Here is a 72,089-nt window from a genome sequence, read left to right on the forward strand (position 1 = left end):
AATCAAATACACACAGACGGAATCAAAGAATAGTCCGGAGATTTGTTTAGATTGTACCAGCAAAATGAGATATTTATTATATCGAAATACTGTTACAACATACTTGTCATATACTCAAATAAAAACATAGCAAGAACGGGCGCGTCAGGGTTAATCCAATTCGGACATTAGCCATAAAGACTTAACCATGCGCATTGAAAATATACTATTTGGTAGACTGTGGTATAGTTGCTTCTGACTAGTCTGCACATGAGTTGTGCAAAATAGCCAAGGGCAAACATTATAAAGTCCAGTCTTACTCAAATAACAATTTCAACTATAGGTCCGTTCAGTTTACAAGCACAATGCAAAGATAGTTTTAGGAAGAAGAAAGAGGGAAGAGGCGCGAGGAGAGGCTCTGGTTGGCGTCACTTTCAGATTTAAATGACAAAACTAAGTCAAAAGGGTAGCTAACCCTATCATTAGTTATCATGTCGTTCTGGGAGCTTGAATGTTCTCAAACACATCCTTGACCAACCTTTCTGATGATGAAACCTCAGCGGCGCTCGGAAACTGGATACCAGGGTTAAGTTGACAAAATTAGTTTCCAGCGCGGCACGCGAGTGTATCTTTACTCGTCCGTCTTTAGTTAAGGTATAAAGTATGAAAGTCGATCAAATCGTTTCATATGGAAACCCACAAGTGGTAAACGGGACCGCTCTAAGTCCTGATGTGGTTTCGCGGAGGTGCAGCCCCCCGGCTGCCGGTAAAAGAACGCACCGGCTGATGTGGTTCAGCCAGCGTCTCGACCAAAATGAGCAACGTGTCTTGGGTGACACACGTTATATTGAAAAGGGGTCTCAAACTAAATTAGGCGTTTTCCTTTGTCTAACTCCAAATCCAGTTTTAACCAGTTTTAGTTGGAGTCAACAGAATTGTTTATCCAGCTTTTACGGCCCACAGGAAGAGGGAAAGACGCTGTCCTGTGCACCTATCACTCTCTCCTTATCGCTGAGCCATCTCCTCTTTCAAGCGTTAGTACACAGATGTGTGCGCACACGCGCACACACACACACACACACACACACACACACACACACACACACACACACACCCACACACACACACACACACACTCTCCCTTCAGCCTCGCTCACTCATTTTACATGTTCCATAGTTTCCATATGTCAACAGGTAGAAAATGATTACATTGAGAACAAAAACAGGGAGCATGTATTGCTGATTGGAGTATCAGTGGTGCGTGCGTGTGTTGTAATGTAACGAGGTAGGACACCCCATCTTGGTCCATCCTGTGAGAGTTCATCTCTCGGTCAGACCTGGGTCTGACCCTGGGTCGTGTCCTGATAGTCACCTCTCTCTTTCTCTTATTCGGTCTGTGGTCTCTCAAAAACCCCCCTTTGCTGTCAGGTTAATCCAGGGGTGGTTGATTGTTAATTCAGTTTGTAGACAAACGGGCGCATCTGGCACTTTTAGCAAGCCAGTGTAAGGGAGGAATGTTTCTCTCTGATCTTACTTGCTCAGAGCGACACCGGTACTTGGGGGGAGGGAATCTGGTCCTCTTCCATTGTTCGGTTCAACTTGCATAATTGTCAATTACAAACCCTCCCAATGTCAGGCTACATATCCCCTCTCTAGGATAAATGAAGAGACAACGTTCGTGGACCTTCGTTTGGCCTAGTTACATATCCTGACCTCCATTCGGGACAAGATGTCAAGTTGAGGCCAATGGGGTGTCTGTCTTGCCCATAGGGCCCCTTTTTCGACAGTGGGGTCGCGTTCCCCTGTAGTGGTGTCAATGTTCGTAGCACTCCCTTGGATGCCCAGGATAGCACCTGTGACACAGGGGAAAGGTAGGAAAGGCAGTGTCTGTACGGTCGTTTCAGGTAGGTGTAGAGTTCTGCTGGGTGCAGAGTAGATTCCATGAGAGAGTGCACAGGCGACAGTGTCTGAATGTCATTCAGGCTTCCCCGAGCACGACATACGCTCCCAGGGGAAACAACACAATGTCAATTCATTCAAAACACTGTCATTCAGGTGGATGCCAGGTTCCGCTAGTCACGGAGCAGCATCCAGGAGAGAGAGAAACAGGAGACAGTGTCTGAAGGTCATTCAGGCTTCCCCGAGCACGACATACGCTCCCAGGGGAAACAAAACAATGTCAATTCATTCAAAACACTGTCATTCAGCTGGGTGTAATGCCCTCCAGGCATGGCGTAGCATTCATGTGGGGAAGAAAGAGCGGACAGGAGACAGTGTCTGTAGTGTCATCCAGGCGGATGCAAGGTTCCGCTAGGCGCGGGGTAACATCCATGTGAGGGAGAGAGAGGCAGGAGGCAGTGTCTGTAATGTCATTCAGGTGGGTGTAAGGCTTCCCCGAGCACGACCATACGCTCCCAGGGGAAACACAACAATGTCAAAACATGTCATTGCTGGCAGGTCAAAGTGTTATTGACCACATCATGCACCCAAAACGACATGGTTTCTCCTAAGTCATTTTACACTGAGCTCTCTACTCCTATTGATAAAGTTGTACTGGTCTAACCAGGGTGATAGAGAAGAGAAAAGTGGAACAAGGGCCAGAGTAGAAGAGAGGAAATAATACTTTCGTTTGTTAAAATAAAATTCAAACGATAACAGACTATAAGGAGCAAATGGCTCAACGTCTAGTGGAAATAATTATTTTGTCTGGTAAAAACAAACAAACGAAAAAACTAAGGAGCAATGGCTCACACTCTAATGGTAGAAAACAAAACAGTAACTACATTTTGTGACCACAGGTGGTTTAGCAGGCTAGTGCACCTACAGGTTTGAATTCATTCCGCTAGCGAGGTTGATGTTTGATCATGTCTCACACCGAGTCAGGAAACGGAACAAAAGGTCAACCCTCTATCTTAGGAAGCATTATTCTGCACAGGCACTTTGAGGTCGTTTTTATAATAATAAAACAAGAAAATGTAAACAAAAATTACTAATGGTGTGTGTGTTACACATACCAAGTGATCATCCCGTTTCGGTAGGGGAGGAGGTTTCTTACTGTTTCACGGGAAACAGGGTCCTATGTTGCTTAAACTATTTAGGCGAGAAACTCAATAGGCTAGGCACAACACAGCTAAGAGTTCTACAATGTAGAGCAGCCAACAAGGCACAGGGGACCTGTGCCTGCCGGTGAGTTCTCTCGCCTTGGTTTTGGTCTCAGAGTCTGTCAGTTCGGTGATTGTCTGGGGCGTGTGTAATTTGATTTGGTTTCGGTGTACCCATTTTGTCACTGGCTTGCCTTGGCCTTTCCCGATTTGTATCTTATAGGCTATCGGGGAAAACTTGTCCACTATATGGTACAGGCCTTTCCATTTGGGGAGGGACCTATTGTTCATCCCCTCTTGGTGAGCAAAAGTGGAACACCGAACCAAATCCCTTACTTGGAGCTGGTCCTGCGAGGGCCTTTTGCCATAGTGGGCTTTCTTGACCTCCATGCTCTTTGCCAAGTTCTTCTGAGAAGATCTGGCAAATGGTCCAATCCAATCTATCTGCAGATCTGCCCATGGGAACATAATTCCCCTCTCTTGTAAGGGTGTTCTCGGGGTTGGACTTGAAGGTTGGAACTGACAGCACGTCAAACAACCTTTCACATAATGAACCACGTCTTGGTACATTTTGGGCCAATAGGCCATCTGGCACAACTCATCGCAGGTTGCCTCGACACCTCGGTGTACAGCAGTTGGGGAGTTGTGGCCGAAGCTTAATAGTACCCCCCTGTGGTGCTGGGGTATAACTAGACGCGGAGAAGTATATGAATCAACAGCATACACCAACAGACCATTGCTCAGTGACATGTAGTCGCTTGACAACAGTAGTTGTGTTAGGTACTCTGTTGAGTCCCTGTCTGTGTCAGGGATAGGTGTTGGTGTGTCCCCAGCAAGGAGCGCCATCATGTGGGCTAGGGCTGGGTCAGCCGCCTGTAATGACACTAGATCAAAGTCTCTTTTCACAGGGGCCGTCGTCCCATCAGGGGACCGTTGGTCCCGCTGCAGTAACGCAGGGATTTTGCCAATGACCGGAATGGTCAGGCTGGAATCATAGAAGTCAGTGCTTATCAACAAACCCAAGTCTGTTCCTTCGCACAAAGTGACGTCGGTATCCAGCCGGTTGGTCACCAATGGGTCTGTAGACCTTCCTTCCACATCCAAAATGGGTGTGCCTTGGAAAGTCAGACTTTGCCGTAACTGGGCATCTCTCCCCCCTAAAGGAGGAGTCCCCGGTGGGGAATTAGTGCCCTGTAAGCAAGTTATTTCCAGCTGTGCCTCCACGAGGTCACTGTTGGTCTGTTGAAACTGGGTAAACTGCGCCTTGAGGTCGGCGATCTCTTGTTTAGCCCTATTCAACTTACTATCTGTGGTGGCTAGCTTGGTGACAATATCAGTCAAGCGAGCCTGTGTCTTTCGTAACTCAAGTTCATCAGTCAAGTCTTTTATCTGCTGCCGAGACCTGGCAATTGCCTCCACATTAGCTTTGGCTGCTAAGCAATCAAGCTCATGTAACCGGACAAAGTTTGCCAATACATGCCCAGCTAATTTCTCGCGTTCTGCCTCAGTGTAAAGTCTTGATTCAGCATGAGCACTAGCTAAAGTTTGGAGATTTGAAAGGACCGTGTCTGCATCTATTTGACCGACGTTAGGAATGTCTGAGTCTGTCAGACTAAGCATCTTTCTTATAGCTACGCAAAAATCCATGCTCCCTGTTCGTGTAGCTGGCTAACAGCACAGTATGCTTCTAAGCCGCAACACTTCTGTCAACAGACAGCGGTAGGAAACAATGCAACAACCACGCTCCCTCGCTGCCTCTCAGGCAAAAACAGCACTGTGGTCCTCAATTTGGTTTGAGGACAATTGTGCACAAGTGAAAAGGCTATATCGTTTGTGTTATTATTCCTGCCCCTAACCCCCCTTTTTATTAACACCCTTAGTTCCTTTCGCAAGGAAGAAAGGGAGTGAATAAAAATTAAAAAGGGAATAAACACAAAAAAAAAAAATTGAATTAAAAATCTCAAACTGTAAATGTCCAAAATTAAAATAATTAATTAAACCCAATCAGTCAATTGCCTGATCAACCAAACCTCAAAGGTTTAATCAACCACACATCCAACCAAACGGAAATAACCAATTAAACCAGCAAGCTAATTGCCTGGTCGATCAAAACCTCAAAAGGTTGTTAGATCCACCACTCACTTAGCCAGAAGGTTATTTCGAGCCTTACATTTTAAATGCCACCAAGGAATGACTGAATCTCTTGAAATTCACACTCCTAATGACAAAATGGTATTAATTAAGTAAACTCAACAATTTAATTGCCTGGTCAATTAAAACAACCACACACTTAAACAGAGTTTATTTTAAAAATCCCAGCGTCCAACGAGAGATCGGAATGAATCATTAAAATAATTAAGTCAATCCCCATCTCAAAATTGGAACTGTAATCTTCAAAACAAACCCATTTGAGCATAACGGGCCAATGAATCGACTGAAATCCTGAAAGATTTTAAAACGATCAGTCAACCAAAGTCCACCTTAAAAATTTAAAGTCAAATGATAATGCCTGAAATAAGCTAGGGCAGGGGTGTGATTAAAACGAATAACAAAAGACCTGTATCCCTTAAACAAAACAAGCTTGATTTTGCACAGAACAAAGGCTATGCAAATTTAAAGAATGCTCCAATTTTGTCCAAGGCACAGGCCGTAAATAGCAGAAACGTTTCACTTATGCACCACAAAATCAATTATCCACAACCGAATTTGCCTGAAATGAGCGTAAAAGAGGGCTTACGTGAGTTACCACAACACCACGCTATATGTTTACAAACACAAGCAAACAACGCAAAATGTCCCCACAGCAGTGAGGTAATTAATGAGCTACCAGTATATGCGCACTTAATGAGTGTATTTTGACACGCAAAATAACGTCCCCACCAAGTGCAAAGATTAAGAGGTGTTAATCTTCGTCAAGCAGCAAAACACACGACCATGCATGTGCCCTCTTACAGCTCACATAGTGAAGCTAATGTTATGACACGTGTGACACCAGCGACGGCCACTAGATGGGGCGGCACGCCTTACTTGTATCACAACAACGTGTCAGTAGGCTGGACACCAAGTGTCACGGCCTGAGACCCCCACCTCTCAGGGCGGAGTTCAGACGGGGGAAATCAAGATGGCGATTTTGCAATCTGGCTGGAAGCAGCGTCCCACAAGTACAGCGGAAACGCCCCACGTCACCAATTTCCAAAAAGGCGACCTCGCAAAGTCGCAAAACACAATGGCCAGAGTCCCCCGAACATTAGATGGTTTCACACTGTCTTTTGACCAACGTCACACCAAGTATAACGCTGCTTGAACCGTATGGGCCCCGTAAAAGCAATCAAGCCAACGACCAGACAGTATAGATCTGTTTACTCTCCTGATTTAAAAAACTCGATACCTCAAAAAGCGGCACACTAATGGAGACACTTAAGTCTAAATTCATACTAAACCAATGGTCTTTCTGTAATCCCGTGAGCCGTTTTATAGTAAAGAGAAAATTTTCAGGTTCCACTAGACAATAGCGCAAAATACACGCTATACGAATCTAATCGCTTAGTCAAGTGGCAAACATTCGTTGCTGAAATGACCCATGAATAGCTTACATTCGGGGTACAGTGCAACTGGGCGTTAGGAAACAGAATCTCTTAAACGATAGCCCACTTTTTATTAATTACGCTCCAGTAAATAGTAATCCCGTTTCTGCAGAAACCTGGGACCTAAATGTCGGAGGGTATTCGAACGTAATGTTCTAGGTTCCAGCCACGGTCACAGCGTGAGACGCGGATCAAACCATTTACTCTAAAAACAACTCTAAAAAAAACAACCTCGATTCCAATTACATGTACATTAATTTCTCTCACATCGAAGGGTCTTATATAACACAGTAAACCAGTAGCCTCACACGGGGCACCATTATGTAGCAATTATTAGGCAAGATTATGATGTCAATTAGCCAGAAATCAAATGTAACCCCGACTCGCCAGCGAATCAAATACACATTTAATTCCTATCTACTTGCATCTCATTAACGTCCAATTGAAGACGTGAGTCACTTAGCCTGTCAATATACACATAGTTTCCACTCGGAATGAAGCGATTTGAAACTATGTACATACTGTGTATCTTATCATAAAAACGTCTATCTGAAGACGTGAGTTACGAATACCTGGTATGAATAAATACTGTGTTACAGTTCCCCCAATATAAAACAAATCAAATACACACAGACGGAATCAAAGAATAGTCCGGAGATTTGTTTAGATTGTACCAGCAAAATGAGATATTTATTATATCGAAATACTGTTACAACATACTTGTCATATACTCAAATAAAAACATAGCAAGAACGGGCGCGTCAGGGTTAATCCAATTCGGACATTAGCCATAAAGACTTAACCATGCGCATTGAAAATATACTATTTGGTAGACTGTGGTATAGTTGCTTCTGACTAGTCTGCACATGAGTTGTGCAAAATAGCCAAGGGCAAACATTATAAAGTCCAGTCTTACTCAAATAACAATTTCAACTATAGGTCCGTTCAGTTTACAAGCACAATGCAAAGATAGTTTTAGGAAGAAGAAAGAGGGAAGAGGCGCGAGGAGAGGCTCTGGTTGGCGTCACTTTCAGATTTAAATGACAAAACTAAGTCAAAAGGGTAGCTAACCCTATCATTAGTTATCATGTCGTTCTGGGAGCTTGAATGTTCTCAAACACATCCTTGACCAACCTTTCTGATGATGAAACCTCAGCGGCGCTCGGAAACTGGATACCAGGGTTAAGTTGACAAAATTAGTTTCCAGCGCGGCACGCGAGTGTATCTTTACTCGTCCGTCTTTAGTTAAGGTATAAAGTATGAAAGTCGATCAAATCGTTTCATATGGAAACCCACAAGTGGTAAACGGGACCGCTCTAAGTCCTGATGTGGTTTCGCGGAGGTGCAGCCCCCCGGCTGCCGGTAAAAGAACGCACCGGCTGATGTGGTTCAGCCAGCGTCTCGACCAAAATGAGCAACGTGTCTTGGGTGACACACGTTATATTGAAAAGGGGTCTCAAACTAAATTAGGCGTTTTCCTTTGTCTAACTCCAAATCCAGTTTTAACCAGTTTTAGTTGGAGTCAACAGAATTGTTTATCCAGCTTTTACGGCCCACAGGAAGAGGGAAAGACGCTGTCCTGTGCACCTATCACTCTCTCCTTATCGCTGAGCCATCTCCTCTTTCAAGCGTTAGTACACAGATGTGTGCGCACACGCGCACACACACACACACACACACACACACACACACACACACACACACACACACACTCTCCCTTCAGCCTCGCTCACTCATTTTACATGTTCCATAGTTTCCATATGTCAACAGGTAGAAAATGATTACATTGAGAACAAAAACAGGGAGCATGTATTGCTGATTGGAGTATCAGTGGTGCGTGCGTGTGTTGTAATGTAACGAGGTAGGACACCCCATCTTGGTCCATCCTGTGAGAGTTCATCTCTCGGTCAGACCTGGGTCTGACCCTGGGTCGTGTCCTGATAGTCACCTCTCTCTTTCTCTTATTCGGTCTGTGGTCTCTCAAAAACCCCCCTTTGCTGTCAGGTTAATCCAGGGGTGGTTGATTGTTAATTCAGTTTGTAGACAAACGGGCGCATCTGGCACTTTTAGCAAGCCAGTGTAAGGGAGGAATGTTACTCCTTTTCACCTCACCATTGGGGCGTCTCTCTGATCTTACTTGCTCAGAGCGACACCGGTACTTGGGGGGAGGGAATCTGGTCCTCTTCCATTGTTCGGTTCAACTTGCATAATTGTCAATTACAAACCCTCCCAATGTCAGGCTACATATATGTATATGTAATTTGTAAGTTGATTAGCGGTATACTGTGGTTACTTTTGATGCGTATGCACCGTCCCAGCATATGACGTCAGGGTATAACTGGCGTCATATGCTAGCTCTCAATGATGACTAGCTCTCAATGATGACGTAATAAAGATGTGGATTAAAGGTCCCAATGCCAGAGTGTAATTGGTTTTCGATGGTGACGTAATGGCGATATGTTTTAGTGTCGGGAGGATTAGAGGTAATGCTCCTATGTATACATGTATGTAGTCTGGCACCACTGCCGTATCAGGCACAAGTAGTCATTACATCATTTGCTGGGACGGTGCATACGCCTTCCTGGGCGAAACTATTGCGCAAGTAATAATCTGAACTGTAAAGTTAGCTATATCTAAATTAGCTTTGAACCCGGCACAAACGACAGGCGACCTTCAGCACAAATGTTTCACGAAGCCCTGCCTTTCACTGGCATACCTAATGATTAAGTAACGTAATTTACTGCTTAACATCTTCTTCTATACAGAGCCTACTGATGTCAGGTTGGTGGGAGGAACGAGTCACTGCACTGGTATATTGGAGATGAAACACCAGGGAGAGTGGAGGCCTGCAGTGGTTGGTTTCCCTGCCGGGCACCCGTTTGAATGGACCCCGAAGTCATCATCCGTAGTGTGTAGACAGCTGGGCTGTGGCACTGCCGTTTCCACAGAAACAAGGCAGGGTTATACATCTCATCCTGCGTGGAGGATTAGATCTTCTTGTGATGGGACTGCGTCTTCACTCAGGGAGTGTGGAAACACGCAGGATATTACTTCCACTGACAGACTAGAGGTGATCTGTTCAGGTGTCAAACCATAACTTCAGCAATTACGATAATCTTTAAAGTTTTCTTGGTTTTAATTCCATGTATCAGTCAAAAAATGGCATTTCCGTTCATCCATCGGTCTGTAAAATACATAATTAAACACTACACCAGCGATTCTCAATCTTTTTCTCTTTCGGAGCCTCACGGACACCTCCAGCACGTTCTGCGCGTCATAAAGTGTCAAGGACTCAAAACACCTGCCATTACAGGTTACATGCATGAGGCCTATAGGCTCCGCTCACACTGTCGAAATGCGTCTCTGTTCTGGGGGGAGAGAGAGAGAGAGCGGGGCAGAGCAGCTTGCAATTCATTTTCAATAGGAGTGACGTGGTTTTGACGAAATAGCCTTGCTTTGTGGCTCTGTTCTGCCCCCTCACCCCCATCGAGCAGAGCTGTTTTGTCAAAACCTGACTCCCATTGAAAATGAATTGCAAGCTGCACAAGCTCCGGCATTAAGGATTTGTCCTTCAAATCCTCTCCATGGGTCAGGAGGACTCTGCTCTGCTCAAGTGACTTTTCAGGTTAAGACCCAAAAGAGAGATTAGAACCCGTTTGCCCGGGGCCCACACTAGCTCTGAATAGCCATGTGCGTTTCATATAATTATGGACATAATGAACATAATTCACTTTACAATCTATAATAGGCCTGCTTTGATGTGGATGTACATATGATTGAACAATCAGCATAATCAACAATATCAGCATAAAACATGTTTATCACATGATTATAATATAAATTAGACAACGCATTACATTATTGCTGCTGTTGCTGCTGATGATTTCTTTTTGAGTGGTGTAAACCACTCCTACAACTGGCTTTGTTGTGCAGAAAAAATTAGCATGGTTGCTATGTTCACCCGGGTGTGATTTCATGGCTTTGTTAGTCTGTGCAGAAAAAATGAGCATGGTTGCTATGTTCACCCTGTTCACCCGTGTGATTTCATTACGTCAGACATGATTTCATTACGTCAGACAGGCTATATAAGACCTTACACCACTCAGTTCACACGGGTGTGATTTTTTAATTATGTTTTAATTATTCACACTACATTATTTTGCATCATGTGAATATAAATGCATGATATTAGTTGCATTCAGTTTACAAGGTTAATGTGAATACATTAGCACTGATTATATTTCCATTGTTGTATATTTCTTCTTTTTTCATAAATTCAGCGGCCACGGTTTGGAACATCCCCCTCTGCTGGTAGGAATCTGAAAGTCAAATTAAATCACTGTCAAAAATATGATTTGTCTGTCTGTCCGTCCGTCCGTCCGTCCGTCCGTGTGTCCGTCCGTCCAATGATTTGTTGATATAATTAAATTTGAGCTTTAGACAACAGCAGTGTTGCAGTGCTCATTGCACGTGGTACCACAAAACGACATTTAAAAAAAAAAATGTGGCTTTCGGCTTTATTTTGTATAGAGGGACAGACGGTAGGCTGACAGGAAATGGGGGAAAGAGATGGGGGAGTGACATGCAGTAAAGGCTGTCGGGATCGGGAGTCGAGCCTGCGGCACACTGCCAGACTTGGACTACCGGCCAAGGTGCCTGGACCGCTGAGCCACGGCCCAGGCCGACATGTGGGATTTTTACTCGAGTCGTGACCCATACAAATGGATCCGTGTCCCACAAAAAAGACACACTGTTTGGGAAATAGTGGCCTATTGGGCACTCTTCCAGTGAAAACAAATTAGTACCATAGCACTAATCAAATGCAACGGCATTAGAGCTATGGACCAGAGCTATAGCTGGGTCTGAATTCGTCCAAAATCAACAAGATCGTGCACTTGGTGACAAGTTTTTGATTTTTGGTATTATGGTAGGTATGGTTATAAAGTTTTCAAAAACCATCGCAAACGAGTTGGGAGCGCCCCCTAGTGGCCTGTTTGCAATGAATCTAATATTAAATGCGTCAGTATATGGCTAAAAATCTAAATAATTGATAAAAGAGATTTTCCAATGGATTCTATTAATATTGGGTGTGCTAAATAACATACTAAAGAATTAGGAAAAAATAACTTCTGGAAAGGCATCATTTTCAAGATGGCGTCCACGGTGGCATTTTAAGCTTAATGAGGCCACCGTGGATGCCCCTTCACCGTGATGCCTTTCCAGAAGTTATTTTCACCCAAAATGTTTATATGTTATTTAGCATACCCAATACTAATAGAATCCATTGGAAAATCTATTTTATCAATTATTATTATTTTTTACATATTAAATCCAAGCTTTATAGGCATTTTGCAGCTATTGTGGACGCAATCTTGAAAATGATGCCTTTCCAGAAGTTATTTTTTCCTACATTTTTAGTATGTTATTAAGCCCACCAAATACTAATAGAATCCATTGATTTTTTTCTTTTATCCATTATTATGGTTTTTAACCATATACTGGCCCATTTAATATTAGATTCATTGCAAACGGACCACTAGGGGGCGAGCCCAACTCGTTTGCGATGTTTTTTGAAAACCTTATGCCCATCCCTAACACCATACCAAAAATCAAGAACTTGTCACCAAGTGCATAATTGTTATGATTGTTTATGTATTAAATCCCAGTTTATAGGCATTTTAAACTCCCGGCAGCCATCGTGGACGCCATCTTGAAAATGATGCCTTTCCATAAGTTATTTTTTCCTAATTTTTTAGTATGTTATTTAGCACACCCAATACTAATAGAATCCATTGGAAAATCTCTTTTATCAATTATTTTTGATTTATAACCATATAATGACCCATTTAATATTAGATTCATTGCAAACGGACCACTAGGGGGCGCTCCCAACTCGTTTGCGATGGTTTTTGAAAACCTTATAACCATACCACCATACCAAAAATCAAAAACTTGTCACCAAGTGCACGATTTTAACGAATTCAGACCCAGCTACTATAGGTTTAACGCATTTAAACCTGAAGTCGATTCTACAAATGTCTTCTAAATCTTGTTTCTATATCAGTCGTTCTCAAACATTTTCACGTCAAGGACCCCCAAAAATATATGTATTTGACCGCGGATCCCCATCTGAAAATATGTTGTTCCATTAGGTGCCGCGTTATGAGCTTGTAGATCTGCTATTTTTCAATAGCTAAAGTATAACGATGCTTAAAACACCAAAAGGGGTTCCCGCCCAGAATGGGTTAAATGTAACCCTACGTACACTCTGTGTCCTCGACGCACGTCCCACTGGGAGGAGACCCCGGGGCAGACCAAGGCGCAGTTGGAGGAAATACATCGACTCACTGGCCTTGGAATCCCCCAGGAGGAAGTGACTAATGTTGCTCTGGAGAGGGAGTCTGGAGCACTCTGGTGGAGCTTTTTCCCCCGCAACCCGACTACGGATAAGCGGTTGAAGATGGATGGATGGACACTGCGTAAATGTGGTTTAAATGTAACCCTACGTACGCTCTGTGTAAACGTGGTTTAAATGTAACCCTACGTACGATCTGTGTAAACGTGGTCTAAATGTAACCCTACGTACGATCTGTGTAAACGTGGTCTAAATGTAACCCTACGTACGATCTGCGTAAACGGGGTCTGGCAGGCCAGGCAGGTCCTCTCGGGCGTGGCAGGGCTGTCCAGGCGGAATGGACCAATCAGAGAAGAGTGTCGGCGGGCGGCGGCCACGGCGTCCTTGATGGCGTAGAAAACAGCTGAGCCCAGGAAGAGGATGGGCTCACCTATACCCTGTGACAGGAAGAGGAGGAGTTGAAACAGGAAGAGGATGGATACCTTAATTGATCCCGCGGCAGGAATGCAGTCACCCAGAGGCAGTACAGCAGTTAAGAGTTACAGGTAAAGAGTAAAGAGAGTACTGTCATATACAGTAATACAAGGCAAGAACAGCAAGAAGCACAGAACAACGGTATATACTGTACAATAGTATGTCTTGCACTATGCAAGAAAACAACCACAAGGTTAAAGTGTCTCACCATATCCCGTCGTAAAAGGATGGGTTCACCCTGGAAATGTAATAATTATGACCCGGCCCTCGCTGACCCTGCCCCCTGGCACCTGTTAGGTGCAGGGCCAAGTAATTCCAATGAATGACAAGGACTTTCAACCAGACCAATGAGGCGACTCACAAGTTAGTAGCTACGACACGCAGGTGATAAGTTATGGCGAAAGATAGACATATAAAAGATCTCAAATCTAAAAATATCAACCAGAATGGGGGCATACTGTACCTTAGAGGAGTAGATGGCGTGAGGGTTGGGTTCGTACCTTAGAGGAGTAGATGGCGTGAGGGTTGGGTTCGTACCTTAGAGGAGTAGATAGCGTGAGGGTTGGGGGTTCGTACCTTAGAGGAGTAGATAGCGTGAGGGTTGGGTTCGTACCTTAGAGGAGTAGATAGCGTGATGGTTGGGGGTTCGTACCTTAGAGGAGTAGATAGCGTGATGGTTGGGGGTTCGTACCTTAGAGGAGTAGATAGCGTGATGGTTGGGGGTTCGTACCTTAGAGGAGTAGATAGCGTGAGGGTTGGGGGTTCGTACCTTAGAGGAGTAGATAGCGTGAGGGTTGGGTTCGTACCTTAGAGGAGTAGATAGCGTGAGGGTTGGGGGTTCGTACCTTAGAGGAGTAGATAGCGTGAGGGTTGGGTTCGTACCTTAGAGGAGTAGATGGCGTGAGGGTTGGGTTCGTACCTTAGAGGAGTAGATAGCGTGATGGTTGGGTTCGTACCTTAGAGGAGTAGATAGCGTGATGGTTGGGGGTTCGTACCTTAGAGGAGTAGATAGCGTGAGGGTTGGGTTCGTACCTTAGAGGAGTAGATAGCGTGAGGGTTGGGTACGTCGGGCAGCAGGTAAACGTTGAAGCTGAGTGGAGCGTCGCAGACGGCAGGGATCTTGTACTGAGACGGACCTCTGGTGAGCAGAACCCCGTCTGGGCTGAACCTCAGCTCCTCCATGGTGTAGAGACCCACACCCTGCAGGAACGCCCCTTCTATCTGGAGTATAGAGACGCAACATGAATGTCCCTTCTATCTGGAGTATAGAGACGCAACATGAATGTCCCTTCTATCTGGAGTGTACAGACACAACATGAATGTCCCTTCTGTCTGGAGTATAGAGACGCAACATGAATGTCCCTTCTATCTGGAGTATAGAGACGCAACATGAATGTCCCTTCTATCTGGAGTGTACAGACACAACATGAATGTCCCTTCTGTCTGGAGTATAGAGACGCAACATGAATGTCCCTTCTATCTGGAGTATAGAGACGCAACATGAATGTCCCTTCTATCTGGAGTATAGAGACGCAACATGAACGCCCCTTCTATCTGGAGTATAGAGACGCAACATGAATGTCCCTTCTGTCTGGAGTATAGAGACGCAACATGAATGTCCCTTCTGTCTGGAGTATAGAGACGCAACATGAATGTCCCTTCTATCTGGAGTATAGAGACGCAACATGAATGCCCCTTCTATCTGGAGTATAGAGACGCAACATGAATGTCCCTTCTGTCTGGAGTATAGAGACGCAACATGAATGTCCCTTCTATCTGGAGTATAGAGACGCAACATGAATGTCCCTTCTATCTGGAGTATAGAGACGCAACATGAATGTCCCTTCTATCTGGAGTATAGAGACGCAACATGAATGTCCCTTCTATCTGGAGTATAGAGACGCAACATGAATGTCCCTTCTATCTGGAGTATAGAGACGCAACATGAATGTCCCTTCTATCTGGAGTATAGAGACGCAACATGAATGTCCCTTCTATCTGGAGTATAGAGACGCAACATGAATGTCCCTTCTATCTGGAGTGTACAGACACAACATGAATGTCCCTTCTGTCTGGAGTATAGAGACGCAACATGAATGTCCCTTCTATCTGGAGTATAGAGACGCAACATGAACGCCCCTTCTATCTGGAGTATAGAGACGCAACATGAATGTCCCTTCTATCTGGAGTATAGAGACGCAACATGAATGTCCCTTCTATCTGGAGTATAGAGACGCAACATGAATGTCCCTTCTATCTGGAGTATAGAGACGCAACATGAATGTCCCTTCTATCTGGAGTATAGAGACGCAACATGAATGTCCCTTCTATCTGGAGTATAGAGACGCAACATGAATGTCCCTTCTATCTGGAGTATAGAGACGCAACATGAATGTCCCTTCTATCTGGAGTATAGAGACGCAACATGAATGTCCCTTCTATCTGGAGTGTACAGACACAACATGAATGTCCCTTCTGTCTGGAGTATAGAGACGCAACATGAATGTCCCTTCTATCTGGAGTATAGAGACGCAACATGAACGCCCCTTCTATCTGGAGTATAGAGACGCAACATGAATGTCCCTTCTATCTGGAGTATAGAGACGCAACATGAATGTCCCTTCTATCTGGAGTATAGAGAGGCAACATGAACGTCCCTTCTATCTGGATTGTACAGACGCGACATGAACGTCCCTTCTATCTGGAGTATACAGAGGCAAAATGAATTCCTCTTCAATCTAGAAAATACATGCAACCTGAACGCCCCTTCAATCTGGAAAATACACGCAACCTGAACGCCCCTTCAATCTGGGAAATACACACAACCTGAACGCCCCTTCAATCTGGGAAATACACGCAACCTGAACGCCCCTTCAATCTGGAAAATACACGCAACCTGAACGCCCCTTTAATCTGGAAAATACACGCAACCTGAACGCCCCTTCAATCTGGAAAATACACATACAGTATTAACGCTAAGTATGAACGATAATTATTAGGGTTAATATGAAAAACGAGACCATTATAGATATTTACCAGGGATTATCTATAATAACACTAGCTCCCTTATTATTATTAGCTATAATATATAATCCCCTTTTAATATCTGTTTTATATATATATTTTTTTTTAGCTTTTTCTCCACATTCTGTCTACACAAGAGTCACTTCTGTCAGTGTGAATTACCCCGTTTAGGGCCCTGTCTGTCTGTCTGTCTGTCTGTCTGTCTGTCTGTCCTGGTGAACCGCCTCACCTGTCCGATGTCCACAGACGGGTTGATGCTGCGACCGATGTCCACCACGATGTCTGTCCTCAACGTCTAGACAGAGACAAAACATTACTGTACATCTGTGTGTGTGTGTGTGTGTGTGTGTGTGTGTGTGTGTGTGTGTGTGTGTATTAATAACTTGTTCTCACTATATAGTTTCCAGTTACACCAAGTGTAATGTGAAAGCTACAATGTGTAATCTGTTTACTCTGTAGTCTCCAGTCAGACAGTCCAGTTCCACCTCACAGCAGGCTGTTCCGTAGGTGAAATATGCGTAAGGTTGACCTTGCATCTGCTCCCAGTTCATGTAGCAGTCTGGACCTCTAAACACGCAATCACACATGCAAGCACACACATACACACACACACACACACACACACACGCACGCACGCACGCACGCACGCACGCACGCACGCACGCACGCACAGAACGAGAGTTTTTGGCAGGATCTTCTCTTTTATCAAAGAGTGCATTGAGGGACTCTATAGCTGGAGCCCTCATTCAGCGTCATTTTGACAATGATTGCACCTCGTTCACTAAATCATCAAAACAAATTCATATCTCAATGTCACTAAAATATACTCTCAAAACAAATGAATAAGACTACTACTATAGGCGTAGCGTAGTGTACCTGTAGAATCCAGTAGCAGACAGGCTGATCTTCTCAAAGAACGCTGCATCCACCTGACAGGAAGTACAGCATCAGTACAATGACATCATTATGACATCACTATGACATCATCACGTTGGACAGGAAGTAAGGAGAGGACAGTACGTTCTACGTCAGAGTGTTGTCCCAGGACCATCAGGGGTCCTTAGGGGACCCTCAGGGGTCCTTGGGCAGCAAAATGAGTGAATATAGCATCAAAATAGTGCATAACGTAACTACCTTCTGCGTTATCTACACTTTGGGTTACAGTTACTGAAAATGTAATTGGTCGTGTTACTTTGTGTGAAAAGAACCGACAACTTCACATGATTAAAGGTTAATTGTGATCTGACCAGGCCTACTACTCTCACACTAACCGTTCGGTGGCTTCCCGCTCCACTCACCACAGCTGTCTGTGGCTTCCAGGGACGGCTCCAGGTGTGTGGGGGGGGGGGTGGGTTATCATTTTTTATTTTAGTATACAATAACACACTGCATTCATGTTTCGTAACGTATGCAGTGGCAGTGATTCTGCAATGAATCAATGCCCGCCTGTGACACTATGTGGCAGCCACAGTGGGCGCCCCTCACTTTACACAAGTGTGATTCTTTCAGTGTGAACACTGTAATTACAGTATATTTAAACGGCACGTTTCAATATCAATGCTATCTGCCTTGCTTCAACGTACCCAGCTTTCCCAGGTTCCTTTTGGTTTCTGCTTCCTGATTGGCTCGAGTCGTTGGTACAGCGTCTCACAGGCATTCTGGGGGGGGGGTAAGAGAGAGAGAGAGAGAGAGAGAGAAGAAAGAAAGAAAGAAAGAAAGAAAGAAAGTTTTTCAATGAGTACATTTTATTAGCCTGGTTTACAGCCTGATTCGTTGCGTTCCGTGAATGTGTGAATGTTTGTTTTGTCACAGAACGCAGTGAATTACGCTGGAAACCAGGCTAACATTTGATTGCAGCTTATTGCCGTTCTTAACGTTTAGTGCACACACACACACACACACTGTTCCGCTGGATTCAAAGCTTAAGGCATTGTTTAATTAATACAGTATAATCTGCTTTTTTCCCCCGACGTACACAGAAGAATGGATGGACGCACAGGGTCACCTGCTTATGACGTCTACAGTACAGCACATCAAAACAGTGACAATAACACAGTTTAAAGTACCTTGACAGTTTAATGTACCTCAGCAGTTTAAAGTACCTCAACAGTTGAAAGTACCTTGACAGTTTAATGTACCTCAGCAGTTGAAAGTACCTTGACAGTATAAATATAGTACCGTGACAGTTGAAAGTACCTTGACAGTATAAATATAGTACCGTGACAGTTGAAAGTAACCTTGACAGTATAAATATAGTACCGTGACAGTTGAAAGTACCTTGACAGTATAAATATAGTACCGTGACAGTTGAAAGTACCTTGACAGTTTAAAGTACCTTGACAGTATAAATATAGTACCTTATTTTTTGAAAGTACCGTGACAGTTTAAAGTACCTTGACAGCCATGCCGTTGGCGTCGGTTCCAAAGGAGGCAGCAGAGGGACAGGTGTTTGGAACCGTGTTGGTGCTGGTCTCGGAGATGTACACCTTAGACAGGGGGATGTGGAGCTCCCTGCTGGCCACCTGGCGTCATTACAACATATACAAAATATTATTAAAAATCGACGATCTCCAAGCTCACAGTGGAGCTTGTGGGATGATGTGGAAACCCTGCAGTACCTGTTGCATCTTGGTGTGAACTCCCTGACCCATCTCTGTTCCTCCATGACTGACCAGAACAGAACCGTCTTTATAGACGTGGACTAGAGCTGCAGCCTGCACGCACGCACGCAACCACACACACGCACACACACAATTAACACCAACGTTAACACCAACGTTAACAGACACAAATCAGGAGACAGACAGACAGACAGACAGACAGACAGACCTGGTTAAGGAAGCTCTCTCCAAAAGCGATTCCATATTTAATAGGAATCATTGCCATTCCCCTCTTCCTCCAGAGTTGGCGCTGGTTGAACTGTTCAGTGGCCAGACGTCTGGCCTCGTAGTCTGACCTGAGTTTAAACAACACCTCATCTCATTGGTCCGTTTAATTAATCATTTAAACAACACCTCATGTCATTGGTCAGTTTAAATCATCATTTAAACAACGCTTCATCTCATTGGTCCATTTACATCATCATTTAAACAACACTTCAAACAACACTTCCTCTCATTGGTCCATTTACATCATCATTAACACAATGAGTGACGAAGCTGGTATGGCGCTTGGGTGCCGGGGATTTATGGCCATTCCACTATGACGTGCATCCGCTTTTGGCTTCCATCTTGAATGCAAAAGTATTAGCGTTAATGCTAGCGAGCTAAAATGAGGTCCATACTAGCTCTAGAAAACGTCAATGTTCCCATCGCGCTCAACCTGATAATCAGAAGAGACCTCCGAACTTCGCCGATCTGTTCAACGCCACGGACAGCGCTGTAGTTTCAGAGAAAAAAATCCTACAAAGACGCGGCCTAAAACAGGAGCCAGTGTGGTTGATTGAAAACAAACGGGTGCGGGAGGGACCCTATAGCAACCGTGCATAGCAACCAGAGCGCTTCAAAGAATGAAACACAGCGAGGCAATGTTACAGCGATATTAAACGCCTTAAGACGAGCCTGCTCGTCAAGAGCGCCCTGCGCATGGCGCAAAATGTATTTATCAGGACGAGTATACCTGTCCTACGTATAAAATGTGTTAAACAACACTTAATCTAATTGGTTGTTTAAATCAAAATAACACATCATTAAATAGATATATAGATATATGTCCAATAGTTGTCTAATGTAATGTTGTCTAATGTCTAATAGATCGAATAGCAGATCATTTGATATTACAAAATATACAATATAAAAGACATAATCAAATCAAAACTTTATTTATAAAGCACATTTTAAAACAACCAAGGTTGACCAAAGTGCTGTACAGATCAGTGGCAAAAGAAAAACATAGGCAGGCAGGAGAAAACACAATCAGAAATGTTGACAAAATATAAGCATGAAAGGTAAAAAAAAATAAGATATGATAACAGACCTGACTTTGCACTCGCTCCAGCATTTCTGCAGATTATCTGCATCAAACTCCATCTTGTAGTGAGTGAGGGACGGGCCGCTGTACATGTTCACCTCACGCACCTATACAAATGCATAAGGTTACCCTATCAAATCAATCACCTATACACATGCATAAGGTTACCCTATCAAATCAAATGAAGTAAGGTAATAAGGAAGGTAATAATTAAGGTAATAATTAGGTACCTCGTGTGCGGGTCGTCCCAACACTGCAGCTACATCAGTGATCATGTTCTCTAGGACCATGATGCTTTGCGGCACACCAAAGCCCCTGAACGCCGTGTTTGACGGCAGGTGAGTGCGACAGGCCACGCCTCTCCCACGCAGGTGAGGGATGTTGTAGGCGGAGTCAATGTGAAGCATGATCTTCTCTACCACCTGACAGACAGACAGACAGACAGACAGATATACTTTGATTCATGAAATTAAAATCGATTTTTCGATGCAGTTACTATATCGTTACACCCCTAGTAGGTAGGTAAGTAAGTAAGTAAGTAGGTAGGTAGGTAGGTAGGTAGGTAGGTAGGCAGGCAGGCAGGCAGGAAGGCAGGCAGGTAGGTAGGTAGGGGAGGTAGGCAGGCACTAGGTAGGTAGGGGGAGGTAGGTAGGTAGGTAGGTACTAGGTAGGTAGGGGTAGGTAGGTAGGTAGGCGTTAGGTAGATAGGTAGGTAGGTAGGTAGGCGTTAGGTAGGTAGGTAGGCGTTAGGTATTTAGGTAGGTAGGTAGGTAGGTAAGGGTAGGTAGGTAAGGTAGGGGTAGGTAGGTAGGTAGGTATAGGTAGGTAGGTAGGTATAGGTAGGTAGGGGTAGGTAGGTAGGTATAGGTAGGTAGGTAGGTAAGGTAGGGGTAGGTAGGTAGGTGTGTAGGTAGGTAGGTAGGTAGGTGTGTAGGTAGGTGTAGGTAGGTAGGTAGGTGTGTAGGTAGGTAAGGTAGGGGTAGGTAGGTAGGTAGGTAGGTAGGTGTGTAGGTAGGTAAGGTAGGGGTAGGTAGGTAGGTAGGTATAGGTAGGTAGGTAGGTAGGTGTGTAGGTAGGTGTAGGTGTGTAGGTAGGTGTAGGTAGGTAGGTAGGTAGGTAGGTAGGTAGGTAGGTAGGTAGGTAGGTAGGTAGGTAGGTAGGTGTATGTATAGGTAGGTGTGTAGGTAGGTAGGTAGGTGTATGTATAGGTAGGTGTGTAGGTAGGTGTAGGTAGGTAGGTAGGTGTAAGTAGGTAGGTAGGTAGGTAGGTAGGTGTAGGTAGGTAGGTAGGTAGGTAGGTGTATGTATAGGTAGGTGTGTAGGTAGGTGTAGGTAGGTAGGTAGGTGTAAGTAGGTAGGTAGGTGTATGTATAGGTAGGTGTGTAGGTAGGTGTAGGTAGGTAGGTGTATGTATAGGTAGGTGTGTAGGTAGGTGTAGGTAGGTAGGTAGGTAGGTGTAAGTAGGTAGGTAGGTAGGTAGGTAGGTGTAGGTAGGTAGGTGTATGTATAGGTAGGTGTGTAGGTAGGTAGGTAGGTAGGTAGGTGTATGTATAGGTAGGTGTGTAGGTAGGTGTAGGTAGGTAGGTAGGTGTATGTAGGTGTAGGTAGGTAGGTAGGTGTAAGTAGGTAGGTAGGTAGGTAGGTAGGTAGGTAGGTAGGTAGGTGTAGGTAGGTAGGTAGGTAGGTGTATGTATAGGTAGGTGTGTAGGTAGGTAGGTAGGTGTATGTATAGGTAGGTGTGTAGGTAGGTAGGTAGGTAGGTAGGTGTGTAGGTAGGTGTGTAGGTAGGTGTGTAGGTAGGTAGGTAGGTGTGTAGGTAGGTAGAGGTAGGTAGGTAGGTGTGTAGGTAGGTGTGTAGGTAGGTAGAGGTAGGTAGGTAGGTGTGTAGGTAGGTGTAGGTAGGTGTGTAGGTAGGTAGGTAGGTGTAGGTAGGTGTGTAGGTAGGTGTAGGTAGGTGTGTAGGTAGGTAGGTAGGTGTAGGTAGGTGTGTAGGTAGGTAGGTAGGTAGGTAGGTAGGTGTGTAGGTAGGTGTAGGTAGGTGTGTAGGTAGGTAGGTGTGTAGGTAGGTAGGTGTGTAGGTAGGTAGGTGTGTAGGTAGGTAGGTGGGTGTGTAGGTAGGTAGGTAGGTAGGTAGGTAGGTGTGTAGGTAGGTGTAGGTAGGTGTGTAGGTAGGTAGGTGTGTAGGTAGGTAGGTAGGTAGGTGTGTAGGTAGGTAGGTGTGTAGGTAGGTAGGTGTGTAGGTAGGTGTGTAGGTAGGTAGGTGTGTAGGTAGGTAGGTGTGTAGGTAGGTGTAGCTAGGTGTGTAGGTAGGTAGGTAGGTAGGTAGGTAGGTAGGTGTGTAGGTAGGTGTGTAGGTAGGTAGGTGTGTAGGTAGGTAGGTAGGTAGGTAGGTAGGTGTGTAGGTAGGTAGGTGTGTAGGTAGGTAGGTGTGTAGGTAGGTAGGTGTGTAGGTAGGTGTAGGTAGGTGTGTAGGTAGGTAGGTGTGTAGGTAGGTAGGTAGGTAGGTAGGTGTGTAGGTAGGTAGGTGTGTAGGTAGGTAGGTGTGTAGGTAGGTAGGTGTGTAGGTAGGTGTAGGTAGGTGTGTAGGTAGGTAGGTGTGTAGGTAGGTAGGTAGGTAGGTAGGTAGGTGTGTAGGTAGGTAGGTAGGTAGGTGTGTAGGTATGTATAGGTAGGTAGGTAGGTGTGTAGGTATGTATAGGTAGGTAGGTAGGTAGGTGTGTAGGTAGGTATAGGTAGGTAGGTAGGTAGGTAGGTGTAGGTAGGTGTGTAGGTAGGTAGGTGTGTAGGTAGGTAGGTAGGTAGGTAGGTGTGTAGGTATGTATAGGTAGGTAGGTAGGTAGGTAGGTAGGTGTGTAGGTAGGTGTAGGTAGGTGTGTAGGTAGGTAGGTAGGTAGGTGTGTAGGTAGGTAGGTAGGTAGGTGGTGTGTAGGTAGGTAGGTAGGTAGGTGTGTAGGTAGGTGTGTAGGTAGGTGTAGGTAGGTAGGTAGGTAGGTAGGTAGGTAGGTAGGTGTGTAGGTAGGTGTAGGTAGGTGTGTAGGTAGGTAGGTAGGTAGGTAGGGAGGTATGTATAGGTAGGTAGGTAGGTAGGTAGGTAGGTAGGTAGGTAGGTAGGTAGGTAGGTAGGTAGGTGTGTAGGTAGGTGTAGGTAGGTAGGTAGGTAGGTGTGTAGGTAGGTGTAGGTAGGTGTGTAGGTAGGTGTAGGTAGGTAGGTAGATAGGTAGGTACTAGGTAGGTAGGTAGGTGTGTATGTAGGTGTAGGTATGTAGGTAGGTAGATTGACAGGTAAACTCACCAGTAGAGATTCATCTATGGTGTTCCCTGCGTTTGTAAAATACTGGATATCAGCAGCTTGGATCCGCCCATCATTCATAAACCCCACCTACAACACAACAACCAATCAAAACAACCATTATACCATGCATGACGTAAAATGTCAGGTTATTATAGGTCATGTTTGATGGCAATATCAACTCCAGTTGAACAACGACAACAACAACAATACCTTGTACTTTCCCAGGACAGGGTGTCTACCTCCAGTGATCAACATGTCCTCTCCTCTCTCTAAAACACACCGAACTGGACGACTCGTCCTGGAATAAAACCACATTCACTGTTAGAAAAGAATGTGTGGTAACTGTTGCCCTTAATGTTTCAGAGAGAAAAACACTTGAATGCAGCCGTCTCCCGTTTCCATTCATATCAATGTGAGCTGTCTCTTTTCTATTCACATCAATGTACTACAGAGATGATGTATGCTATAGGTGATACTGATAACATAGTTGCACGCTGCTACAGAGATAATGTATGCTAGGGTGATACTGATAACATAGTTGCACGCTGCTACAGAGGTGATGGATGCTAGGGTGATAATGTACTTATATGATGCTACAGAGGTGATGGTTGCTATAGGGTGATAACATAGTTGCATGCTGCTACAGAGGTGATGGATGCTAGGGTGATAACATACTTATATGATGCTACAGAGGTGATGGAAGCTAAGGTGATAACATACTTATATGATGCTACAGAGGTGATGGATGCTAAGGTGATAACATACTTATATGATGCTACAGAGGTGATGGAAGCTAAGGTGATAACATACTTATATGATGCTACAGAGGTGATGGATGCTAAGGTGATAACATACTTATATGATGCTACAGAGGTGATGGTTGATAGGGTGATAACATACTTATATGCAGCTACAGAGCAGATAGATGCTAGGATTGCGGTCTTGGTGACCTTTCCTCCAAAAGCTCCTCCCAGTCTTTTCACGTGAACGCTCACTCTGTTAGATGGGATGGCCAGCGTCTCAGCGATACACTCCTAAAAACATGTTAAAAAATACAGACGTCGAAATTTAAAAAATGTCTTCTAAATTTAAATCATGACAGTTTTCTGAAATACCTATGTTTCTATATCAGTGGTGCTCAATATTTCATGTCAAGGACCCCAAAAATCATATGTAATTGGCCGCCGACCCCCATCTGAAAATATGTTGTTCCAGGGACCCCCCCAGAAGCAAAGATTTGAGCTAAAAAGGTTCGCTCTGACAGAATATATATTCAAAGATTTGCACTACATTTTCACGATTTTTCAAAAATAGCATACCTTGTAGCTTGTAGGTTGTAGAGCTTGTAGCTCTGCTATTTTTCAATAGCTAAAGCATGACATAATGCTTAAAACACCAAAAGGGGTTCCCGTTCAGAATGGGTTAAATCACGTTATTACATGGCTTGGTTAAATGCTTGATTCTGATTGGTCAATCGCTTAATTCAGCGGTGAATTATGTGTCGATAATGACCGCTCCGCTGTATAACAGACCGCTCAGGGAGTGTAACCACCTCGGCTTCGCCTCGGTGGTTAAACTCCCTGTCGGTGAATTATCTCCCGACAATGACCACCTAGCCAGATGTTATCCCTTACTTAATACACATTGACTTATGTACCATACACACAATCTATACATCTACAATATACTAATATGTATTGCAGATATATAGATCATATGGATGGTACAGTACCTGCAGGGTATTGGGTGTGTAGATCATATAGTAGACATGCATAGGCCTACCTGTGTATAAGCAGGGTACTGGGTATACCTGTGTATAAGCAGGGTACTGGGTATACCTGTGTATAAGCAGGGTACTGGGTATACCTGTGTATAAGCAGGGTACTGGGTATACCTGTGTATAAGCAGGGTACTGGGTATACCTGTGTATAAGCAGGGTACTGGGTATACCTGTGTATAAGCAGGGTACTGGGTATACCTGTGTATAAGCAGGGTACTGGGTATACCTGTGTATAAGCAGGGTACTGGGTATACCTGTGTATAAGCAGGGTACTGGCAGGTCCTACCTGTGTATAAGCAGGGTATTGCGTGGACACGTATGCTTTAAATTCGTTGTCTTCCCCAACAGGAAGGATCAGCATGCTTTGTGTCTCCATGTAGAAATGTTCCTGACCGCCGATTGCAATCTGTCCTGTTAAAAATAAATTATTAATAATAATAATAATAAGTAGTAGTAGTGATTTATTACATGGCTTGGTTGAATGCTTGATTCTGATTGGTCAATCGCTTAATTCAGCGGTGAGTTATCTCATGATAATGACCGCTCCGCTGTATAATGACCGCTGCCTAATCAAACCCTCTGAGCACCACCAGCTGCGCGGCTGCGCCCGCTTGATTTACTGCCGTTTCCAACATAACAGCCATGTAAACACACACACTACTGACACACAATGTAATTTACAGCTAAACATTGCTCTTAAAAATGTTTTTGAAAACATTTGAGCGAGAAATAGACGAAGCAGCTGGACCCGAAAATGGATTCTATTTGATCAACTCACTTCCTTGTTTTCCGACAGTGCTTCAGCCCTGCAGCTGGGCAGACTCAGCCAGCGCGAAGTTATGGAATACTTTTTTTGTTGTGTTTTGGATCAATGGATTAATTTATGTTAGTTAGCCATGTAATAAGCGGGATAATATCTGGCTAGGTGGTCATTGTCGGGATATAATTCACCTTCAGGGAGTGTAACCACCTCGGCTTCGCCTCGGTGGTTAAACTCCCTGTCGGTGAATTATCTCCCGACAATGACCACCTAGCCAGATATTATCCCTTACGTAGTCACTCCCGCTACCCCTGGCTTGCAGAGTATGTTTTTGTATTGAAAATGTATTGATCAATTGTCTTAGCATCACCTCATGTAAGAACTGTGTTCCAAAAATGGATCAATCAACCCTGCGATTCCGTCAGGTGTGTCAGGTGTTTGATACATTAATGCATTACATTTATGAACTCTATGGCGGTTAAGAATCAAACAAAAAGAAAAAACTCTCAGACAAAAACATTTAGACTTGGTGACATGGAAACTGGAAAGAGAAACCCTATATATTTACATACATTTTTAATCGTTGACAGCCCTATATTATTATATTTATTTTGTCTGATGAAACAACCAGGGACGTATTCATACGAAAAACAGATCATACTTTATTTAACCATATCGGATTTGACGTGTATGCTGGAATAGAAACCCAATAATGTTTTTATGTAATGTTAACTCAATGGTCGCCAAGGACTTATTTAACTTATTTTTCATGATGTCCTGGAGCACCAAGGACGTGTTTTTCGTGTTATTTAACATGGTAAAAAAAAAAATATATATATATATATATATATATGGTGGCGGTCTGGGACTTTTGGCGCCCCATGGTGGCGGTGAATGTACAGTACATGTATACTATCATATTACCTTCATAAACATGATGGACATGTATACTATCATATTACCTTCATAAACATGATGGACATGTATACTATCATATTACCTTCATAAACATGATGGACATGTATACTATCATATTACCTTCATAAACATGATGGACGGTGTGAAAGGCCTCCGTAACGTTGCCTCTCTCTATCGTTCTATGAGGTTCAAAGAAGGACTTCCTCTCAATTGCTTCCTGTTGAACACACACACAGGATCCCACCCTTCATTCTGATTGGCTGAGTAAACACAGACACACCTAACACCTTATCACTGCAGCTATATACGTTCTAGTTTAAGATACAAACTTTATTGATCCCGCCACAGACATTCAGTTGCCAAAGACAGTACAGCAGTTTAAAAAAAAAATCACACCCGTGTGAACTGAGTGGTGCAAGGTCTTATATAGCCTGATCAGCTGTGGTCTGACAGAATGTCAGTGACCATAGTAACCATGCTAATTTTTTTGGGTCCCACGTACAGGTACACAGGTACAGACACGGACGGGTACACGGGTACAGACAAAGCTGGTTGTTGGAGTGGTTTGCACCACTCAAAAAAAAAATCACACCTGTGTGAACTGAGTGGTGTAAGGTCTTATATAGACTGATCAGCTGTGGTCTGACGTAATGTCTGACGTAATGAAATCACACCCGTGTGAACTGGGTGACCATAGCAACCATGCTCATTTTTTGGTACGAACAGACAGACAGACAAACTAACAAAGCCAGTTGTAGGAGTGGTTTACACCACTCAAAAATACTATGGATGTGCCAGTCTGTATCTCAACCTAAGGAACATGGAGGCGATATTGGCAATCTTTCCCGAGATTTCTTACGAAGCATAGCAGAAGGAAAGCGGAAGAACGGAAGGGGAGGTTCGGTGGGCCAATCAGAGGCGCGACTCCTTCCCAGCGGCACTTGCTTTGGCAATGTAAACGGAAGATCCCGGAAAAGACGTGATTTGATCGGCCAGTAGTCACCTGAGTGGCAGCGACCGGCAGCTTTACTCTAATGAACTGCAGCGGCCAATGAGGCATCTATTTTTTTAACCCATTTTGACCTGAGATCAGATTCTAAAAATGTCTTCTACATCCTGACAGTTTTCTGAAAAAGCTATGTTTCTATGTCAGTCGCACGTAGCGTGCCACTCGGTGGCGCACTATGAGCTTGTAGATCTGCTATTTTTCAATAGCTAAAGCATAACATAATGCTAACACCAAAAGGGGTTCCCGCCCAAAATGGGTTTTAATATCCATGTTCTTAACCATATACATAGAAAGGTAGACACCTCCTCCGACTCCGTATCTGCAGGCCCCAAGCCGCGCCATGTTGGAACTGTCTATCAAAGTAACTACTGGCCAATCACAGTGTGTCTTGTCCGGGACTTGGCAGAATATAGTTCAGTCAGGACAACTCCTGAATGGAATATATATGTATTGAATATAAAATTAGCAATATATTTATTATGGTTTGGTGATGAATTGGTTCTGCTTTTTGGGTACTCTGATCAGGCACATAAGCAGCAGATCCAAAACGACAGGTGGTAGCTGGGCTGTAGGAGGGTTTCTCTATCTATGCTCATAACTGTACACTACTGACCTCCAGTGTTGTAACTCTCTCCTTACTGGCCTACCGGCATGTGCACTGAAGCCTCTCCAACTGATCCAAAATGCCGCAGCTCGCTTGGTCTTCAACCAGCCAAAATTCTCACATGTCTCCCCCCTGCTCCGCTCCCTGCACTGGCTCCCGGTCGCTGCCCGCACAGAATACAAAACTCTGATGTTGGCATTTAAAGCAACCAAAGGTATGGCTCCCCCATATCTTGCCAGCATGATTGAACCCTACAAACCCTCCCGCGCACTCAGATCAGCCAACGCAGGGAAGCTGGAAGTACCCTCACTAAAAACGCCGGGACAACGCTCCACACGTCCCAAACTCTTCTCCCTTCTGGCCCCAAAACTGTGGAACGCACTTCCCGTTGCAATCAGAACTGCAGCATCACTCCCGATCTTCCGCCGTAGTCTGAAAACCCACCTTTTCAGACTCCATCATGGCCCATAGCACTTACCCTACCCCCCTTAGACAGCACTTCTTAGACTTATATAGCATTTGAAACAGACTTATAGCATGTCATGTAGACAGCACAATAAGTGCATTGTATGTAGTCATAGCACTTCATAGTATATATGTACAGCATAGTATAGCATATATGTGTAGTTTATATGTATAGTGTCATTATATAGATATGTTCTAGTTATAGTTTATATGTATAGTGTCATTATATAGATATGTTCTAGTCACGTTCTTAGCTTACGCATGTTTCGCGATAAATGCATTTTTTACATATGTGATGTATTCCCATGCTTTTTGTTCTTGCTTATTGTAAGTCGCTCTGGATTAAGAGCGTCTGCTAAATGCCTAAATTGTAAATTGTAAATTGTATAACAGTGCAGTGCGTACCTCCAAGGTGAATATGGGGTTAGGCAGGTCCTCATAACGGATCTTCACGGCTGCAGCTCCTCGTTTAGCGTGGGCCTTGGTGTCTGCGACCACCGCACAGATCATCTGCCCCACGCACGACACCTGTCAGAAGGTACAACAATTTTGCTGCCGTAAAAAAAAGCCAACGTGCAGTATAACAGCGCAAAGAAGTAACACTCGGGCGTCTAAGCAGCCAGTCTGACTGATTTTGAAGTCTATTATCTTCCCTAAATATCGATTCAACATTCATTTACGGCGATTGTTTTGGGGCTAAATTGACCGCTCTCACCCTTTCTCCCCTGGCAGAGAAGTTCTTCAGACATCCAGACCGGGAGGACTGACATTGTTCAAGTTAATGGGATCATTTCCCTGTCAGCTCGGAACCTGGTGAAGCGTTATAATTCTCCAACCCGCACCTATATCTCTAAATGTTGTATTTTGTCTGCAATGTGCCTGCTACAAATATTCCAGCCTGCCCTGCATGCCTTGCGTATTTAGGCTCGAAACGAAGCTGGACACTAGCTACCCGACACTGAAACAGAACCTGTGGAGGCCAAAATGATTCAGTCATTGTCTCACTCAGTTTATTTCATTGACAGCAAGTTTGATTAGTTTATTTATTCATTTTGAATATCTGCTTATATTGCTGCCCCCCCCCCCCCCCCCCCATCCGTATAGGCTATACGCACAGGCCATGTTTAATTTATTTCCCTGTTATGGTCTTAGTCATGTTCTTTCACTCCCATGAGCATGCCATTTTATTTTGTATTTTTGCTAACAGTGAATAATATTTAGGCTGTGCATTTTTGGTCAATGTGTGCCTAATTCAAATTTACATTTACATATAGGCTCTTGTGGTTTACCATTCCCAACCAAATGAAGCCTGGCCAACATGTGAGGTGTGTGAGATGAAATGTGAATCAATATTAAGACAATGGTAACACCCACTGTACGGGGGTACAGTGGGTGTTATGATGAATTCATGATCTGTTCTGTTCTTTGACTATATAGAAGTGTCTATTTGTACATCTCTAAATGTTTTGATGAATTGAACATGGTGGACCCTCTTGTAAACAAGTGTAATGCTTAATTGGGTCGTCCACTCACAGTTAACAGTCTTTGTATTGATTTTGTGCTTGAAATGTACTGTAATTCTGCAAACTGTTAATAAATATTTCAATCAATCAATCAAAGGTGTCGGAGTGTGTGGAGCTCTGAGGGGACTCGAGGGAGAGAGTGGAAAAAAAATACCTGAAGTCTGTCTGAAGTCCGTCTGTATAGTCGGCCTTACTACTGTCATGTGAGTGTTGAACTGATAAAATAGGCTTTTATTGGTCAATCAATCACCTGCCCAGCACACACCACCTGTCAGTCAAATATACTGTAAATACTGACACAGCTGTCAGAACATTCATAGATCCCCTGCCCAGCACACACCAACTGTCAGAACATTCAACATTAAAGTAGAACAAAACACAAACACTAAACTCAGTTAATCTGATCCAGGGTGTAGCGGGTTTGCGGCTCAACAGAGCTCAGTATCAGCAAAACAACTGCCAGCACTGTTGGCAATACACCAGCCACCAAATGAACGCGTAATGGTCTCGGGTCGTCTGCGATGCATGTGGCAAATTTGAAGTCGGTCGGACGGACGGACGGTTCTCGAGATACGTGGACTACAGATGTACGCACAGAGATTCTGTGCATTTATTGTAAGATTGATTGCACGCGCACACACACACACACACACACACACACACACACACACACACACACACAAGCGCGCACGCACACACACACGTACCTGGGTGTGTGCCAGCAGATCTTCATGGTATCCAAACATGGTCCTGACCTTCCGACCTGGAATGTCTGAGTGTCTGATGACGTCAACAACACCTGGAACCCGTAGAGCCTCAGTGACGTTCACCTCTCTGTTAATACAATACAAATAGGGCATAGCAGTGGCAGCCATTTTCTGGTTCCATCGTTCCAGACCCCATTCATTTTTCCCATAAAAAAAACAAACATGTATTCATTATTTTGATTCATGAAACATGTGATTCTTTGGAAGAAAATGTACAAAATATAGTATATATATTTAAATTGTATGTATTTAATATATACACGTATACAATGTAAAAACTCACAGAATCAACAGTTTTATGGTCATGGGTGGCTTGATTATAGGCTTAAAATTAATTTTCTATGGGAATAGGGTCTGGAAAGATCGAACCATAAAATGTTTTTGAAAACATTTGAGCTAGAAATAGACTAGCAGTACCCAGACTAGCAGTTTTCTCTTCGCAGACGAGTAAGGCTGGGACCGAGGCTAAGCAGTACCCGAAAATGGATTCTATTTGATCAACTCACTTCCTTGTTTTCCGACAGTGCTCCAGCCCTGCAGCTGGGCAGACGCAGCCAGCGCAAATACTTTTCTTTGTTGTGTTTTGGATCAATTTATTAATTTATGTTAGGTAGCCATGTAATAAACGGGATAATATCTGGCTATGTGGTCATTGTCGGGATACTGAATTATCTCCCGACAATGACCACCTAGCCAGATATTATCCCTTACATAAATCCTCATGTTTGAGCTCAAAATGCATTTTGAGAACCCACACATGTTCCGCTGTGCGGCCCCCCACACAAAATCATTCTACAGTTGTGGCCCCAGGCCTAATCTAGTTGAATACCCCTGCATTAACCTGTACATACATGATGTTAGTGTGTGCTCTGTTACACACATGTTAGTGTGTGCTCTGGTACATAGTACATACATGTTAGTGTGTGCTCTGGTACATACATGTTAGCGTGTAGCACAGTATATGATGTTAGCATGTAATATTATACATACATGATGTTAGCGTGTATAGTAGGATACAAACATGATGTCAAGTAGCAGTATACATACAGTATATGACATTAGTACATACATGATTTTAGCGTGTGCTCTGGTACTGGTGACCAGCACCATGAATAACTCTCCAGAGGTATGGGGAAGGTCATCACAGTAGACCGCCTCCCCCGTGGCCTGGCTCACTGCAGAGCGATGCATTATGGGTCGTCCTACCGGGTCCTGTTCGCTCTGTGTGTCTGGAACTTTCTGGAACCATGAAATAATAATGTTTAATCTCTCTGACTGAACCATATGAACTAGTGATGCGCGGGCCGGCTTTTTTCATATCCCGCCCGTCAGGATGGATTACTTAATAAAGTAATGGGTGGCCTGGGCCATGGCTCAGTGGTCCAGGCACCTTGGCTGGTAATCCAGTCTGGCAGTGTGCCGCGGGTTGGACTCCCGATCCCGACAGCCTTTACTGCATGTCTTCCCCCCATCTCTCTCCCCATTTCCTGTCAGCCTACTGTCTGTCCCTCCATGAAAAGAATATAAAATAAAGGCGAAAGCCACAAAAAAAACGATTTAAAAAAAAGAATAATAATAAAGCAATGGGTTAGCGTGTATAGTAATGCATTACTTAATGAAGTAATTCTAGGTGATTACCTGGAACTCTTGCAGGCTGGGTGTGAAGGTTCTAGGCAGAGGTTCAATCGCACTGCAGTCTGCGGGGGAAACGTCCACCGCCACACCCTGTGTGGCCGCACACGCACACGCACGCACGCACACACGCACACACGCACACACACACACACACACACACACACACACACACAATGTTGTGTTGTAGGTGTAGCAGTAGTGACTCAAAGTCTCTGCCTGATAACATTATTATCATGTTAACTTCTGTTACCCACTTGCACCCCAGCATCCAAGTTATCCGGCGATATGATTTTTTTGAGTGTTTTCTTTGTTTACATCAACATTAACGATAGCATTTATCATCCGGCATGTACGACCCGCCATGTTGTTTTCCAGAATGTGCTGTCAAGTGTGCAAAAGTCTCGCGCCTGGGAGCTCGTGTGCATGTGAATAAGCTCCAGTTGAACCCAACAGCCACGCACGTGAACACCAATGGCCACACCCATGAACCACATGGCCACACCCATGAACCACATGGCCACACCCATGAACCACATGGCCACGCCCATGAACCACATGGCCACACCCATGAACCACATGGCCACACCCATGAACAACATGGCCACGCCCCTGAAACAACTTGGCCACACCCATGAACCACATGGCCACGCCCATGAACCCCAGGCTATATAAATGTTACCATATTAACTATAATAATAAGTATTATAATGTACGATATGTTTCAGAGTGCTCAGCATAAAAGGGGTATTATAATGTACAATATGTTTCAGAGTGCTCAGCATAAAAGGGGTATTATAATGTACCATATGTTTCAGAGTGGTCAGTATAATGTATAAAGTGTGTTTACCGTATGTTTCAGAGTGTTAAGGTAGCACTTGCCGTAGCACTTGCACTAGCCCTGCCCTATTTAACTTAGATAGCATTTTATGTAGATATAAATCAAATCAAATCATGTTAATTCATAAAGCACATTTGACAACAATTTTCATTGTACCAAAGTGCTGTACAGAACTGTAGATAGATTACCATGTGTGGTTCTTTCTTACTGTAAACCGCTCAGGATTTAGAGTGTCTTGCCCAAATGCCTAAATTCTAAGGCTTCGTACACACATATCAGCCGAACATGCTCTGTGCTGTCCGTGTTTCATGGCCGCCCCAGTGCTTTTCCAATGGAAGTCACATGGTTTGACCAAACAGTTGTGTGTGATTGCCCCCCTCCCCCCATCACACACAACTGTTTGCTCAAACCATGTGACTTCCATTGGAAAAGCATTGGGGCGGCCATGAAAACACAGGCAGAGCACAGAACATTCGTTCTTTATGTGTGTACGAAGCCTAATTGTAATTGTATGAATGTTACCATGTTTCCGAATGTTACGGTATTACTGTTAGCATGTGTTTCAGGGTGCTAAGGCGTTACCATATGTTTCAGAGCGGTCAGGACATCCAGGTAGAAGCTGAACATGAGGCTGAGGGTCAGGGAGGTTCTGAACGTCTCCATTCCTCCAGGAGAACCAGGAGGAAGATCCACATCCTGCAGGAGAACCTGGTACACCTCCCTGAACGTCTGCTCCTCCCACCTCCTGAAATATACAACAAACAGGCCGGGGTCATTTTAGATTTTCTGTTTTACACACTTTCTGTTCTCATTTTGATCATAATACACCCACTTACTGAATGTCAATCTCCAGGTTTTCTTCACAATGATGTATTATGACACTATGGCACAGTAGGAGTCCAAATAGTGGTTCTCAAATGTTTTATTTGCAAATCCCCCCCTTAACTCTGAGAGTTACGGGTCCATTTGGTTCCGTTTGAACACTCAGAGTTACAGACAACAATCTGATATCTCCATAATAATTTCGAGTTGTAATCTTGTTAGGTTGTGTTTACATTACATCATCTCTGCCCGAGAGATACCAGACTTACCCTTCTGGCAGAATGCAAATGTTGTCCAGCAGGGGGAGTGGTTTTACCAGGCTACAAGAGAGTATACCCCCCGGTGCCCTATAGAGCGTCGCAGTCCCGCCTCCTACCCTGGACCAGGAAATGAAACCCAATGCATTTTCCTCATAGACATTTCTTAAAGTATTTATTTAAAGACGGTTACGCCGCGGACAAAGCCAACTAGAGTCGTGACAACTCATGACAACACAAACAATATTTTGGACCAAACAAATAATTACAAAGAAGAAAAACAACAAAAAAAGTGTTGTAACCTGCCGTTTTTTTCTTCTAATTATTTGTTTGGTCCAAAATATTGTTTGTGTTGTCATGAGTTGTCACGACTCGAGTTGGCTTTGTCCGCGGCGTAACCGTCTTTAAATAAATACTTTAAGAAATGTCTATGAGAATAATGCATTGGGTTTCATTTCCTGGTCCAGGGTAGGAGGCGGGACTGCGACGCTCTATACCGGGGGGGAGGTGGTGGAGTTTGTGGACAGCTACACATTTCTAGGAATACACCTGAACAACTTAGAAATAGAGGAATGGAAGCGCTGCAGGGATCTGTTAGTGGCTCTTAGATGGGTGCTCTTTGATGATACACCTGAACAACTTGTTGGACTGCATGGTCTGACAATGCTAAGGCACTGCACAGCAAGGGGAAGAGCAGACTGTTCTTCCTGAGAAGGCTCAGATCGTTTGGTGTGTGTAATAGGATGCTACAGATGTTCTGTCTGTTATGGCATGTGCTCTCTTCTTTGGTAGAACGTGATGGGGGGGTGCTGGGGGGGGGACTTACAACCTACACGGGCTTGTGAGGAGGGCGGGCTCTGGCGTGGAGTCCCCTCTGAAGGGGGTGGAGGAGGTGGCCAGGAACATCAAGGAAGCTGGATTGTATAGCTCTAATCTTCCAGTGTGTATTTATATTCATAATGTAAAATGTATATTTTATTGATCTGACCTTCCAGTGAGGAGGTCACAGGTCATGCGGGGTCGTAGAGTCGTCGGCGCGACTCCTCCATAGTAAACACTGATCTCCTCCGTTACCATGGAGAGCGGGCCAAACAACACCCGCATCGCCCCGGTAACCGTCGCCAAGGCGTTCTCCTTTCTGGGAGCCTGGCGGTATGAGCGCACAATCTCCCACTGACACATGCAGACACAAGCAAGCGTGCGCGCGCACACACGCACACACACACACACACACACACACACACACACAAAAGTGTAAAATGAAACCAAATGGACCCGCAAGAGTTACATTATTGTTAAACATCTGCATTCTTTAATTTACAAGACGTCTACACAATTAGAGAATGTAGAAGAATAGTTTTTTGATCAACACGTTTGACAGTTTTAAGGAAGGTGCAGGCGTAACAGACAGAGGGAGTGTTTAACACAATCAGCGCCGGGATTTCTTTCAAAATAGAAGCTGGGGTGCCGGGAAGATATTTGACTCTGTAAAGTTCTTTCCTGTTCAGTCGTGTTCTATTATAACACGTATAATTTGTAACTTTCTATTCTACAACTGTATAATAAAAGTATAATTTGTAACTTTCTACTCTATTATAAACAGGTATAATTTGTATTTTTTTTACTTTATTATAAACAGGAATAATTTGTATACCTTTCTGGTTCGGGGAATGAACACAGACAGGACGACATCCTCAGGTTTCAGGACCGTTTTTCTAAAACCAACGAAGAAGTCTTCATTCAGCGGAACCTCTCTACTCCCTCCTGTGAAAATGAAAAGAATAAAGGCCTATTCATAGTCTGGATTTTCGGAGTCTGGGTGACCACCGCTCCGGTGGTGAGGTGACCACCGCTCCGGTGGTGAGGTGACCACCGGAGCTGTGATAACGTGGTGCGGTGGTGAGTAAAAACAGAGAGAAGGGCTGGGAAGAGCGGTGGTTTGCTCTTCACCGTGGCTCAGTGACGTCATGTTGTAGTTCGGTGGTCACCTCACCACCGAAAATCCATACTATGAATAACGCTTTAGAATAGCAATGATGATGTTACAGTTTACAATTTAGGCATTTAGCAGACGCTTTTAATCCAGAGCGATTTATTAATTTTGCGGGACTAAATGGGACTTTTCTTTTGTTGTCGGCGAGAGCAGGCGGTCACTGCAGGCGGTCAAAAATGAAATCATTGCGGGAGCGGGCGGGTTTGGTCTGAAATTCAACGGGAGCGGGCGGGAGTGGGATTAATAAATCACTCCTGCGCAGGGCTCTAGTGGTAACCCCCTTTCTGTTGCGCTTAATTGCTTTTTATTAATTTGGCATGGTTTGCTTTGATTTGAATGGGTGCCGCTGCACTGGGTGTGTGTGTGTGTGTGTGTGTGTGTGTGTTCCGTCCGTCCATGGATGGACGGACGGAAAAGACGAGTGATGGACGGACGGACAGACAGAGAGGGTGCAAAACGTAGGGCTCCATCTTCGTCACCGCTAAACCCCTTATCCCTAAACTTCTTCGCCTTTGTTTTACTATTTAGAAAAACATTTCAACAGTTCAACTAGCCAATCTACATTGACACGTTGTGAGCTTGTGGACTGGCCATTTTAACTATTCGAAAATGTTTTGCAAAATAGTAAAAAAAAGGCAAAGAAATTTAGGGATAAGGGGTTTAGCGGTGGCAAAAATGGAGCCCATAGTCTCATGCCTTCGGCCTGGCGATAATGTGGACTCACCAGTTGAAACGACTTTCAGTTTGCAGTTGCCAGCGGCCAACAAGGGGTTAAGATCAGAGTTAGGAAACGCACTGACGATGTTCCCTCCAAGAGACTGATTTAGCAAAAACACACAATTAATGAATGCAATTACATAATTATGCATATTTAATAACATAATACATGATTGTGTAAAAACACATGTTTCCTCCAAGAAACCGAAACTGTAATTGACATACCAGTAAATTAACAGTGGCATGCAGGTGATGACAGTGATTATAATATAGTGTATGTAATAAATATAGGTGATAACAGTAATTTCTTACACATTACACACATTACATTTACAGCTATATCTATGTTCCATATCTGGACTCCTGTGATGCCGGGCAGGTGTTACAGTATAGATAGTAGGGTGTTACAGCTACCTTGTATCATAGCATATAGATACTTGGTGTTACTTACAGCTACGTTGCGTATCTGGACTCCTGCGATGCTAGGCAGGTGTTTGAGCAGGGCTCTGTACAGTTCAGTCTCGTGGTCAGGCAGTGATTTCACTACATTTCCCAGAATGCATTGCATGGCGGACAGGCTGTTCCCTGCTCCCACCCACACACCTGCAGGACAGAGACAGCAGTGGACCAAGTATTTACACTCGAGTACATACTGAATGAGCTATATCTTTTTTAACGTCAAACATTTTTTAAATGTCAAACATTTCAAAAATAATAAAATTGCTCAAAGTCCGCTGCAGACGACTTGCTGCCGTCGTTTTAACTGATTTTTTTTTGCAGATCGCTGTCACCCTTTTACGCCTTGGGTTTGAGAAAAGGTCACTTCAGCATAGATAGATCTTTATTGTCATTGCAACAAGTACAACGAAATTAAAAGTGCCAACCGATCAGTGCATCATAAACTAGAATATAAAAACTATAAAAGCTAATACAACAAGAACACACACATAACCGTACTTCATGTTATTGCACAAATCCCTATTGCACATGACTTGTACAGTACACACTTAATTGCAGCTGTTATTGCACAAACCCCGATTGTACTTAACTTAAAAACAGCCCAATAAAACAGGTATTTTAGCAATGGATCATTTCTTAGCAGCATTTAGTGTGGCTACCGCTCTGGGATAGATAGGATACTGAGTCTGCTGGTCCCTGACTTGAGCACTCTGCACCGTCTGCCTGATGGCAACACTTCAAACAGGGAGTGACCGGAGTGGGAAGTGTCCTTTATAATGTTCTGTGTTTTTTTTAGACAGCGGGATGAGACAGCATGTGACCGGGAGGAGCGTTCGACATTAGGTCACATATTTGTCCCAAGAAGTCCCTATACAGGCCATTCTGGGAGTGAGAGTGTGATGACAAAGAGACGTCTACACAGAACTCTGCATGGCCTTCACAGCGTAGAAGCAACGTTCCTAGAAGGATTGTTCACATTCAGGACAGAAAACACAGAGAGTGAACGGTCCAAATGACAGAATAGACTGTCAGCCTCACGTACAACCTGGGAAGAATAGCGTCAACAAGGAACGTCCCGCAATCACAAGGAGCGCACAGCGCACGCACAGCTCACAGCTGGATGATGATGCGCGCTCGTGCTGATCCATGCAGTCGCAGACCCTGAACATGTCCCGACCCAAACACTGAAGTAAACTTGTTGTCGTTTGATTAAACCAAAAAATAGCGTCCAATAGCTTGTTATTTTTGTGACGAGGAGCGCTGTGTGTACACACGTCGCCTCGGGCCAACAAAACACTCCCACAGTGAAGCCTGATTTATACTTTGTTGTATACGATGTGTTGCATGCTGAAAAATAAAAGCTTGATCTACAAGCTCACAACGCGTCGCGTCCGCGACACGTTGTGAGCTTGTAGATCAGCTATTTTCAGCACGCGGAAGCATATGCAGGAATTTGCCCTCACAATAAAAGCATTTCAGCTTTCACAAGTCGGGGCTTCATTTTCACATGGCCAAGACAGAAGCAAAGTGGAAAAGCATTTCGGATTTGGTGGCATTTCACATTGCAAAAGGGTGCAGGAAGAGTGGGCACCTAAACATTGTGGGCACAGAGAGAGAGAGAGAGAGAGAGAGAGAGAGAGAGAGAGAGAGAGAGAGAGAGAGAGAGAGAGAGAGAGAGAGAGAGAGAGAGAGAGAGAGATAGATAGATAGATAGAGATTTCCGCACAATACATGTGCATATGCTGGGAATTAAGTGGTTAACGTAATGATGACCTCATACCCTGTGGCGTGTGAGTGATGTCATACAGCTCCTTGACTCTGATAGGTGAGATAATCAGTGGGTGGAGCACTCCTTTGAACTTCATTTCAGGACCTGAGAAACAAAACAAAAAGTAATTACTGCTCTGAAAGTTATTCAATTAATTTGACTTGAATGGAGTACTTAGTGTTTCCATTTAAAAGCATCATACATACATACATCATAGATTTGTACACATTTGAAAACTTGAAATTGGACATTCTGCACAATGAGTACTTTCTACTTTTGGTACTTTAAGTACACTTTGATACCAATACTTTTGTACTTTTACTCAATTAAATGTTGAATACCGGACTGTTACTTGTAACAGTATGTATTTCAATGTATTTCTATATTGCAGTATTGATACTTTTACTCAAGTACAAAATGTGATACTTTTTCCACCACTGCATATTGCAAGCTATACTCAGTGCAGCTCTGCTCATCATGGCTTGAAGCCACCTGGTGGTTGAATGGCCACTCCACATATTAAAATAAACCTGTGGGTGTGGCTGAGAATCTGGGGGTGGGTATGTGGGTGTGTCTAACAGAGGTACCTCTGGGTCCTGATAAAGATCAGTTTGAGACTGAGGAACAAAGATATGGGATCCCACTGTACTTCTACTCCACTCCATCTCAAAGGTTCATCAGGCTTCAGTTAGTTGATGCATGTGTGATGCATTGAGAGCCCGTAGAGCTTGTAGATTGGTTATTTTTCAAAGAAAAACTAAACCATATAGTTGTACTTCTTCTACCACTGGCATGAAAACATAATTCAGGACCTCTAGTACCGATGGTTTTATCTCCTACCAGGACCTCTACAGGTCCTGGTGATATAATCTTATATTAGAGTTATCTCCTACCAGGACCTCTACAGACATATATAATCTTATATTAGAGTTATCTCCTACCAGGACCTCCCATTAGTGGTATCCTATGCTAGTGGTATATTGTTGTTATGTACAAGATACAAGATACCCATGTACCTGACTAAATACTTCCTTAATGTCAAAGAAGTCCACGATCACAACACCAGAGGGAGTTCAACAAAACAGATCCAGATTTGACTCAAACAATGGATTAAATTCATTCAATCAATCAAGTTAGTGGTGTATTATTGTTATGTCCTACCACACCACACCACACCACACCACACCACACCACACCAACACACACACACACACACACACACACACACACACACACACACACACACACACACACACACACACACACACACACACACACACACACACACACACACACACACACACACACACACACACACACACACACCTATGTTAGTGTTTCCTAGCACCAGAGGGGCCTCAGGGTGGGTTGATTTGAGGTGAAGCAGGTCCTCCACACAGACAGGAAACACCCAGGATCCTCTGTCCCCATGGAACTCCTGTCTGTCTGCGTGGACCTGTCTGTCTCCTTCCTGTCTGTCTGCATGGAACTCCTGTCTGGCCTGGCTCTGGGCCTCTGACATCAACTGGTAGACAGACAGACAGACAGACAGAGACAGAGACAGACAGTTAGATAACTTTGCAATAGAGCACCAAAGTCTGACGTCACTTTCAGTCACACATTGTGTGTGTGTGTGTGTGTGTGTGTGTGTGTGTGTGTGTGTGTGTGTGTGTGTGTGTGTGTGTGTGTGTGTGTGTGTGTGTGTGTGTGTGTGTGTGTGTGTGTGTGTGTGTGTGTGTGTGTGTGCGCGCGTGCGCGTGCGTGCTTGCATGTGTGTGCATGTGTGTTTCATAAGTATTGGCAAGATCTTTTGTGACTAAATAATAACTATTGGATCCACAGCTTCTTTCTTTTTTACATGTCCTGAAAACATTTCCTGCCTGCCTGCCAGCCAGCCAGCCAGCCAGCCTGCCAGCCAGCCAGCCTGCCAGCCAGCCAGCCAGCCAGCCTGCCAGCCAGCCAGCCAGCCAGCCAGCCAGCCTGCCAGCCAGCCAGCCAGCCAGCCAGCCATCCAGCCAGCCAGCCAGCCAGCCAGCCAGCCTGCCAGCCAGACAGCCAGCCTGCCTGCCTGCCAGCCAGCCTGCCAGCCAGCCAGCCAGCCTGCCAGACAGCCAGCCTGCCAGCTTGCCTGCCAGCCTGCCAGCCTGCCTGCCAGCCAGACAGCCAGCCTGCCTGCCTGCCAGCCAGCCTGCCAGCCAGCCAGCCTGCCAGCCAGCCAGCCAGCCAGCCAGCCATCCAGCCAGCTAGCCAGCCTGCCTGCCAGCCTGACCCTCTAAAAAGTAAACACAGTGGTACCGTGTATTTGTATATTTGACCATGAACAGAGAAGCGTGAACATTCCACGAGGGAAGCAGTCAGCTGACACCGTGACATCCGACCTTGTGAGTCAATCGTGACTCAACAGAAAACACAGCTGCACAGTTTTCAATGCATTCATCAGAAGGACAATCAGTCACCAGAAGCAGGAACGTGTGTTACTTTTCAATGACTAACATTCATTAGGAGGACAATTTCAGTCACAAGAAGCAAAGCGGTGTGTTTTCAATGAGTCTAACATTCATTAGAAGGACAATTTCAGTCACCAGAAGCAGAGACGTGTGTTTTCAACTAGTCTAACATTAATTCATTAGAAGGACAATTTCAGTCACCAGAAGCAGAGCGGTGTGTTTTCAACTAGTCTAACATTAATTAATTAAAGGACAATTTCAGTCACCAGAAGCAGAGCGGTGTGTTTTCAACTAGTCTAACATTAATTCATTAGAAGGACAACTTCAGTCACCAGAAGCAGAGCGGTGTGTTTTCAACTAGTCTAACATTAATTCATTAGAAGGACAATTTCAGTCACCAGAAGCAGAGACGTGTGTTTTCAACTAGTCTAACATTAATTCATTAGAAGGACAACTTCAGTCACCAGAAGCAGAGCGGTGTGTTTTCAACTAGTCTAACATTAATTCATTAGGACAATATCAGTCACCAGAAGCAGAGACGTGTGTTTTCAACTAGTCTAACATTAATTCATTAGAAGGACAACTTCAGTCACCAGAAGCAGAGCGGTGTATTTTCAACTAGTCTAACATTAATTCATTAGAAGGACAATTTCAGTCACCAGAAGCAGAGACGTGTGTTTTCAACTAGTCTAACATTAATTCATTAGAAGGACAATTTCAGTCACCAGAAGCAGAGACGTGTGTTTTCAACTAGTCTAACATTAATTCATTAGGACAATATAAGTCACCAGAAGCAGAGCGGTGTGTTTTCAACTAGTCTAACATTAATTCATTAGGACAATATCAGTCACCAGAAGCAGAGACGTGTGTTTTCAACTAGTCTAACATTAATTCATTAGAAGGACAACTTCAGTCACCAGAAGCAGAGCGGTGTATTTTCAACTAGTCTAACATTAATTCATTAGAAGGACAATTTCAGTCACCAGAAGCAGAGACGTGTGTTTTCAACTAGTCTAACATTAATTCATTAGAAGGACAATTTCAGTCACCAGAAGCAGAGACGTGTGTTTTCAACTAGTCTAACATTAATTCATTAGGACAATATAAGTCACCAGAAGCAGAGCGGTGTGTTTTCAACTAGTCTAACATTAATTCATTAGAAGGACAATTTCAGTCACCAGAAGCAGAGACGTGTGTTTTCAACTAGTCTAACATTAATTCATTAGGACAATATAAGTCACCAGAAGCAGAGCGGTGTGTTTTCAACTAGTCTAACATTAATTCATTAGAAGGACAATTTCAGTCACCAGAAGCAGAGACGTGTGTTTTCAACTAGTCTAACATTAATTCATTAGGACAATATAAGTCACCAGAAGCAGAGCGGTGTGTTTTCAACTAGTCTAACATTAATTCATTAGGACAATATCAGTCACCAGAAGCAGAGACGTGTGTTTTCAACTAGTCTAACATTAATTCATTAGGACAATTTCAGTCACCAGAAGAAGAGCGGTGTGTTTTCAACTAGTCTAACATTAATTCATTAGAAGGACAACTTTAGTCACCAGAAGCAGAGCGGTGTGTTTTCAACTAGTCTAACATTAATTCCTTAGAAGGACAATTTCAGTCACCAGAAGCAGAGACGTGTGTTTTCAACTAGTCTAACATTAATTCATTAGAAGGACAATTTCAGTCACCAGAAGCAGAGACGTGTGTTTTCAACTAGTCTAACATTAATTCATTAGAAGGACAATTTCAGTCACCAGAAGCAGAGACGTGTGTTTTCAACTAGTCTAACATTAATTCATTAGAAGGACAATTTCAGTCACCAGAAGCAGAGACGTGTGTTTTAAACTAGTCTAACATTAATTCATTAGAAGGACAATTTCAGTCACCAGAAGCAGAGACGTGTGTTTTCAACTAGTCTAACATTAATTCATTAGAAGGACAATTTCAGTCACTAGAAGCAGAGACGTGTGTTTTCAACTAGTCTAACATTAATTCATTAAAAGGACAATTTCAGTCACCAGAAGCAGAGACGTGTGTTTTCAACTAGTCTAACATTAATTCATTAGAAGGACAATTTCAGTCACCAGAAGCAGAGACATGTGTTTTCAACTAGTCTAACATTAATTCATTAGAAGGACAATTTCAGTCACCAGAAGCAGAGACGTGTGTTTTCAACTAGTCTAACATTAATTCATTAGAAGGACAATTTCAGTCACCAGAAGCAGAGCGGTGTGTTTTCAACTAGTCTAACATTAATTCATTAGAAGGACAACTTCAGTCACCAGAAGCAGAGCGGTGTGTTTTCAACTAGTCTAACATTAATTCATTAGAAGGACAATTTCAGTCACCAGAAGCAGAGACGTGTCTTTTCAACTAGTCTAACATTAATTCATTAGAAGGACAACTTCAGTCACCAGAAGCAGAGCGGTGTGTTTTCAACTAGTCTAACATTAATTCATTAGAAGGACAATATCAGTCACCAGAAGCAGAGACGTGTGTTTTCAACTAGTCTAACATTAATTCATTAGGACAATTTCAGTCACCAGAAGAAGAGCGGTGTGTTTTCAACTAGTCTAACATTAATTCATTAGAAGGACAACTTTAGTCACCAGAAGCAGAGCGGTGTGTTTTCAACTAGTCTAACATTAATTCCTTAGAAGGACAATTTCAGTCACCAGAAGCAGAGACGTGTGTTTTCAACTAGTCTAACATTAATTCATTAGAAGGACAATTTCAGTCACCAGAAGCAGAGACGTGTGTTTTCAACTAGTCTAACATTAATTCATTAGAAGGACAATTTCAGTCACCAGAAGCAGAGACGTGTGTTTTCAACTAGTCTAACATTAATTCATTAGAAGGACAATTTCAGTCACCAGAAGCAGAGACGTGTGTTTTCAACTAGTCTAACATTAATTCATTAGGACAATTTCAGTCACCAGAAGCAGAGACGTGTGTTTTCAACTAGTCTAACATTAATTCATTAGAAGGACAATTTCAGTCACCAGAAGCAGAGACGTGTGTTTTCAACTAGTCTAACATTAATTCATTAGAAGGACAATTTCAGTCACCAGAAGCAGAGACGTGTGTTTTCAACTAGTCTAACATTAATTCATTAGAAGGACAATTTCAGTCACCAGAAGCAGAGACGTGTGTTTTCAACTAGTCTAACATTAATTCATTAGAAGGACAATTTCAGTCACCAGAAGCAGAGCGGTGTGTTTTCAACTAGTCTAACATTAATTCATTAGAAGGACAACTTCAGTCACCAGAAGCAGAGCGGTGTGTTTTCAACTAGTCTAACATTAATTCATTAGAAGGACAATTTCAGTCACCAGAAGCAGAGACGTGTCTTTTCAACTAGTCTAACATTAATTCATTAGAAGGACAACTTCAGTCACCAGAAGCAGAGCGGTGTGTTTTCAACTAGTCTAACATTAATTCATTAGAAGGACAATATCAGTCACCAGAAGCAGAGACGTGTGTTTTCAACTAGTCTAACATTAATTCATTAGGACAATTTCAGTCACCAGAAGAAGAGCGGTGTGTTTTCAACTAGTCTAACATTAATTCATTAGAAGGACAACTTTAGTCACCAGAAGCAGAGCGGTGTGTTTTCAACTAGTCTAACATTAATTCCTTAGAAGGACAATTTCAGTCACCAGAAGCAGAGACGTGTGTTTTCAACTAGTCTAACATTAATTCATTAGAAGGACAATTTCAGTCACCAGAAGCAGAGACGTGTGTTTTCAACTAGTCTAACATTAATTCATTAGAAGGACAATTTCAGTCACCAGAAGCAGAGACGTGTGTTTTCAACTAGTCTAACATTAATTCATTAGAAGGACAATTTCAGTCACCAGAAGCAGAGACGTGTGTTTTAAACTAGTCTAACATTAATTCATTAGAAGGACAATTTCAGTCACCAGAAGCAGAGACATGTGTTTTCAACTAGTCTAACATTAATTCATTAGAAGGACAATATCAGTCACCAGAAGCAGAGACGTGTGTTTTCAACTAGTCTAACATTAATTCATTAGGACAATTTCAGTCACCAGAAGCAGAGACGTGTGTTTTCAACTAGTCTAACATTAATTCATTAGAAGGACAATATCAGTCACCAGAAGCAGTAAATAATGAAACTGACGTACGATAAGTTCTGGAGGGAAGATCAGTTCTTGTGTTTCGTCCAATGGGAGGAGGCCGTCTCTGTCGAACAGATCCAGAGCGCCCTGCAGCGCAAAAGAAAACTTACAAACTACATTCTACTGCTACATAAACAAACTCGACCTTTATGATCAACTGTAACACAAAACAAACTATCCTACAGTCAGTTATTACCTGCATCCAGGGAGCATCGCTAGTTGGGGTGACAGGGGAGGTTATTTGGGGTGACAGGGGAGGTTATTTTTCTAGTTGGGGTGACAGGGGAGGTTATTTGGGGTGACAGGGGAGGTTATTTTTCTCTCCCTTTTCATATTTAACTGGGACATTCAGCTCTTTAACCCATTTGGGACTGAGACCAGATTCTACAAATGTCTTAAAAAGGTATATTCAGTGATTTCACTTAATTCAAATATCACTTATTTTTTCTTATTTTTTGGATAATCCTCCCTACTATAAAGTGTGCTGACCATATAAGGAGTTCCTCACTGTCCCCAGTGAGCCCCTGGGGTAAAACAAAACCCTAGTTTTGGTTTGGGCTTTGGGTGGCAAAGCTTTCATCCAATCAGGATGAGAGGGGCCTTCCTCCAATCATGATCGAGTGGGGCGGGCCTTAGTGTGTGTGCTGTTGGTCTGTTGTACTTCCCTCACTGTAGAGCGTGTGCATGTGCACATCTTGTTACCAGGGCGGACGTTTTTTTTTCTCCAAATCACCCGAATCACTGAATGCTCCTTTAATAAGACATCATCATTAAAATAGGAATAGCTCTATATTGTGATAGTAATCATTGTCTCCGTATCTCTTTGATTAACAGAAAACCCATTGTGATGACACAAAGAAAAGAGCAGAAACACACAGTCACAGTCAATGCGATAGATCATTGATGGTGAGCAATGAATGATCTGTTATTCTGAGGGTGACTCTGTGTCCTTAAAAACCTACGTTGTATTCTGTTCCCTTCTGGCAGAAGTCTGCGTTCCCATTGGCTTGGCCAGAGTCTCCATTCCCATTGGCTCTGCAACAGTCTGCATTCCCATTGGCTCTGCAACAGTCTGCATTCCCATTGGCTCGGCAACAGTCTGCGTTCCCATTGGAGCTAGACTCCTGTGAAGACATTTAACCACAACAAATACTGATTGTTAAATCATAACAATTACGGATTAAATATAATGATGAATTAAACTGATATGTTCTAATATTCATTCATCGTCTTGTAATAATTATTGTATAAAAGTGTAACCCAATCCATAATATAATGATGTATTCACATTTTTATTGAGTAAAAGTACAAAAGTATTGGCAGCATCAGATCCACCTTTATTGTCAAATCACAGTAAAATGTTGTTCAGAGGTCTTAAAAATGTGAAAACATAATTTGAAAAGAGACCCTTGCAGATCTGCTGTTTTCAAATAATTTTGAAATAATCTCTTCACTTAGAAAATACATTGTGTGTGTCAGGTGGGGTAATTCCGTTTAGGCCGAAAAGGTCCTGACTGAACCAAACGCTAGCCTGCACCCTGTTATTAAACTAAGGGCCTAAATTGCTGCTCCAGTGCCTTCTTTTTCGCTATCTCCCAAGGGTTCGGTAATCTTGGCTATGATGACTAAAGTATGAACCAAGTCGTGAACTTGAGAAGGTTTAATTACGATTTAGGTACGCTTATATTCCGACAAGGTTCTTGCTGGTGAGCGTCACCTTAAAAAGAGGGGAGGATGATACGTAACGGTTAGCTTGGCGTTACGTCACCCTTAACAGTATTACCCCCTTGACGGACACGTCTGTGCGTCTCCATGGGGGTAGTGCACCAGGCCTTGTCGAATTCCCTGATTAAACCCTGTAAGCCCCAACGATGCTTTTTGGTAACATTTTTATTTTAATCAATAAACTTAATTATTTTTCTGTTCTTTTTTTCACCTAAACAGATGTTAATTGTTTAGTCTTGCAAAGCCATTGGTCATGATATTTGCATATAAATACCCCCCCCAGAGGCAGAAATTCACACATTATTTTTTGTGATCATTAGAATGTCTAGAACATGTTTAATTTATTATTGTGAAAGATATCCCTCAAATGTAATTTTTTAATTTATTATTATTTGAATAATTATTATACATTTGCATAAAACTTTTTTCTTATTTTTTTTACATAATTTCCCCTGCAAAGTCCTAGTAGTACAAAGTAGTAGTACGTTTGAAATCTCTTTGCAAGTAGAAATATATCCGGGTGTTACAGGGTTTTAAAGGAGGAGGAATCAAAGCACGGGGAATCCAAAGGGGTTCTTGCAGGACTCCCGTCCAGCAACTCCACCAGGTACTGCAGGTCTCGAACCTCTACGGCGGACAGCCACCAGCCTTCGGGTTCGACGGGTGTCCAACCTCCGTGTCTGGGCGGAAGGCCCAGTAGGTGGGGGAACGGATGGGTGGTCAATGTTGGGTGTCGGGGGGACGCCGGTGACGGGGGCAAGGGTGGGGAGGGGAAACCCCAGGGGGGGGTTATCCTCGAGGACTGGTCCAGCGAGCTCCTTGGGAGTCGGGCTCGGGGGCCTAACCCCAAGTTGACGGCGGAGGGAGACATTTTCCTTAAGGGTTTGGTTTAACAGAAGAGCTTTGTTGGGTTACTAATTCCTTTATTGAATTCGACATGCTGGCTATGGCCGACTGCCAGTCCGAAGGCGTGCGTGCGTGCAGAGTGTGGACAAGGGCCCTAAATTAAGTCCTTTATAATTTGTACAGCATCTGTGTGTGTGTGTGTGTGTGTGTGTGTGTGTGTGTGTGTGTGTGTGTGTGTGTGTGTGTGTGTAGAGATGACATCCCATAGCCTCTGCGGGGGGTGTAACCATGGCAACTGATCCCATATCCTGAACTGCTGGTGTTTTATACAAAAACAGCTAGATCCTCATGGTCTGTGTGCATGTGTTAATATTCACAACAATACTTACAGTTACTATATACTTCAAAATGTGTGCATAATGTTAATGGTCAATGTATACGTGTAAGTTCTCATCAATTACTAAACCTACTATAAATAATACTAAACTAAACCTGGTCTTAATGGGTGGGTGTAATATGTTACAGTATGATTGGAAAACCACAACAAAACAGGGGTTCCACTGCAATGAATGTTGTGTGTAGGTGCAGATGGCTGGTCTTATATCATTATTATTGGTGGTGGTGACAATACTAATCATTTGAGCCTGGGAATATCAATCCCTGTGATGAGGGACACACAGTTGCGTGCAGCAAGCGTTGTCAACATACACACCTTCATAATCCCTCATGTTGGCCCTGCAACAGGCCGCTTTGTGTTTTTAACCTATAACTCCACCGATCTGTGTAAAACGTTGTATGTGCACCAACAGCGCTATATTTTTTTATAGCTTGTTTGATGTTTCACATTATATCCTGATTGGCTAAGATTGACATCTGATGAAGTTTGCAGGAGTGAGCTTCAAACTTCGTGAACGCAGCGTCCTATTGTGGTGAAACTGTGCACGCACATTCCCACTAGGCTGAGGAAGAAATGCTACCCTTTTAACATTGCCCTATTGTCTATTGGCCATTATCTGCTACTTCTATGATGAGATGAGATGATGAGATATAATTTATTGTCCCACGAGGGGAAATTTGTCTTGGGCAAAAGTGTAGCAGTACATTAACGTTTTTTTAAATACAATAGCAGCATTGTACAAGGTATAGTATCACAAGAGTATCACAAGAGATCAGTGCAAAATTGCAATCAGAGAAGGTATATGAATATAACAAGTACAAGAGTATTCACAAGGTATAGTATCAGGTAAGAACAATAAATAACAGACGAAGGTCAAGAAGTCCATTCCCCACTAAGAGCTATGAACTATGTGGCCGCTCTTGCAACGGCACGCTCCATAATGTCTACCAGAGGGTAACAGCTCATACTCTGAAGATAATATGTGAAATTCACATACGTGCATTGTTTGGTATTGACTGTTTGGTATTCACATTGTGAATACCAAACAGTCAATACCAAACAATGCACGGCCACAACAAACGTTCCTGATCTGGTGGAGACCTGTGCTCTGAGGAGCACTTCTTCTAGTTACACATCTTTAGCCCCAATAGCCCATTCATACCTGACAGAAGGTTGAGAAACCGTCCAGGATGGGCCGATAGCCAGTACACCGACACAGGTTACCTAGCAACCAGACAGACAGAGAATAAATATATTTTGTGTGTGTGTGTGTGTGTGTGTGTGTGTGTGTGTGTGTGTGTGTGTGTGTGTGTGTGTGTGTGTGTGTGTGTGTGTGTGTGTGTGTGTGTGTGTGTGTGTGTGTGTGTGCGTGCGTGTGTGTGTGTACCTGCCAGTGTGAGTGTGATATCCTCCATGGTAGGATGTGGGTTGTTCCTCAGCAGAGTGTACACACTCATCACCATGCCGGGGGTGCAAAACCCACACTGTGACCCATGAGCAAGCGCTATACGCTCCTAACGCACACGCACGCACACACGCACACACACACACACACACGTCATTTTTTAGCTTTTTACAGATTATGAAATTATAGAATGTAGGCTATAAAACCTGGACCGGATGGATCCAGGTCTTGGTGTGTGTTATAAAACCTGGACCGGATAGATCCCGGGTCTTGGTGTGTGTTATAAAACCTGGACCGGATGGATCCCGGGTCTTGGTGTGTGTTATAAAACCTGGACCGGATGGATCCCGGGTCTTGGTGTGTGTTATAAAACCTGGACCGGATGCATCCGGGTCTTGGTGTGTGTAATAAAACCTGGACCGGATAGATCCGGGTCTTGGTGTGTGTTATAAAACCTGGACCGGATCGATCGGGGTCTTGGTGTGTGTAATAAAACCTGGACCGGTTGGATCCGGGGTCTTGGTGTGTGTTATAAAACATGGACCGGATGGATCCCGGGTCTTGGTGTGTGTTATAAAACCTGGACCGGATGGATCCTGGGTCTTGGTGTGTGTTATAAAACCTGGACCGGATGGATCCGGGTCTTGGTGTGTGATATAAAACCCTGGACCGGATGGATCCGGGTCTTGGTGTGTGTTATAAAACCTGGACCGGATGGATCGGGGTCTTGGTGTGTGTGTAATAGAACCTGGACCGGATGGATCCGGGTCTTGGTGTGTGTGTAATAAAACCTGGACCGGATGAATCCGGGTCTTGGTGGAGCCGATCCCCTCCACGGTGGTGACAGCTGCTCCATGGAGCTGAACCACTGGAAGCAGACAGGCGTTGACGGACAGGTGACTGAAAGGGTTAATATGAAGGAAAACTACCACCATCTCCATGACAACGTCATCATCACAGTATAAAGGATACCTGGTGGTCTTGGTGATGACATCATAGTGACATCATCACAGTATAAAGGATACCTGGTGGTCTTGGTGATGACATCATAGTGACATCATCACAGTATAAAGGATACCTGATGGTCTTGGTGATGACATCATAGTGACATCATCACAGTATAAAGGATACCTGATGGTCTTGGTGATGACATCATAGCGTGACATCATCACAGTGCAGGCTCCACAGCCTCCTCCTCCACAGCCAGATTTACTTCCTGTGAGACGCACTGACAGACAGGGGTCAAGGGTCAAACTTTTTGATGATGGCAAACACTGTGTGTGTGCGCGCGCGCGTGCGGGTGCGTGTGTGCGTGCGTGCGTGCAGTAGTAGAAAAGTGCACTTCCCAGAGTCCAGGCCGGGTTGCCTACCCAGGGCCCACAAACTGTGGAGGTCAGTCAGAGCCACCTTCAATGAGATTTGAGAAAAAAAATACTTTCTTTATCACTTGATGAAGACCTGCATTTTTTTGTGCAAAACGGGCAAATCCCACTAACTTTGTAAGCCAATCTGGAGCGAATACGAAAGGTCGGATAGATGAGTCTTAACTCTTAACCCTAGAACATTAAACACAGGTGATTTTCACCCGGACACAATTTTTTCATAATGTTGCTGATGTCTGCAGGCAGGTGTTCGGCTGAATTTCACCTGTGTTTAGTGATAGTGTGATAGAGAAAAAAAATCACATACACCCACAATGGGTCTTTTTTTATTGTTTTCTTTTTTTCTTCACTGGACCAGGAATGGGTGAACCAAAGGAGAAGTATACCAATATACTAATATACTTATATATACTAATATACCACTGCGCTGCGTCGGTGCATATGCAATAGGGGCAGATGAAGTCTGGCTGCGCCAGGCTAGAAGTTCCCAGCTCCATTTATTTTTTAAGGAATATTTTTAAAATAATGTGCCCATTTTTCACCGATTTTGCCACCATATGATATCTATTTTTATTTTTATTTTTTTTAAGTCTTTCACAGTCTATTTTGATGAGAAATATTTTTTATGGAATATTTTACATTGTATAAAATATACCCGTGTTTAGTGATGGTGTAAGAAAGCAATACGTTTAGTGTTCTAGGGTTAATCACATGACCATAGCGATAATGTGCTCCGATTTGCATGATGTTTGGACAAAATATGTAGGAGTAATAACACAAAAATGTTGTTTAGCAAAAGCCAGCACTACAATACAGGACAATGTGATACATTTTGGCAGAGGTTCTGGGCTGGCCTTCAGGGAGTGCCTGTGCAGCTTCACGGTGAGGGTCTGAGCACACTTTAGATTCCATGCGCGGACAGAAAGAAGAAGCTGTGTTTTGCGTCATTTCCGAGTTTTTAGACAGCTGGTGGATAGAAATGAAGCTGCCGCGTCGGCCAGATTCCCGGAAAGGCTTGCCCCAGTGGCATTCTGCCGCGTGGGTGGAGCTTAATTTACATCCACCAGCTGTCTAAAAACTCGGAAATTACGCAAAACACAGCTTCCTTTGGCCGCGCATGGAAGTTCAAGTGTGCCCAGGCTGGGCACACATAGACATCAAAAGGGGGGGGGGGGGCTTCAGCCCCTGCCCTTTTACCCGTCTGTAAAACAACTGCCCCTCTCCAGACCACGAATGCAGCATTTACTTATGGTGAAAGAAATGCAAGTGCCACTCCTTTCCATGCCATGCCAGAAGGCAGCATTCAGGAGATAATTTTTTTTCCCCCCGAAGTCTCCTGAACTTGAACACAGTATTTTGCGTTGAACAAATTTGTTTAGAAATCCATGTCGTACACCGCGGGCTCCATTTTCGTGACCGCTAAACCCCTTATCCCTAAACTTCTTTGCCTTTTTTTACTATTTTGCAAAACATTTTTGAATAGTTAAAATGGCCAGTCTACAAGCTCACAACGTGTCAATGTAGATTGGCTAGTTGAACTATTCAAAAATATTTTTCAAAATAGTAAAAAAAGGCAAAGACGTTTAGGTATAAGGGGTTTAGCGGTGACGAAAATGGAGCCCCGCATCTCCACTACCTAAAGAGTCCTAGGTTGCCCCCCGAAAATAGCTGATCTACAAGCTTGTAGATCTGCTATTTTTCACTATTTTTGTCCAAAGGTGCCCTCTTACGGGATTTCAGCCCCTGCCCCTCCAACACTCTCTACACGTCGCTGCAACTATCCCTGAGATTAGCTGCTCTCTCTCGCTCTCTCTCTCTCTCACACACACACATGTACACAAGTACAAACATAGTCTCGGCATTGGGCCGCCCAGCCTGACGAAGATAATTAAGGATACATTTGTCTCTGAGGTAAGAGAGTAGAGTGGTCTCTGGGTCCACATGCTGGTCTGTCACCTGAAAGGGTTAAATCACGCACGCACGCACACGCACGCACGCACGCACGCACGCACACACTCTAAAATTAAATGGCAGTCATCCTCAGCTATTTAAAGACAATAGGCTCTGTACATGGAATATTGGCTGCTTCCTTCCTTCACAGGCGTTTCCAATGATACTGATTAAATCACCAGTGGTGGAAAAAGTACCTAAAAGTATCAATAATGTAGAAATACCCTGTTGAGTCTGGATGTACTTGAGTAAAAGTAGTAATAATATACAGCTAGTTGCTAGTTAGCAACTAACGTTTTTTCAAATAAGTGTAGTGGAGTAAAAGTACAATATTTGGGGTACTGTACTTAAATTGTACTTAAGTACAGTACTAAAGTAAATTCACTTAGTTAATTGCCACCACTGTGTAACTCACAAGGTGAGTAACATAGTGTCTAACATGAATGGAACATATCCTCTAACATAGTGTCTAACATGAATGGAACACATCCTCTAACATAGTTTAGTTTAGTTTATTAGTTGGTTTGTTTTTTCCACTGAAGCCTAGGCTTATTACGTCTACCCTTTTGTCATTTAACTTAAAATAATAAAAAATACCCTTTTACAGGTTTTCAAACAAAAACAGTTCATGTGTCTTATTTCTACTGAACAATGTAATATTCAAGTAAAATAATAAAATAAAAGTGCTTACATGCCTTTTTTTTCTAAAAAACAAGTAAAACAATGCTAATAATAGTCACAGTAGTAACATTTTCACAAAAAAACAAAAGAAACAAATGGCACTTCATAGCACTATGGCTACTTGATTTGAGCCTTTACTCTGTGTAGCTATTTAATACTTTGTTTTTGAATACCTTCTTAAGTTTATCCTTAGCTCCACAGTCTTTCAGTTCATCATCACATCTATTCCACAGCTTCACACCCTTTATCGTTATACAATTACTTCTCACGTTGATCCTTTCTTGTTTTTGTTTAAACATACAATTTCCTCTGAGTGAATAACAGCTCTCTCTCATTGTGAACAACCCTTGGATACAGTCTGGAAGTGTTTTCATTTTTAGCTCTAAACAGTATCTCTAATGTTTTTAAATCAACGAATGATGATTATTACGTTATGAATGAGCAGTACAGGATATATAATGACTTCTGGTCCAGGATATGTTTAGTTTTGTGCAGTAATGCAATAGATTTCGATATTTTTGCTTTTATATACTTTTTATGAGGTTTCCAATTTAGTTTATTGTCAATGATTACACCCAATAATTTGTTCTCCCACACTCTTTCTATTTCTACTGAGTCAATCCTGAGTTTGATGTCCTCACTGATTTTACGTTTATTTGCTTACATTCAGTGATAGCTTATTTATATCAAACCATTTCTTTAAATTCTTCAACTCCCCTTCGACTGTATCCAAAAGTTCATTCATTTTTTTCCCAGAGCAAAGTAAAGTTGTATCATCTGCAAAATTAACAAATTGTAACCGGTTTAATACTCTACAAATATCGTTTATATAAAGAATAAAAAGCGTTGGGCCCACCACCGAGCCTTGGGGTACCCCACAGTTTTGTTTAACATGAATGGAACACATCCTCTAACATAGTGTCTAACATGAATGGAACACATCCTATATTCTACAACATAGTGTCTAACATGAATGGAACACATCCTATATTCTACAACATAGTGTCTAACATGAATGGAACACAACCTATAACATAGTGTCTAACATGAATGGAACACATCCTATATTCTACAACAGTGTCTAACATGAATGGAACACATCCTATATTCTACAACATAGTGTCTAACATTAAACACACCGACATAACTCATTAAATCAGCATTAATTCAATGTAAGTCTTACTGCTAGTAGAAAGCTGTTTAAATCACTGACTGATGCTTTACTGCTAGTAGAAAGCTGTTTAAATCACTGACTGATGCTTTACTGCTAGTAGAAAGCTGTTTAAATCACTGACTGGTGCTTTACTGCTAGTAGAAAGCTGTTTAAATCACTGACTGATGCTTTACTGCTAGTAGAAAGCTGTTTAAATCACTGACTGATGCTTTACTGCTAGTAGAAAGCTGTTTAAATCACTGACTGATGCTTTACTGCTAGTAGAAAGCTGTTTAAATCACTGACTGGTGCTTTACTGCTAGTAGAAAGCTGTTTAAATCACTGACTGATGCTTTACTGCTAGTAGAAAGCTGTTTAAATCACTGACTGATGCTTTACTGCTAGTAGAAAGCTGTTTAAATCACTGACTGATGCTTTACTGCTAGTAGAAAGCTGTTTAAATCACTGACTGATGCTTTACTGCTAGTAGAAACCTTGTTTAAATCACTGACTGATGCTTTACTGCTAGTAGAAAGCTGTTTAAATCACTGACTGATGCTTTACTGCTAGTAGAAACCTTGTTTAAATCACTGACTGATGCTTTACTGCTAGTAGAAACCTTATTTAAATCACTGACTGATGCTTTACTGCTAGTAGAAACCTTGTTTAAATCACTGACTGATGCTTCACTGCTAGTAGAAAGCTGTTTAAATCACTGACTGATGCTTTACTGCTAGTAGAAAGCTGTTTAAATCACTGACTGGTGCTTTACTGCTAGTAGAAAGCTGTTTAAATCACTGACTGATGCTTTACTGCTAGTAGAAACCTTGTTTAAATCACTGACTGATGCTTTACTGCTAGTAGAAACCTTGTTTAAATCACTGACTGATGCTTTACTGCTAGTAGAAAGCTGTTTAAATGCTGACTGATGCTTTACTGCTAGTAGAAAGCTGTTTAAATGCTGACTGATGCTTTACTGCTAGTAGAAAGCTGTTTAAATCACTGACTGATACTTTACTGCTAGTAGAAAGCTGTTTAAATGCTGACTGATGCTTTACTGCTAGTAGAAAGCTGTTTAAATCACTGACTGATGCTTTACTGCTAGTAGAAAGCTGTGTAAATCACTGACTGATGCTTTACTGCTAGTAGAAAGCCGTTTAAATCACTGACTGATACTTTACTGCTAGTAGAAAGCTGTTTAAATCACTGACTGATGCTTTACTGCTAGTAGAAAGCTGTTTAAATCACTGACTGATGCTTTACTGCTAGTAGAAAGCTGTTTAAATCACTGACTGATGCTTTACTGCTAGTAGAAAGCTGTTTAAATCACTGACTGTTGCTTTACTGCTAGTTGTAACATTGGAAGTTGTTTTATTATAAATAACTGACTGATACTTTACTGCTAGTTGCAACTGGTTTTTAAATTACTGGCTGATACTTTAGTAGTTTGTGTTTCTTACCTTTTTCCCATTGACATAGAAACACAACATGTCTGTCTGCTTCTCTGTAGTAGACATGTCTGTTTGTTTCTGTTTCTCTCTATCTGTGTGTAACTCTCTCTCTCTCCGCCTCCTTTGACCTTAAGCAACCATGGTAAGCAGCCAACTGAACATCCCATAGCCCGGAGGGACGGGCCGTCCTTATTTGCTAGTGGGGTAGTCAGGGAGACACTCTCAGAGGTAGAGGCAGGGACAAATGTGTTTCTAGTCTGTGATTGTGTAACTTTGTAAGTTCACTCCAAATTCAATAATAAGTGATGTATTTATCTTCTTTGTTATATTGTGGTTAGGTCTAATGTTCTGAGTGTAGTTGCACTGAGGCTGGCTGGGGTTTGTGATGTCAGAACACAGAAGGTGAGAGGTCAGTCTCAGGAACAGTTGACTGAGGGGGCTTCTAATTTGTTCTATCTTTAACTCTTGGCAGGCAAGGGCTTTATGATGGTAACAGGCAGAGTCACGATCGTTTTAATATGGCTCCAAAACTGAATACAGGTATATATTTAGAAGTTAATTATATTGGCCTAATTCAGCCCTGCATGCAGTTTGTTTAGGCTTTTTCTTTCTAGTGGGATAATAGTTTTTCTCTCTCCCTCCAACAGAAGATCCCATAGCCTGGAGGGACGGGCCGTCCTAATTGGCTAGTGGGGTAGCCAGGGAGACACTCGGGAGACACTCTACTGTGAGCTAATAAAAGAAACATTAAATAAACTAGTCCGGGGATATGAGCACCCCAAAGTACCATATGTACAGAGTTTGTGTTGTGTGCTGTGCACATTCTATCAGGGATTGAAAGTAACTTTGTACTTGGTAGCTCTGGTGCTCGCATGTAAAAATGTTGCACCAGAGCCCGAGGAAATAGGAGCACCAATATGTAGGCCTAATGTAATAAAAATCACACCCGTGTGAACTGAGTGGTGCAAATCCCCCCCCCCCCCCCCCCTCTCTCTCTCTCTCTCATTAGCAGGCAACAGTGCAATACTATCTCTCTGTCTCTGTTTCTGGCACAACAGCGCCCCTACTGGTACTCATGAGTCACACATGAGTCACACACAAACATAGGTTAACACGAGTCACAGAGTCACAGACATTGCTGTTCCTTGGAGTGGTTGCACCACTCAAAAAATATATATAACATGAGCAGTTGGTGACAGTAGCCTGCTGAGTTGTCAGGTTGTGTTTGGGGAAATGTCCAATGGACATGCAATTGTAGAATAATCCTATCCGGGGATGTGCAAAAGTATTTGCAGACTTTGTGTTGTATAGACTGTTATATTATGAGTTGCCCATGTACATCTAAGTTTGTGTACTTGAACTTGAGATACAGTGTACTTGATATGTATTGTGTACTGCCTGTACTGTAGCATACTTTATAGATAAGAGACATCTCAGCGCCTGCAAGGTCAGCCTTGCTGCATTAGTCACGGTACTTTGTCTCATATCTTATTGTCACGTCATTATGATCCAGCACTATTATGTTCCTATTTGTGTAATAAACTTTGTGAACCTTTAGCGTGATACTGTCTCGTTATTGTTCTCCCGGGCCCGCCGCCGCAGTCGCCGTACCAAAGGAATAATTCAACCGGATTATCACACTACAATAAGGCGAGGGCAGGCGTCCGCCTGTCCAAATCCATTTCTGGCCTGGCCAAAATCCATACAATGAGAAAAAAAGAGGACAAAAACAAGACCTGAGAACTATTAGTGGACAGCTGATTGGCCGTTGCGGTAGGGCGCGACCCTCAATCACTCATTGGAATGTAAATGCATGCCTTTCAGCCTTTGTATCCTACTCGTCTGGCAGGTATATCTCTTTGAAAACCTTTAGTGCTACGATTGTGCGCGGGGAGATGACAATTAACATATCTTGCCTGGCCAAAACGTAATTCCTGGATACGCCACTGTATCACACACCACCCAGCCTGCACACACTACCAGTCTGTCAGAACCAGACGAGGGTCCAATTAGAAAAGACAACATAATTATTTTTTTACAAACATTGGGACTGAAAGTTTGATGGGGCATTTTTTTCTAACTGCACTCACGTGTACGTTCCGTATTCGGCTACCAGTTTTAGACCACTTCCTGCCTTTTGGTTAACATTAAACAGTAAACCTCTCCATCAAACAGGGACAGGTCCCCCAAGATTTCAAACTGGCCAAAGTAACCCCCTTGCACAAGAAAGGGAGTAAATTAGACCCCGGCAACTACCGCCCTATTTCTATTCTTAGTTCCATCTCGAAAGTGATGGAAAAAATAGTCTATGAACAGGTTGAAAAGTATCTTGCCACTAATAAATTATTGTACGAGTTCCAATCTGGCTTCAGAACATCCCACTCCACTGACACATGCCTTCTCTATTTGAGCGACCACATCAAACAAGAGGTGGACGCTGGCAAATACTGCGGCATGGTCATGCTGGACCTCCAAAAGGCTTTTGACACCGTGAACCACTCCATACTGGTTAACAAGCTAAAAGCAATTGGTTTCGATAGCACATCAGTGAGCTGGATGCAATCCTACCTGGAGGGGAGAGAACAGATGGTGGAAGTGAACGGAACACTGTCCCCCCCCTCCCAGTGAGCTGTGGCGTTCCACAAGGAAGCATACTAGGGCCTCTACTGTTCCTAATATATGTAAACGACATGACTTCAGCTTGTGACTGCAACTTGTTCCTGTTCGCAGATGACTCAGCACTGCTGGTCTCGGACAGGGACAAACTGCAGGTTGAAAATGCCCTCAGCTCTGAACTCGGTAGAATCTGCACCTGGCTCGCTGATAACAAACTATCTTTACACCTGGGAAAAACTGAATCCATTCTCTTTGGCTCTATTAGTAATCTCAGCAAGGCAAATGGCTTCTTGGTTAGAGTGGGTGACAATGTTATCACACGTAAAGGTGAAATTACCTACCTAGGTTCCATCCTGGAGGCTAATCTTTCCGGTGATAAAATGGCCACCAACGTAATCAAAAAAGTCAACCATAGAACAAGATTCATCTACAGGATCTCCTCACTGGTCAACAAAAACACCTTGAAGACCTTAACAGGAGCCCTTGTACAGGGGTTCTTTGACTATGCATGCACCTCCTGGTACCACAGCACCTCAAAGGCCCTTAAAACCAGGCTCCAGACTTCCCAAAACAAACTGGTCAGGCTCCTACTTGATCTAGCCCCCCGAACCCACCTCACCCCTGCCCACTTCGACAGGCTGGAATGGCTTAGGGTCGACGACAGAGTACAGCATCTTGCAATGGGTCTGGTCCACAAGATTCGATACACCACCAAGATACCCATGTACCTGTCTAGATACTTCCTTAATGTTAACAAAGTCCACACCCACAACACCAGAGGGAGTGCAACGAACCATGTACAACCCAGATTCGGCACAAACAAGGGACTAAATTCTTTTCGCTCCTATGCCACCAAAATGTGGAACGCCCTATTAACTGTCATTAAGACATGCGAATCCCTTGACTCCTTCAAAACCGCTCTCAAAGGGCACCTACGGATGGCTGCAATTCGAAACTGGCCCCCGTAAAATCTGAATCCCCCGCCCCCCCCCCTTTTCTTTTTTTTCCCCTCACTGTATATATCTCTTTTCCCTTTTTACCTCCTTTATGATGAATTCCTGTTCTGTCTATAGAAGTGTCTATTTGTACGTCTCTAAATGTTTTGATGATTTGAACATGGTGGACCCTCTTGTAAACAAGTGTAATGCTTAATTGGGTCGTCCACTCACAGTTAACAGCCTTTGTATTGAGTTTGTGCTTGAAATGTACTGTAATTCTGCAAACTGTTAATAAATTCTTCAATCAATCAATCAATTATTCTGGCAACAAGTTGCTTTTTGGGGTATAGGGTGTAATACCTTCCACCAACCACAAAGGGGTGCTGTTGACCATATTTTAGAAACGCAGTTCCGCCCATTAACACCAGGGGCAGTGTGCTCACATGGCAGGAGATAGAAGGGTGACCTGGAGACAAAGGGGGGACTTTGTACTTTTTGGGTAATAAAGACCAAGATAAGAGTACTTTGTACTTTTTGGTTGACTTTGTCCTAATAGGCCTATCTCACAGCCCCCTTTCCACGCCCCCTTCCGGCATTTACACTTTTTTTCTCTGGAGAATCTAAGTACATTTCCTAATGTTAAAATGTCAAAGACCGATAATAATATGAAGAAAACACAATGGTATAACAACTCAAATAAGTAGAATAAACCTTACCTTTACAAAACAGTAGTTTGTGGCTTGTGAAAATACCTCTTTTAACATGGAAGCCTTGGACCGCAGAAAAAATAACACAATTAGCTCCAAAAGGGGGCGTGGAAAGGGGTCGGGGAAATGCTGTGAGATAGGCCTATTGAATCCCAATGGGTGGGGGATGATTATAGCATGCAGCAACAGGTTGAGGGGGGACCATAGAGTATATAAAAGGATAGAGACTGATCTGGCGCGAAGCTCCGCCCCCTCCGCTATTCATGTCAGTGGAAGTTGCTCAGTGGCGTTTTGAAGCACCCGGAAGGACCGTCTCAAAACGTCTACTTCCGCAAATGCGGAAGTGCAACCGAGCACTCAATGTTAAAGCCCAGCTGCACGGGGTTTCCCGGTCATGAATCCACGGGTCCGCCTGTAGTCCCTCCTCTTACCACTAAGGCCCAGTGCTTCAACGTTGGAGTGCCTCACTGGCCCCTTGGGGGGGACCCATAGAGTATATATATAATAGAGACTGAACTGGCGTGAAGCTCCGCCCCCCCAGCTATTCATGTCAGTGGAAGTTGCTCAGTGGCGTTTTGAAGCACCCGGAAGACTGCCGGAAGTACCGTCTCAGAACGTCTATTTCCGCATTTGACCACCAAATTTTGGTGGTCAAATGCGGAAGTGCAACCGAGCGCTCAATGTTAAAGCCCAGCTGCACGGGGTTTCCCGGTCATGAATCCACGGGTCCGCCTGTAGTCCCTCCTCCTACCACTAGGACCCAGAGCTTCAACGTTGGAAAGCCTGCCTGCCCCCTTGGGGGGACCCCATGGCCCTGTGTGGTTGTGAGCCCAAAACTGTGGCTTTATATGCTGGCTTGCTCGTTTGCACACCTGAATCAAGTTGAGTGTTGATTGCATGGAAATTCAGTTGCAATGCATTTGAATGCCAAACAGACATGTGTCCTTTTGGCTGTTTCCCATTGTAGGCAATCAACTCATTATTTGATTCAGGTGTGCAGGGCAGAGAGAGAGAGAGAGAGAGAGAGAGAGCTCTTATCCTTATATTCTTCACAATTTCCAGAAGCATGTCACAGGTACGTCATCATTATGTTGGGTAAAACATTTTTACTAGTTTGAAGAAGACATTTAATAAAAGTTAAAATTGCTGATATACAAGCTCCCACCGTGTGAATGTAGAATTGGCTAGTGAACTATTCTATGTATTTATGTTTTAACAAGCTCATAGCGCGCCACAGAGTGCCGCGCTATGAGCTTGTAGCTCTGCTTTTTACATGTCGAAAAATAGCAGATCTACAAGCTCATAGCAATAGCGTGCCACCGAGTGAGTTTTCTCGTTTGCGCACCTGAAACAAGTTGAGTTGATTGCCACATGGCATGGAACTTTCCGTTCCAGTGTGAATTGGACTACAAATGGAAAATTCCAGTGCGTTTGCTCATTTGCACACCTGAAACAAGTTCAGAGTTGATTGCCACATGGCACGGAATTTTCTGTTCCAGTGTGAATTGGAATTTCCAAAAGGACACATAACTAAATGTGCTTCTATGCCAAAGGGACACCACATTAAGCCATTGCATTTTTTAAAGCAGTGTTTACTGTTGTTTCAGGAAGCGAAGAAGCCACGAATAGCACCAGTGGCGGCCCGGTGCCCCATCCCCGGGTGTGGTCTGGTGAGGGCAGATCTGAAGCTCCACCTGAAGACGATCCATAAACTGGCCAACCCCAGGGAGATCCTGTATTTTCTGAAGTTGGCCAGGGGCCGCATTAACATCAGCAAGGCTCCGTGCCCGGTGGCCCGCTGCCGCCACACAGCGGGGAAGAAACTCAAGCGCCACATCGAAGGGGTCCATGGGAAAGAGGACGGCGATCCTCGAGCCCAGATGCGACGTGTCAAATACCTGAAGCACGTTGCACAGTGGACGGAGTTTAAGAGGCAGCTGGCGGAGCTGCGGGCCTCCGATCCAGACGTTCCGGTGGTGTCCACTATCGACCTAGACGATTACATGCCGGTGGAGGCCCCGGAGCCTGAGTCTGAGGATGAGGCCAGACCCCCCATCGGAGGACAGCGACGTTCCCCCTCCCCCAGGGAACAGGCACCTTCCCCCTCCCCCAGGGGACAGCAATCTTCCCCCTCCCCCAGAGGGAAGGTACCTTCCCCCAGAGACCAGACATCAACTTCAGGTGCAGCTTATGGAAGCTGCACCAAGTTGAGGCGGCAGCTGAGGGAGGTGTGGCGGCAGCTGAGGGAGGTGAGAACGGAGTTGGCGGAGACCAGGGCCGACTTGCAGGTGGCGGAGGACGGGAAGCAAAAATACAAGCAGTGCCTCCGGATGGCTTTGGCCCGTAACAGCCCGCCCAGGCGACCGGCAAGGCGGGAAGAGGTCCGTATGTCTGTCTGTCTGACTGTCTGACTGTCCAACTGACTGTTTCCCATGTTGTTTATGCATGTCTGTTCTTCCTCATTGTACAGGATTCATCAGCCGAAGATACTCCGGCGTACCTTGGGAAAGGGAAGGGAAAGGCCCCGAAAAGAAAGCGACGCACAGAAGAGGTCTGTATTCATCTGTCTGTGTGTGTCTGTCTATCCCACTGTCTTGTCTGACTGACTTGTCTTTGTTTAATCTTGCCAGGTGGAGCATCCTCCAGCAGCATCCTCCAGGAGGAAGCAGCCCACTACAGCCCAGCCCAGCCCAGCGGTGCAGCCCAGGCGAGGTGGAGGCAGCGGAGGAGCACAACATAACTCCAGTGGTACGTAACACTGCTCGTCACATAAACTATTGTGGACAACTCTTTAGACAGAGACTTAAGAAAATAGAATATGTTTTATTTTTGAGGGGCCCTATGTCCAGCTTTGGGGGTCCGTGTAAAGACAAACATCGAAGACAAAAGTGTGTAAACACAAACATTGAAGACGAAAGTGAGGACGCAAATTGTGATTGGCCAGAATGAGATGATGTATGATGACGTATGATGATAAGAGCGACCCTCACTTTAAACGGGTGTGATTTGAGGGGCGCTAGCCCCTCCTATACACAGGGTTAATGTTGGTTTTGTAAACGCGGAGTTGAGAAGTTTCGATGCGCGGAATCCCATGGTAATTCCGACGGAGCATTAGTCCGACATGCGGGAACAACGGTCGGACTAGCGCTCGAACATGCACTGCTCCCGTGCTTTTGGTTATGGTAAGGTTAGGGTTTGAGGTAGGTTGTCTGTCTAATGACTGTCGGACCAATAATAGTGTCGGAACTAAAGCCTCTACCCATTTTTTGGCAAAGTATGTTTGGAATTCTACAGGCAGCGATCCCCCCACCCCCTCCAAAAATACTTGGCCAAAAAATATGGGCAAGTGGTGAAGCAATAATACAATAAATACATGCACTGTCCAAGACGCAGTAAATATGGGTTTAAACACAGAAGAGTGCGTATGTGTAACTGCTCTAAATGAAAAGCCTGGAGGAGACACGTTGAGTGAGTTGTCAGTAGCTGATTCCCCGCCATGATCTGATGGTGCTCTGCTAGATTAATGACTGCCTGTCAAATAGATGGCCTGATAATACCATCAATTTGGAGGCAGTTCAAACGTTGTAATCACCATGCCAAGCTTTAATATAGTCCGTTTGTTTTTGTTACAGTCTCCAAACTAGGGATGCCGCCGATTAATCGATTTTCCGATTAATCATCATTTTTTTAATAGCCAAAAATACTTCATACCAGCCCCTTATGAAACTACTTCTCCCCAAATCCAAATGGATTTAATTTTCCATCCTGAATGGCAGTAACTAGCATATAATGAGAACTGAGAAGATCTCCACAAAGGTTTACTCATCAAAACTGATTATAAAACTGTAACCATCAAAGCATGCACTCAACATATAATGGTTATGTGACCATGGCATGTGCATAATATAAAATCTTAAAAGTTGTATCTGATTGATTTTTTTTTTGGGGGGGGGGGGGGGGTTCAATTAATCGATTATTAATCGGCAGAGCTGTCGAATATTCGATTTGGCTGATGGTCACTTTCTGGCATCCCTACTCCAAACAAATATGCAAAAGTAACAAGTGGCTCAAATTGGAGACCTCAACATAAGAAAGGACAATCACAGCATGAACAAGTTTTAATGGTTTTTATTAACCAACTTTTCCCCACAGAAGATAATCATTGCCATTTGAATTGGTGCAAACAATATTATTACTTGTGTACCAAAAGTAGAACAAAAGGGGACCTGCGGAGATGCCGGCCAAAACAGGAGAATGAGGGTGGGCCCAGGCCACCCCCTGTAGGGACATCGAAGCCGTTTCCTCCCCTAACTTAAAAAGCCAACTATAACGAAAACAGTGACTGCCGGCCATCTCCAGGCCAAACTGAAATAACTAAATAAAGTTTAACTGAAAAAGTGTTTAACAAGGCATGGTGCTGGTTTTGGGACTGATGTTGCTGGGTCTGTGTCTGTCTTGACACTGAGCTGGCTGGCCGAGCAGAGGGCTGTAGCAGATGACAATTGGGGGAATCTGCTGCAGGTGTGCCAGGTTGAGGTTGGGTGTGTCAGTCTGAGTGGAGGAGAGACAGAGAAGATTAGGCAGTGTGTGAGTGAGTGATGTCATGGCCACACGCAACAGTTTTCCTTTGTCTGTGTTTCCTGCAACTGTGTCAACCTTTCCACGTTCAATGTTCAGTACAGTATGTTTCACTTGCTGCCTACTGATCATTTCAAGTTTATGAAGGAGAGGAGTTTGAAGCTCTTGCTGACCTCTTGATTTAAAAAACAAAAACAAACAGATTGTTATTCATGTCACATCAAAGTCCTTTGTTATTCATTCATTGCAGACTGGTGTGCCGTGTCCTGTCTGAAGGTGAAGAGGTTTTGGAGTGTTAAACAGGAACCTGAAAACCACCTGGAAATCAGTATGTCTCATCTGTATCTGTACATGTCTCTCTCTGGGTCTGAGCACACTTTAGATTCCATGCGCGGACAGAAGAAGCTGTGTTTTGCGTCATTTCCGTTTTTTTAGACAGCTGGTGGATGGAAATTAAGCTCCACCCACGCTGCAGATTGCCGCGTCGGCCAGATTCCCGGAAAAGCTTGCCCCAGCGGCATTCAGCCGCATGGGTGGAGCTTCTTTTCCATCCACCAGCTGTCTAAAAAAACGGAAATTACGCAAAACACAGCTTCTTCTGTCCGCACATGGAAGTTCAAGTGTGCCCAGGCTGACTCTCGCTCTCTCTCTCTCTCTCTCTCTCTGAATGTTTGCAGTAGATTTTTTTAATGAATGAGAATGGTTGAAAATGCTATTTACAGCTGAAGTTCGTCCAACTATCAAAGTAAACACTGCAAGAAATAATTTAAAGTTCAAACATTTAATGGTTTTCTCTTGTCCAGACTCCCTGCCACAACCAACCAGAGATGAGCAGCTCCTCTCGACACACTTTTCTGAATCTGACGTCACTGAAGACCGTGATGATTGGTAGGAGACCAGGGAAGGTCAGTCGGCTGTAAACACTGGATTCACACAAGATGCAATGGGTTTTGAAAACCTTGTGCCCACAGCATGGCAAAATTCAAAAAGCTGTTACCAAATGCACAATTATGATTTCTTTTTACATATTAAATCCCAGTTTATATGCCTAGTTGCAGACGTTGTTGGTAGATGGCTCAGATCTGCAAGGCGAAATGTGGTTGGACCTTCCGATTTTTTTTTTTTTTCCAACAATGTAAGTGACTATAGTTCTGACAGAACTAGTGGGTAAATGTCCTGCTCATGCTTAGCAGCACTTGCTGTGGGACCTTTCCCTGTTATAGAGAGTAGTTAGGCAGCCAGACAGTGGTACTGTACTTAGTACTTAACATTGTGAGCTTGTATATTGATTTTCAGAGTGCGACACCCATACACAACCAAGCATAAAATTACATGTCTTAGTTCCACTGGATCTCTTCTCCAATCCTCGCCTAAAATTATTGTAATAATTATGAATGTCACCAATATTATTTGTCACTGACATACAGTACCGTAGCGCAGTGATTCTCAAATGGTTTCATGTCAAAAGGACCCCCGAATCCGTTGGCCACATAAGGCCACATCTGAAAAGATATTGTACCAGCCTATATGCCAGGGAACCCCATACAGGATTTGTTCAGTTAAAATGTTTCAAATAATATTCAAAGGCAATCTTAAAATTTCTTCAAGAAACACTGAATTGTGAACTTGCAGATGTAAAGTATTAACACATTTAGCTGGGGACCCCCTAGAACCCTCATAAGAACCCCTGGGGGTCCCAACGTTGAGAACCACTTCTGTAGTGGTGATGTTGTCTACAGGTAGACAAAAATAAATAAATAACATTATACAATAATTGTAGGAAATGCAATTTATTTGCAATTTTTTAATAACATCATTCCTCAGATAAAAATGCAATGTTACAGGAATATACATCAGAGATTAATTTAAAACTTGCTTTCAAGGGACCATACAGTCTATATATACTTTTTCCATGTCTTTTATTTATTTACTGGTAGCGTGCGTTTATAAGCAAGACAGACTCTGCCACCAAGGACAGACTGACAAGTTACAGATACAAACTGTACATCACCTATTTACAAATCAACTTTTTGTGTGTTTTTTTAGTTCACTTTTTATTGAAAATAGGAGTAGAAAAAGTGATTGAATTAATATTCTGGTTTATTTCATCCGTATCCCTTTACCCTAAAATGACAAAAACAGGAATAAAAAGAAAGGATTTTTATTTTATTTTTAAAAAAAAATCAAAAAACTAAAAAGAGGAAAAGGGGCGTGTCAACTGTGAGACCAATACAGAGTCATCACCGAGGAGACGAGGTAACCGAGGAAACCAAAAATGAGGCTGGGTCAGTGTTACTATAGCAACCTCACAACCAATGGGATCCCTTGCATGGTCAAAGCTGAAGTGGCTTGTTTTGTCAATGTCTGGTCCGGGGACCACCAGGGGTCCAATTGGAACACCGACAGTCCATAACTCTTGAGTGTACAAATGGACGGGTCCAGCTGGTTCCATTTGTACACTCTCAGAGTTAAATTAACGTTACAGTGTAGATTGGGGTTGCATCAGGGTTGCGTCTGTGGACAAATGCATATCAAACTGGGGGGGGTCCTTGAAATTAAAAAAGGTTGAGAATCACTGAACTATACTGTCAAAATCCTCAGTGTTAATGTAACTCTGAGAGTGTTGTTCCACCCAGAACTGTAAGGGTCCATTTGGACTCCTGGTTGGTCCCCCAGAACCCGACTGAAGGAGAAGAACCGCAAGTGAAATTAACTCTCATTACAAAATGGCCACCAGATGTCTCCAAAGCTACCGTAAGCACAATAACACCTCTAGTTCATTTTCTGACCGTATAAATAGTGCTGTTATTATTAAATACTACATTTAACAGTAGCGCTACTACTAAGTAATAATATAACAAATATACGTTTGTTGGTCTCTGCTGTGGATATCTCTCTCCCAAAAAAATACCCCCCCCCCCCCCCCCCCCCCCCCCCCGCAAATAGTTTGGATATTTCTTAAAAAAAAAAAAAAAAAGTAAAAAGAAAGAGTCCTGTCAGTTTTCCTTTGATAAACCAAACCCACAAACATGTCAGATCAGCATGTTAATAAATTAATAATAAAGGAATTGAATTAGTATCGAGCTTTGGACTTAAATGGCTCTGCTGTTAACTCGTATAAGCCAACTAAAATGCTCCATAGTATCGGCTTACTGCATATTGTCGCTGTTTCGACAGAAACCTTGCATCTCCATAGCCTATTTCATGATGTATTGTTTTTAATAAATAAATACCATATTTGATACGTTTCTGTATGACAGTGTTGCACAAAAGTAGCAAAAATACCTGACCTAGAATTGCTATTTTGTTTTTAAATTCCACCTATAATGACATGCCCAAAATAGGGATGTCATACTGTAGGTCTGAAAGTGGTTAAAATATGTCTATAGCTAATAAAACGGGATCTCCGCCGAGGGTTTGTTACGTCGCATCGTGACAAAAGAATGAATGGGAAATGTGTGACGTTATGACAAAAACAAACAGTCATTCTGAATGTCTCACAATGGAGAGGCTGCCGGGACACAATGGCCGGGTGTTTGACTTGAAGATACTGGACAGGCAGTTAAATAATAATGATGTGCTTCATTTCTGGGCTCACCTCCCCTTGAAATACAACAGTGACTTCAGAGGAGGAATAAAAAAAATAAGATTCAAAACTAGCAGACCTACAAGCTCACAAGGCGTTGCACCGCGACACGTTGTGAGCTTGAAGATTTGCTAGTTTTGAAAACTTTGAATGTTGAAAATGTCAATGCCAAAATTGGGACACCAGGGGGAGAGTTGTTAAAAAGGGCAATTATTTCCTAAATATTATGAGGAGCACGGCTTGAAGTTGTGTGGCTTGCCCGTTTTTCCTCCTGGAATTTTCCCCAGTGAGAGGGATAACTTGTAATATACTATTGGCAGTTAATATTCTGAAAGGCATTATCATTTTACTTATATTGACCCTATAAACAATTTAGTATAATGTAAGGTTTTGCCCACTCAAATGGTACCTCGTCAGATAATCCCCACATAGCCTACAACAACTTCCGTGAACCGACTTCACTGTAGTAGCCTTTTCATAAATTATATTTGTACTTAGGCTGTTCTGCTGTCGTGAAAGTTTATATAGAGATATTCAAAGTCCAGCTGTCTGCCGTCCAGCCTCTCCCACCCCTCACTGGGGAAGATTCCGGGAGGGAAACAGAAAAGGTGGCGAGTTGTCCCGTTACCGCGGTAAGTACTGGGAGCTAATGGTAGGTGTTGTGCTCCACCTCAACAATCCATCTCCCAGGGGGTCTAGCGACTAGCGCATTGTTAAACGAGGATAGACTCCATCTCCCAGGGGGTCTAGTGACTAGCGCATTGTGACCCAGGGGGTCTAGCGACTAGCGCATTGTGAAACGAGGATAGAGTCCCGCACCGGCCCTGGCTGACACCGACAATAAGCCTCTCTGAATGACTTACTTACATTCCTAACTATACTCAACTTGACTGTATGTGCATGTGTCAGATTATGTGCGCTTCACCATCGTCGTCTGATGAAGTGTAAAATATCATCGGAGAATTTATCATTTACGGAAGGTTTAGGGCTTCAGTGGTTAGAGATTAACACTTTAATTGTAACCGTGTACCAGCTCGTGTCTCCAGTGAGCAGCTCTAGCCAGCGGCCCATGCAGGGGTCAGGACACTGCATGCTTCCGTAGCACTAACAGCTCATATAGGTGGTAATTAAGCTACTGCAACGTCATGCATGGTTTTTCTGTGCAAATATCCAAGCCTCTTGCAAAACCTCTGACATTAACTGTCACACCAGAACTTCAGTGAAATAAATGTGTGGGTCTGACACAGTCAGAATCCCCATAATGCATCACAAAGACTATAAATGTAACCCAAATGGAGACTCGACTATGAGGATGGAATACTGCACTGCATGTGTGAATGACGACAAATCTTCATTACTATACATGCATCTACAGAAACTGATCAGTTTTCTGTTTGACGTGTATCTTGATAAAAGTCTTTCCTCTGCTCTATACCGTTACGCTTCTCTTACATCCCGGTATGAACTTGATCTTAAGTTATATTATTAAATCCAATCGATCAGACTAATCTAATCTTATAAAAGTTTAGTCCTCAGTCTACACTTTATGTACAGGCAGAAATCACAGACAAATGCCCAAACCAAAAGGAATCCTATCTATAATGCATTCTAAACTTAAAGTAACATTTCAATATTGGTCAAAACCAACGCTATACCCTTCCTCAAATTGTTTCCTAAATCGAGTTCCAGTCAACTCGCAACCAAACTCACCTCCTTTCTTTATGATATTAATTTTGTTGAAATAAAATACTCCCTAAGATCACACCTCCATCCATGCACCACTTTTCCATTTATAATTTTATGAGATTAGATAGTTTCTATATTAGGTTATCTCAGATACAAAACATTTTGAACATGTATATGTCATCTCCATTATCTCCATTTTCCATCCGTCAACGACGATATAGGGAATAAGTATAACCGACAACACTGTTTCTTCCAAGCAAACCAAATTAAGGGAATTCAAAATCTTTACTAATACAATAT

The 72,089-nt window shown here is 43.4% G+C and overlaps 2 protein-coding genes across 5 annotated transcripts; one reads left to right on the forward strand and one right to left on the reverse strand.

The window, feature by feature from the left end:
• Nucleotides 1–10,782: 10,782 nt before the first annotated feature.
• On the reverse strand, nucleotides 10,783–57,806 carry aox6 (aldehyde oxidase 6). 3 transcript variants are annotated; one of them, XM_079494717.1, is made up of 36 exons: nucleotides 57,688–57,806; nucleotides 54,342–54,399; nucleotides 52,193–52,289; nucleotides 51,853–51,961; nucleotides 51,044–51,170; nucleotides 50,819–50,880; nucleotides 47,651–47,812; nucleotides 46,695–46,775; nucleotides 41,420–41,618; nucleotides 40,106–40,198; nucleotides 38,318–38,469; nucleotides 37,874–37,967; nucleotides 36,811–36,920; nucleotides 36,145–36,329; nucleotides 34,660–34,822; nucleotides 33,243–33,329; nucleotides 32,674–32,843; nucleotides 31,545–31,671; nucleotides 29,720–29,842; nucleotides 27,357–27,453; nucleotides 25,845–25,969; nucleotides 24,679–24,812; nucleotides 23,989–24,076; nucleotides 23,779–23,865; nucleotides 20,717–20,908; nucleotides 20,493–20,593; nucleotides 19,347–19,473; nucleotides 19,136–19,231; nucleotides 18,911–19,039; nucleotides 18,101–18,175; nucleotides 17,394–17,446; nucleotides 16,970–17,084; nucleotides 16,747–16,812; nucleotides 14,526–14,714; nucleotides 13,289–13,456; nucleotides 10,783–10,983 (listed from the first exon to the last, which is right to left on the reverse strand). In XM_079494717.1, the coding sequence occupies exons 1-36, from the start codon at nucleotides 57,742–57,744 to the stop codon at nucleotides 10,933–10,935; spliced, it is 4,149 nt and encodes a 1,382-aa protein (XP_079350843.1). In that variant the 5' UTR covers nucleotides 57,745–57,806; the 3' UTR covers nucleotides 10,783–10,932. The 3 variants fall into 3 exon arrangements, with proteins under 3 accessions (XP_079350843.1, XP_079350844.1, XP_079350845.1); XM_079494718.1 differs by lacking the exons at nucleotides 52,193–52,289; nucleotides 54,342–54,399; nucleotides 57,688–57,806 and adding an exon at nucleotides 52,140–52,174; XM_079494719.1 differs by lacking the exons at nucleotides 51,853–51,961; nucleotides 52,193–52,289; nucleotides 54,342–54,399; nucleotides 57,688–57,806 and adding an exon at nucleotides 51,268–51,277.
• A 5,141-nt stretch (nucleotides 57,807–62,947) lies between these two features.
• LOC306916454 (uncharacterized protein) lies at nucleotides 62,948–67,478 on the forward strand. 2 transcript variants are annotated; one of them, XM_079494317.1, is made up of 6 exons: nucleotides 62,948–63,014; nucleotides 63,547–64,320; nucleotides 64,410–64,490; nucleotides 64,570–64,687; nucleotides 66,768–66,845; nucleotides 67,321–67,478. In XM_079494317.1, exons 1-6 carry the CDS (start codon nucleotides 63,006–63,008, stop codon nucleotides 67,407–67,409), a joined length of 1,149 nt encoding a protein of 382 aa, XP_079350443.1. In that variant the 5' UTR covers nucleotides 62,948–63,005; the 3' UTR covers nucleotides 67,410–67,478. The 2 variants fall into 2 exon arrangements, with proteins under 2 accessions (XP_079350443.1, XP_079350444.1); XM_079494318.1 differs by lacking the exon at nucleotides 64,410–64,490.
• Nucleotides 67,479–72,089: the final 4,611 nt, after the last annotated feature.

Source organism: Electrona antarctica (assembly GCF_951216825.1).
Source record: "Electrona antarctica genome assembly, chromosome: 23".
Taxonomy (NCBI): domain Eukaryota; kingdom Metazoa; phylum Chordata; class Actinopteri; order Myctophiformes; family Myctophidae; genus Electrona; species Electrona antarctica.

Excerpts from the sequence above, each read along its gene's own strand:
- LOC306916454 (XM_079494317.1), top strand. Across the intron at positions 64,321-64,409 it reads GACCGGCAAGGCGGGAAGAG|GATTCATCAGCCGAAGATAC; the intron begins GTCCGTATGTCT and ends CTCATTGTACAG. Across the intron at positions 64,688-66,767 it reads AGCACAACATAACTCCAGTG|ACTGGTGTGCCGTGTCCTGT; the intron begins GTACGTAACACT and ends CATTCATTGCAG.
- aox6 (XM_079494717.1), bottom strand. The coding sequence starts at position 57,744 with ATGTCTACTACAGAGAAGCAGACAGACATGTTGTGTTTCTATGTCAAT. Across the intron at positions 23,866-23,988 it reads CTGTCCTGGGAAAGTACAAG|GTGGGGTTTATGAATGATGG; the intron begins GTATTGTTGTTG and ends GTTGTGTTGTAG. Across the intron at positions 19,474-20,492 it reads TGGAGCGAGTGCAAAGTCAG|GTCAGACTACGAGGCCAGAC; the intron begins GTCTGTTATCAT and ends GTTTAAACTCAG.